The sequence below is a fragment of the Eretmochelys imbricata genome, chromosome 10 (genome assembly GCF_965152235.1).
Source record: "Eretmochelys imbricata isolate rEreImb1 chromosome 10, rEreImb1.hap1, whole genome shotgun sequence".
Taxonomy (NCBI): domain Eukaryota; kingdom Metazoa; phylum Chordata; order Testudines; family Cheloniidae; genus Eretmochelys; species Eretmochelys imbricata.
The window spans coordinates 13,506,390-13,578,478 of NC_135581.1; the positions used below are offsets into that span (position 1 = coordinate 13,506,390).

The 72,089-nt window shown below is 40.0% G+C and overlaps 2 protein-coding genes across 20 annotated transcripts in view; both read right to left on the bottom strand.

The window, feature by feature from the left end:
- Positions 1-6,460: 6,460 nt before the first annotated feature.
- Positions 6,461-28,513, bottom strand: GET4 (guided entry of tail-anchored proteins factor 4). Its single transcript, XM_077828531.1, has 9 exons — positions 28,229-28,513; positions 17,152-17,230; positions 16,463-16,544; positions 15,297-15,446; positions 13,656-13,794; positions 11,384-11,524; positions 11,227-11,302; positions 10,763-10,835; positions 6,461-7,836 (listed from the first exon to the last, which is right to left on the bottom strand). Exons 1-9 carry the CDS (start codon positions 28,390-28,392, stop codon positions 7,748-7,750), a joined length of 993 nt encoding a protein of 330 aa, XP_077684657.1. The 5' UTR covers positions 28,393-28,513; the 3' UTR covers positions 6,461-7,747.
- Positions 28,514-34,710: 6,197 nt separating this feature from the next.
- The window catches only part of SUN1 (Sad1 and UNC84 domain containing 1), a 61,961-nt gene continuing 24,582 nt past the window's right edge, over positions 34,711-72,089 (bottom strand). For 5 of the 19 annotated variants that reach the window (XM_077828668.1, XM_077828678.1, XM_077828670.1 and 2 more), the window contains 21 exons: positions 70,380-70,570; positions 67,519-67,548; positions 67,235-67,429; positions 65,065-65,187; positions 63,895-63,954; positions 62,509-62,592; positions 62,024-62,134; positions 60,347-60,445; positions 59,523-59,616; positions 58,196-58,254; positions 56,766-56,935; positions 56,388-56,624; positions 54,579-54,665; positions 52,503-52,564; positions 49,468-49,606; positions 47,036-47,290; positions 41,910-41,994; positions 41,101-41,216; positions 38,180-38,347; positions 37,368-37,460; positions 34,711-36,572 (listed from right to left, as the gene is read on the bottom strand). In XM_077828668.1, the coding sequence (XP_077684794.1) occupies positions 36,459-36,572; positions 37,368-37,460; positions 38,180-38,347; positions 41,101-41,216; positions 41,910-41,994; positions 47,036-47,290; positions 49,468-49,606; positions 52,503-52,564; positions 54,579-54,665; positions 56,388-56,624; positions 56,766-56,935; positions 58,196-58,254; positions 59,523-59,616; positions 60,347-60,445; positions 62,024-62,134; positions 62,509-62,592; positions 63,895-63,954; positions 65,065-65,187; positions 67,235-67,429; positions 67,519-67,548; positions 70,380-70,570 (2,572 nt within the window). In that variant the 3' untranslated portion in view covers positions 34,711-36,458. The remainder of the gene's footprint in view (positions 36,573-37,367; positions 37,461-38,179; positions 38,348-41,100; positions 41,217-41,909; positions 41,995-47,035; positions 47,291-49,467; positions 49,607-52,502; positions 52,565-54,578; positions 54,666-56,387; positions 56,625-56,765; positions 56,936-58,195; positions 58,255-59,522; positions 59,617-60,346; positions 60,446-62,023; positions 62,135-62,508; positions 62,593-63,894; positions 63,955-65,064; positions 65,188-67,234; positions 67,430-67,518; positions 67,549-70,379; positions 70,571-72,089) is intronic. The other 14 variants (XM_077828671.1, XM_077828672.1, XM_077828677.1 and 11 more) reach the window with 14 other exon arrangements.

A 72,089-nucleotide genomic window follows, 5' to 3' on the forward strand; every position in this document is an offset into this window, starting at 1 on the left:
GGGAATAGCATGACAGCTTTGCAGAGCAGACTGTACAGTGTACAGTTCACACTTTGCTACAGAAGAGCTCAAACATGTAGATTGTGAACCCCACCACCACTCCAGGGACACAAAGACAGCGTAGCCAGCTTCCTGAAGATTCCCTAGCGTAGGGTGGAGAACACTCGGTAGGGCGTAGAACCAGTGCAATACTTGGCACCCTCCTCCCCCACCGAGCACCTGGTATAGGGGGTGGGGCTAGCTAGCCCCAGCTGTGAGAACAAGACATAGGGGACAGGGCCAATTTTGGAGCATTCTTAAGGCTGCTCTGGAATACACTCCCCAAGACTGTTCCAGGATCCGGATTATGCAAAGGTGACATAAAGCTACCTTTACCCACCTACATCCTATGCTGAGAACAGCTCGGCCCAATGACTTTGTTCTGAGCACTGGAGCCAAACACAGCAAATCTATACTAATGAAACGTTAGGGTTTCATAGCTAAAAATGAAAAGGAGTCAGGAAATGCACCAGTTAAAGCCCCAGGAACAAAACCGATTCTGTCACATTTCACAGCTGCCTGTTAGGTCTTTACAACATGGACAGTAAAATATATTAAGCTCACATTGCAATAAAAAAGCCCACCTGAATAGATCATTTGTAGACCGAAGTAATGATGCCGAGGGAACTTCACTACAGGAACTTTTGTATTTCCTGACTTGTGCAATTTTAACAGCTTCAACCATAAAGCCACACTAACACGGTGTTTTGTCCCAATTACCTAGATTTTTTTAAACAGTACGTATATAAAGAAATAGAGCCTTTGCTGACACATTAGCATCTCCGGCATTACCAGTAGGTTTCAGAAGATGGCATGTGGTTTTGAGGTGAACTTCTCATTTATGCTACTGCTGTTGTTTGGCTGGAGATTGTTTTCTCTGTTATTGTCTGTGCTATGGGGGAGGGGGAGTGTGTTTTTACCAGACGTTAAACACCACGTTAAAACCTTGGTGTAGACAAGGCAAGTTGTGTTTTTAACCACCTAGATTTACCTCAATCTACTAACATGCTAAAATTACAACTTGCCTTCACTAGGATTTTAACTTGTTAAGAATACACATTTTTTCCTGAGTGTAGACATGGCCGAAGAGTTTACCCATTCTGATAGCTGAATCACTGCGAGAGTGAATGATATCTTTTAATGAAAGCATACAATTTGCGAAATATTGCAGAATGCATCAAAAAGCCTTTACACCAATTACACATCTATGATTTTTTTGGGCATGGGAGGGGGAAGGAGATAAAGGCTTCTTAATTGAAAATGAAGACTCTATTTCCCAAACAGATAAACCCTGTTTAAAAACACTTCAGTTCTTTTCTTGCCACAGAAAGTCAGCTTTGTAGACGATGCTTGTGGGGAGATTTTAATCAAGTAATGGACCTGCAGCTTCACAGCATTAGAGAGCCAATGTCATTCAAACCTCCACTAGGAGACCCCATCACTGCTATTTTTGGTGACTTGGCACCATTCAGAAATGTTGTAGCCGGAGTACCCTGTAAGAAAAGGTTATTTCTCCCCTATGCCTAGCATAACATGAATTACACTGATTGTCATTTGAATCAGTCTCCTCATAATGTTAATCAGATTTAGACAACAGGAAATGCTATTATGATTTCAGTTGACGGTCCAAGTACCGTGGAATTATGCAAGTCCACTAAATGGTGTCTAACCCATTAGTCTGAAAATGAATTTATCTGTTTAAAGAAAAGCAAACTGTAGGTCTCCATCCCCCAATCCACACTCTGCATTATGCTTAATGTGTCATTTCATTTCAGTGCTTTAGATGCAGAGCATTTAGGGTTTTTTTTTTAAAATAGACACTGTTAGCCGTTGCTGTAAATATGGATACAGACAAAATGCACAATGAATAGCAAACAGCACAATGATGACTTTCCACGCTCCCACCTCAAACTGAAATATTAGGAAACATGAGCAAAGAGCACTGGTTTGCAAATTAAAATAAATTGAGGCCAAAAATTTACACTGATTAAAACCTGTGATGATAAAATATTCCCAGACATGAGAAGGCTAAGGATACAAGGGTGCTTTAATAGATTGCAGCTAACAACCCCACCCAAAATATTACACTTGCTTTACAAAAACTCTCCATCTTTACAAAGAAAAAGTAAAATCTGGAGAGACAGTTAAGGGACCCAGTCAGATCCCCTCTACCATAAAATCCTTCATTACCCACTCTAGCGCCTGACTCGCACTGAACTCACTCCAGCGATTTTTTCATCCTTAATCACATTCTTTTGTTTGTTAATTTCCCATATTTTTAAAATTTCAATCCTTTAAGCTGGGTTGGCACGTCAGCAGATAGGGAGCCTCCACTGACATGTTATCAAAGCGGGCCTCCCCTCCCACCGACTAACAAGCCCACCCACAGGATGTACGTGTGGCCCATGCTTAGATTGGACCTTACAGGGAGGGAGGGCATAGATGATGGTGGGGCTTGGGATTTATTCTGGCAATTATAGTGGTATGATTATGGTAAATTTCTCAGCATAGGCAAGCCCTAAAACTCTGCTATTCTTTAGGCTTCTCCCACTGCACCTCTTTTTCTACATTTCCCAGTAGACTGAACTCCATAATTGTGCTCCATGTCCCAGCAACCTCTGGCCCCCTCCAGACAAGCAATTTTCCCACTCTCCCCCCATTCAGAGATTCAGAAGGACGACTCCCTGCCACTGTAAGGCCCCCTGCATCCCACCCCCAATCTAAGTCTCTCACTGTCCCCTACTCTTACTCAGAACTGCTGCCCTTGGGAATACCACCATCCATAGGCCTCCACCCCACCTTCCTGGCTTGGTCCAGCAGCTCAGCCTGGAATCAGAAGGAGCCTACGTATGTCTGTAAAGGGATTAAAGTAATTTTTAGTGTTGCTCTACATACATGTGAAAGCAACTCTGGCTTAGATCCTCAGGGAATGGAAAAAACAAGCAAGACCATAAAAGTGACTGTCACTTATAAGGTACACACCCTTCTTTGGACAACATCTCCCTGCCCAGGGCACATGCAATAGGAGTCAGAATCCCAGCTTTCTTCAGTCTGATCCAAAGAGAAAACCACCAGACAAAGGGTAGCTGGCGGCAACTAGGCAAAATGAAACACTACATCTCTTGCAATCATGTTATGTGGGCAACCTGTGTAAGGCAGATGGGCAATATTCCAGCTCCTCAGGTGCTCCTGACCCTCTTTCCTCCTTGGGCTAGATGAGATGCCTCTTCCTCCTTTATATAATCCCTGCACTAATGAGGCTCTAGTTAACTCATTTCCTGCCTTTCTTAGCATGTCCTAATCAACTCTTTATGGGTATGTCTGCACTTCAAGCTGGAAGTATACCTTTCAACTCGAGGAGAGATATACCCATGCTAGAGCTGATCCAGCTACATGCTAGAGTACAGACGCACCTGCACATGTGATGGTTGTGTCCGGGAATTAACCAGAATGGGAAGGAAATTATTAGAGAGAGATTTATCTTCTGACAACGTGACAACTTCCTAGAGATCCCCTGACCTTCTTACTTAATGCTCCAGTAATGGGTCTACATTTTAAACAAGCCAAATTGATTTTTTTTTTTTTTTTATGGTTAGCCACAAAAGACTTTACACTGCACATTTTGGAAAAATGTGATTTCTCTGGAAGTGTGGTATGGTAAAATATGGACTGTCCTTGTAATGGAAAAGCTTTCACACCAAGTATGTTCACAAGAGAAGCACCAAAAAGAGAAGTCTTTAGAAATTTGGTCACCCTTTTTAGCAGAGGAGGCTGGCTCCCTACTCAGCAAGCCCAGAATGTTTATCCAGGTTCTTGGAATATTAACCTGATCCTGAATGAGTACTATACAATATAGTATGTTAATATTTTATTGTAACTGTGCCTTAATAAAAAGTTTTTAAAATATAGTGCCCACATGAGGGGGTAGATGTTCGGAGTATGCACCTAGTGGCTTGGATGGGATTGTTCTCAGGGTGGCTAGCCCCTCCCACTGCCACAACTACACTATTTTTAGCACACTAGCTCAATCAGAGCTCCCATGGATATGTCTCCTTGAGCTGGACTTTACATTTTCAGCTTGAAGTGTAGATGCACCCTGTGCTCTGTAACTTCCCATTGCAAACCCGCCCTCCCCACACTCACACCGAACAACTCCCATATTCCATCCCCCAATACTATGTATATTTCTCCACAGTAAGCCCAGAAAATACAGCTCAAGCTATTCGGAGACATGGCGAGACAAATCATTAGGAACATTTTCAAGACATCAACGACAGAGACATTAGTAAATCATAACTCCACCCCCCACAACCAAAAACACCCACAAAACCTTAGAAGTCTGCTTTGGGAAGAAATGAGCCATGTGAATTACGGGGGGGGGGAGGCACTTTCTTTTGGGGAAAAGCTAGGTATGGGTGGGTGGGGTTCTTTGGAAGTAGGTTTACACTGTAAAGCTAGATTTAATTTTTATATGGAGTGGGTGCTGCTGGTTTATAATACCCTTGCCATTTAGACAAAAACTAAAGTTTTGAGAGCATCTCGTGTACAATTGTGCACTGCTCCTAAATGGTGATTGTAGCTGATGTACACTAGTTTATTTCAAATTCTGTCATTACCTAAATTGTTCATTCCAACAGACCCAAGTAGCTGGATGCATCTATTCCACCCAGTGAAACACCACAGGGAATGAGAACACATCTAGACAGGGGTAAAGCACTGCAAAGCAAAAGCCAGAGAAAGATCTCTGGGTTTCTTGTACCTGTCCTGCACTGGTAGCCTGGAATGGGCAAAGCAGGAGGCAGAAAAATGAGCTTTGCAATTCAGAAGAGCAAACGGGAAAAGACCCTGCTCTATGACATCATCTCAGAGGCAGTGGCCAGAAAGGGCCAAAGCACTGTCTTGGCTGCAGAGCAATGGGAGATGGTGGGTGCCCAGCTGAGCACCTAAACCCCATAGAAATGGAACCTTGAATGGAATACCAAGTGGTAGTTTATTTCTCTCAGAAGTGTTAGATTTTTTTTTTGCTCCTCATGTTGCTCCATGTGCCTCCTTTCCCTGCAAATCACTCTTCCTCCAACCCCCTCTTCTCAGAGGGCTACAGAGTCCAAAAAGATGCCCCTCCTAAGGAGTGGTATTCCTGTCACAATTCAAAATGATTTCATAACCACTTAACATTAGTGCAGCTCTGCTGCACAAGGAGTGTTGCTATATAATTTAGTCATTTATAGTACACGGGGGCCATAAAAATTATTCATTAAAGCACCAATCAATCCTACAAAAATAATGCATAGAGGCCCATTAACTTCAGTTGGGCGCTGCAGAAGCCCACCTCCACGAATCTCTTTGCAGGCTCAGAGCCTTTCAAATTTGTTTCTCAGGAAGCTGGGGATCCTGGTTATACCGTATTTGAAAGAGCTCCAACAGTTATTCCCTCTGCACTTGGCAATGAATTCACTTAAACTAGGCACTTGCTTTAAATATAATTGATCTGCATGTAACATCCCAGCATTAAGAATCCCACAATCATTTGTGTGTGATTTTCACAAGTGCCAAAGTGACTTAAGAAGACATCCGATTGTCCCGCATTCCATACAATGGGAAGTTATTCTGCATTAATACTACTGGGGTCACTGCTAAGCTTGTGTGTCAGAGTACAGATCCACACCCTCTATTTTTGGTAAAGTTACCCAAGCTATATTATCCAGAACTCTGGATTGTTCAGGATATGTTGAGTAGCTCCACCGCCAAGACGTGGTGCACTGTCTGAAAAAGAGGGGTATAGGGTGGGTTTCAGAGATAGTCTGCAAAGGGAGGCTACACAACACGTGTCCCTAGAGCCGTCCACAGAGCCAATTATCTCGGACGGTCATGGGCTGCATCTCTGAGCCAGCAAAAACTGGCACCTGAGAATATGGTTTGAAGCATTTTTCCCAGGTCACCCAGAATGCTTCTGTAAGGGAGACCTGTGTTATCATATAGGGTTTACTGTGGATCATCTCCTGATCCATGTTATTCAGAGAAATACATTTAAATTTCCAGCAAACAGAAGGGAAATTGCCGTCTAAGACCACCTAACAGACAGGGTTGCTTCCCATTGCACCAACTCTAATCAAGGTAGGAGGCGGAAAACGGTTCAAGAAGCAGAGCTTGATTGCTGGAAAGCATGAATATACAAACTTCCTGTTGATTGCCTGACACAGTTTGAGGAACTCTGTCAGTCTGTACTTGTAGCAACCATATCCCAGAACTAGTTTTAATGAACAGCTATTAACTTCTGGAAGTATGAAGCAAGTCAGAACTGCAGAAGTTATCCATAGCCTAAGATGAGAACTGCATAATCAATGGTTATGTCAGGGGAAAATGCCTTAAAAATATGAGACCTCCAATTGTGAAACTGGCAAAAAAGCAACAGTGCAGCAGATCCCAGTATAAAGTATTTATTTAATACTCAACAATTAACACAAAGTCCTCCTTTAAATTCTTTTTTTTTTTTTTTTTACAGTAAATAAAAATGTATTATTCCCCCCATGCATGATCACTGTGTATTAATCTAAGCCTTTTATTTTAGATGTGAAAAAATAAAGTGTTTCCCCGATTTCATCTTTTAATCATACAGCTATCACGTGGTGCACTGCATTGAAAGGAGACGAGAATTATTATGCCTAATGCAGTTTGTGGTTATTTTTTTTTTTTACATAAAGTGTTAAATGAATCAACCACCCAATAAAAATAAATATTGTATCTTAAAGAACTGATAGTTTTGCAGTATCCCTTTTCTGTAAATAGAATTGTGTTGCAAAGATTTTTTCCATGTGCTGCTTATAGCAAACAAATGTAGTGGTTTTGTTTGGTTACTAAAACAAAACCTCAAACTGTCACCTTTACGCACTATTACAGACCTAAACCTAAAAGACTCCATTCTAAAAGAAAAAAAAGTGTGTGTTGGAGGTTTTTTAGCTGCTGAATATCTATGTATAAAACAACAAGGCTAAGAAAGTCTGGTCTAATTAGCAGCCAATCATCTACATTCAAATGATCCATTCTTATCAGAGGAGAGGTGAGCAACTACTTTAAAGGAACATCTGTATAAGAATGGTGTAATTTGGAGACTGATTTTAGATACACAGAATTGTTCTGGATGGTGCAAATTATACTAATTGCTGTGACAGGAATGAATTTCAGGGATGCGTGTGTGGTTTTGAAGTTTCCTGAATGTGCACCTTTAATTAGACCCTCTCTGGGTTGTCTTGAAATACTTTTGGCACTGGGTTTATAGATAAGCTATACAACTATTTATCCTGCCTTTCAAGACATTCCTTTGTGACAGCAAAGGTCAAGCATTTTTCATAATACACTAAAACAAAACTGGTTTAAAAATGTAAAGCACCAAACAAATGTTTATGCTTTATTTTGTGTTATTGTGAAAAAGGGAATACTGCATTTGAAACTGCAGAAGACTATATATCTTAATCAAAGCCATCGGCCAGCATACTGGAAGTCTGATAATGATCATTCCAATCAGTTCTATTGGCTATTTCTTTTTACATAAATAATATAGACCAAACATCATAAAACATTTCAGCAACCTTCTTTAACAGAACAGAGGAGCCCTTTTAGTTGTTGAGAAACAATTGCAGGATCCAAATTCTGAAATTGTCTTTTGAGTTATCAAATTGCCAAATTCATGCAGCTCCTAATGAAAAAAAATTCAATCAAGTTCAATAGGACTGCTATCTTCTTGACCATCTTCTGCATCATCATCTTCCCCAGCTCCCATCAGACTGTTTAAAAGATTTCCTATAATTAAATACAGGATAGTTAAATTTTAATTTTGGAAAACTGGTGGAGTAAATTTATTTTGAAGTTTGTTACTGTAATGGAGTGGATAATTAAAAATCTAAATAGAGAAGTTAAAAGGTATTCCTCAAACCACAGCAGTTTCACAGTAGGGTTCACTGCAGGCCCAATCAGTGTTTCTTATGTCCCTTTAAGTCAGGGGTGGCCAACCTGAGCCTGAGAAGGAGCCAGAATTTACCAATGTACATTGCCAAAGAACCACAGTAATAGGTCAGCAGCCCCCGACCCCGCTCCCAGCGCCTCCCGCCCACTGGCAGCCCCGCTGATCAGTGCCTCCCCCTCCCTCCCCGCATGTCCCAATCAGCTGTTTTGTAGTATGCAGTAGGCTCAGGCGGGGGTGTGGGGGAGTGGGAGCAAGGACGTGGCAGGCTTAGGAGAGGGGGTGGAAAGGGGTGGAGTGGGGGCAGGGCCTGTGGCAGAGCCAGGGGTTGAGCAGTGAGCACCCCCGGCACGCTGGAAAGTTGGCGGCTGTAGCTCCAGCCCCGGAGTCAGTGCCTGGACAAGGAGCCGCAAATGAACTTCTGAAGAGCCACAGGCTGGCCACCCCTGCTTTAAGTTATTCAGATACTTACAGATATATGGAAAATTTTACTTCAGAATTAATAATTCTTTAAAAACAAGGCCAATTTCTAAAAACACTATGTGAAAAACATTTTATCATCAATAAAAAGGACCTAGCTGGGTACTTTGGAAAGGGGCTTGGTTCTGATTGTCCTGACATTTTATTGACTGCTTGGTAAAAGTTTTATTTGCCCTCAAAAGTCTTCTTTTTCTTTTTTTAAATGGGTACGTAAAAATCTAACCCCACTGTGACACTTTGGCACAGGAAAAAAGTGAGAAAACGCATAGATCTTCCTAGCTGATTCCCTTACTGTCTTTACATCACTCTGGCAATGTAGGGGCCTTATAATTTTTACAGGTTTTTATGTTCCTGGAGGAACTGACTGAGAATGGGAACAGATAATTAACAGTAGAATAATTAATAATGTTACTATGCAGACAGGTTGCTACATTTCTGCCTCAGAGAAGATCAATTAACCATCAACAGAAACATTAACAAAATGTGGGGTTTTTTACAAAAGCTATTTTCTTTAACATAAAAACAAACCATTTTCAGTAACATGATACTAATATTTAATTATTTTTTCAGTTCTGAAGAAGTTACATTTTACTAGGCAGGCAGGCAGGCTGCTACACTTCTGCCTCAGGGACGGAGCCTTCCTCTTGCATAACAAAAAGACCTACCCTCCTCCATCCCCCTCGAGCGAGCGGTAGTATCAAGAGAGAGGGACAGAGTCTCTCTCACTTGGTGGCCAGCCCCGTCCCCTGACAGCGATCAACATCTCCCCTGGTCCCCTGACAGTGATCAACATCTCCCCTGTCGGCAAGCATGTCAAGTCCCCTCCTCCCCACAGTGATTTGCATCTCTGAAGCTGCTCCAGGCACGCTGGAACAGAAGCACCGCCTGGGAAGAGATGTGTTCCCCCACAGATTTATTTTCTGTGCAGGGGTGCACAGAAATATGCAGGCCACATGAATTCTGCACCCCCTCATGGGTGCAGAATTCTGTCAGGAGTAAAATATGGACAATTCTAACTTCAGTGGGATTTGAGGACAATCAGCACTTTAGTGACCAGGCCCTAAAAAGACACATCTGAGAAATTAAAAGTTTTTACAATATCAGATTGATTGATTATTGACATGCTTTTTAGGTTCCAGCTTTTACTGAAGTTGCCTCCGTTAACCCTGGAAAAGTTGCTGGAAGCACTGAAAGGCAGAACAGATGTACACTGTAACATCTGCCTTAAATACAGGAATGAATCTTGGGAAACAAAATTGTAGTTTATAACATAGCATTCGCATGTCCTCCGTCTCACTCTCACAGATTCAAACTTCTGAAAGCCTGTTTACATAAAAAGAAAAGGAGTACTTGTGGCACCTTGGAGACTAACCAATTTATTTGAGCATAAGCTTTTCATGTAGCTCACGAAAGCTTATGCTCAAATAAATTGGTTAGTCTCTAAGGTGCCAAAAGTACTCCTTTTCTTTTTGCTACTACAGACTAACACGGCTGTTACTTTGAAACCTGTTTACATACTGGATCAACTACAATAGTGATATTTTCTACTAAACTTTGGGTACCAGATAAAGGAATTAAACAGGTATTTATTATAAGCCAAAGAAGTTTCTGAGGAAGAGCTTATTTCTTTATGGGAAAATATTGTAGTCAATGATTTTTTTTAATATATTGTGGTTCAATTTGTTCCGTTCGGATTTAAAAAACACAAACAAAAAAGTGAACAGTACTTAGTAACTGATGTTTTGATTTCTTCTTCCAATAAAACTTTTGTAGAAAAAAACTGTATCAATATTGATTCCTCATGCATAAACAAAACATTTTCTACACAAACGCTACTTACTTTGAAAAATATTAGACTTCTCTCTAAGGTCCCAGTTCCGCAAATACTTCCAGATGTACTCAACTTTAAGAAATGAATATTCCCATTGAAATTAATGGGAATACTCACATGCTTCAAGTTAAGCCAATGCATAAATTTTAGCAAGAGGGTTTACTTTTCAATTTACTATTTAATCTCAAATTTAATATTTATAGGGATATTATACCATTTCTTCCCTTTTTTAACCCGAAGTGAGGATTTTACAAACTTTATATCCATTACAAGTATAATTGATTCATTTTATATTGGTGACTAATTTTATCTATGTTTACTTGTGTCAAAGACACTGTACATAAATTAAAATTTAATAAATTAGGCCAAATACAATGCGTAATAGTCCGTAGACTGGTACTATTTCCAAAAAGATTTGACGTTGTATCCACAGACATTTCATTGTTATAAATTACCTAGTAATCCTCCATAGGATGATGTCTGCTTGGGCGGAACTCCAAAGAAGAGCTGTCCTATTCTATCTAGGTACTGAAATGACACACAAAACAGATGTTAATTGTTTATACATGTCAAAGTATCTAAGATAAGAGAAGTCAAACCCTATAATTTTCTAGCAACACAACTTCTCTTTCCAATCTGCAGAGTAAACAAATGTTTTTGAAAAAAATAATCAAGACAATGTGCTTTACATTAATAAATTACCGTAACTGCATTCTCAAAAGGCAATTTTCTAAACCTCATATTGTTCCACTGACAAACACTTTGCAGAGTATCAATCCCATTTGATAAAACCCTGATAAAAAGTCATCTGTTGCATTTCATTAGGCTTCACAATATAGCACGTGTGTATGTTATGTTGAAAAGGCATTATTTAATCAATTCTACTGGACTGTGTTACAACTAACTACTGACAACTCACCTCATTATACATAGGATCTCTTTTCAGTGAAGGCTGATACTGTTCACACAATACTGTAAATACTGTTAGTTTTCCTCTAGAAAGGAAACAAAAGCACAAAATGTAATCTTAGCACAAAATGAAAAAAGTTAATTAAAAACAAAGTAATAAGTCATACCCGTCAACAGCCAGTAACAGAAACCAGATGAAATTTAGCAACGGTTGTACAAATGGAGGCCCCTTTTCTATTGAAGGATGTTTCTGTGTATATGTTGTAAAAACCACTGATGCACTCGTCTTATTTTTTAAGCAGAGAAATCTGAAAGAAGAAGCAGTAAAATAGATGTTAAAAATGGTATTTGGGAGCTCCCAAGAATTTCTTTTAAACTAAGAAAAAAAAAGTCTAATGTTCAGACTGATCTACAATAACTAACTTAAATAAGCTACATCAGGCTCAATAGAGGAGTTAATAACAGAAGCTCTATTAACTGAAAATGAAGAGCTCTAGCAACTGCTTAAAATCAGCCACGGAGAAAATTGTTAAACAACTTTAAAGAACACCAGAAGCATTTGCAAATTAATAAGAGTTATACTATTATTTTAGATAGTAATAGTTAATGAGAAAGTTAATCTAAAGGAAGACATGATTCTGTCCAACTTTATTCAACTTCTATCAGAAGCACAATTAAAAACTATAATGGATGCTACTTTTTATGCATAATTCAAGTTAACTGGAGCGGTCCTTACTGTGGCCAAAAGTTTATCCTGTGGAAATACATTTTAATTTCAGCGCATACCTCCTTCTTCCTGATATCCAAAATAATCACCCCCCTCTTTTGGTGTATATCTGTTAATCTTGAATGACAAATAAAACTTCTCTTCTACTCTTGGTAGTGATTCAGTACTAGTACCTCAAACAAATTCTGACAATATTGAGTCTAAATGTCTGCAAGTCCTATCTTAAGTAAATACAGTCAGATTCGCAAACAGAATTTGTCGCGAGTTAATGAACTGATTGATGACCAAGATCATCTGATTCTTGAGTAATGCCAAGTTATTTCTAGTCAGTCTTCAAAAGACCCACACACATACTGGCAACTTTCTGCTCAGGTGGCAAATATTAGCAAGTATTGAGAAGGCTGTAATGAGCGTTTTCATTTTCAGTTCTGTATTAGCCTCTGTACCTGAACCATTAGACATGGTGAGGTTTTATTATTATTATTTCATTATTATTGTTCACTACTGACCAAGAAGTTACAACATCTATTTTGCATAGGATTATAGCTTGTGATAACTCCACATATGTTGTAAGATTTATTCTAGCTATACATCTAGGTCAGTAAAAGATTTAGTTGCATAAATACTGCTTGGCATAATATACCTTTATAAATGCTTTTCAATATATGTAATTGCCCTGCCTGTACTGGAAACCCATAAGGAACTGCTCCAGTTTACAGGTTGGAGAATGTTTCAGTAAAAGCAGAAAGACTACGTTTGAGAAATGTTTCAGCATGACAAAAGCAACCTGTCCAACCTGCCATATTAGAGGCTTATTATAATAAAAAAATTAGAGGTGACAGATGAAAGAGAAGCCATTTTTGCTGGCAGTTAGGCAGGCAGCCTGGGAACTGCTCATCTTCAGAGCGTGTTAGTTAAAACAGAGTTAAAATTGACACAGTCCAGGCTAGTAAATCAAAGTATTTGACATATCAGTTTGTAAAGCTGCATAATTATATGTATTCCTTCCCCCTATAAAACAAATACTTTAATGAGCTTAGGAAACTGGCAATAACTCAACTCATTGAAGTACCCTACACTGTCATTGTACGTGCTTGACGGAACAAAAGGAGTAATGCTTAGATTCTTAGCTCCCAGGCAGGGACCACATCAGCCTCCTGTGTTTGCAATACAATGATCTGGGCCTCTGGGCACTACCATCACATGAATAATAATGACAAGGACATATTTCAACATCGGGGGTATTATGAAGAGAAGAAAGGTATCTTACAAATGATTACAAATTCATTTTTAACATAAGGGCACTAATATATCCTCTTAAAAGGAGACCTTTTACTTTAATGATGAGGCTGCTATTCTTCGATTCAGATGGATTAGTTTAGTTCTCCCAATAGTTAGTGTGATTTCACATCTTCACTGTCAATTTTTGTTGGGGTGTTGATTTTTTTTGTTTGTTATTACAAACACAAATATATACATTATGGGAATGGGTCACATATCATCTTTGAATCAAAATACAAAAGTTTTTCCATCTCATTAACTATACAAAAGACTAAGAAACTTTATTCACGTTTACAATTTCTTTTGAAAAAAGATAGATTTAACTCACAGTTACCCTACTTCACTTGAGGCCAGACTCCAGAATGCAAGCAGTTTAAGCCAACACTTTGCACAGCAAACACTTTTATTACAAATAAATGTTGAACACCTACTGTAAGACTGCCTGAGCTACAAACATGTCCACCTCACTGCGATATCCCCTGGATGATGAATATTCTACTAGCATATTAGCACATCCTTCGCCATCCATGGAGTGCAAGAAGTGATACCGAGATTCACAATAGTTTTGCTCTACGGAAGAAAGACAAAAAGAAAACAGTTGTTAAGAACTCAGTTTATTATGCTTAATTCAAAAACATTTGGTAGGTTTGTTCCTTTTCCAAACAGATGTGTCATGTGGGCTGTTATGTAAACATGGGTATATAGGAAACAAATACAAGGAAATGGCCATTTGTCTTTGCAAATACATTTTAAATATATTTTGAATCAGTAATATTTAAAAACCGTTTGTATTCAGACATTGCTTCTCCTGTCTAAATTGGTCTTACTCCTCAAATACACCAAATTACAATCTCGACCATCAGCATATTAAATGTATTATTACCAGTAGTGAGATGAGGGGCAAGACGTTTCACCTTAAACTCAAATGCCCTTACCTTGAATTGTGTGGAGAAGAGGTTTTGCCTAATTTTAGTCTGACCCACTCCCACTATCAAACTTAAGTTACTTCTAAACCTTAGCAAAAGTTAATAGAAAATAAAAAGATTTACCAGAACTTCATTTCAGGAAAACCTGTATTCTAGCCAATGGCCATGATACATCATAGTCATGATATTAATTATAATTTGAACCCAAAAGTCCCGTTTTAATAATCCAGCCTTTTTCAAATTAAAGTCTCAAAAGATATGACCTAAGAGAACATACAAACTTTCATCTGTGGACGGATAGCAAGTCATCTGCTCTAGTCTGAGGACACTCAAATTTAAGTACATGCTGTTTCCTTTGCCCATCATATCCACACTCCTGCTGAAGCCTCATTGAGAAACCAACACTAATGCTTCAGAAATATTCTCACTCGGCAGCTGACAACAGCAATACCCATCAAATGCCAACAAATAACTCACACAATTACGCCACTGAGAAATAGTACGGCACATCAAACAAATGCAGTCTGAACTTTTGACCAAGGGGTAAAGTTTACTATTTTTGACTAACAACCGGACTTCAGAGCTGCAGAAAAGCAGGTCTGATTTTGTTTTGTTAGAAAGTTCACTTAGTATACTGGTGTTGGTAGAGACCTATGGGACACCAGAGAAAGTGACTTTTTGTTCAATTATTCTCAAACTAACGTTCGTATGTACGGTATATATAACACACCTTAATTCATTCATCATCTATGATTGAAATAAGAGTTTTATGCACCTCTCTGTTTTATCATATTTTACATTTGATTTCATGCATAATGAAACCACAATAAATTCTGAAATTGTTTTTTTTTTTCCCTTTTAAATAGCAGACACTGAAATAACTTCTAAATGGTGGTGTCTTAAACTCTATTGCGACTAGCCTGGGTTTACTAGAGCACCAGGTGGAAGCCTCACTCTGTGCTCTGCTCTGCAATAGGTTTGTCAAGCAAAATTTTAACTTATACAATAAGAAAAGAACAAACCCAATCTTTACAAAGTGATGTTTTAATTTTCTTAAGGGTGAAAAAATGAGTTATTTATATAATTATCTTAAAATATTTTAGAAATATTAGTGTTACAAAAATGATCAAAATCAATTGTTCCTACCTTTCCACAACGTGATGGCTAATAACTGATGTAGTTTTGGATGACCGAGTTTCCCTGATCCACCACTGGACCATTTCAGTGCTCTGGACACAAAAGCTACTCGTTCAGGAGAATTTGGATCCATCAAACTAAACACTTTAGCCAAGTTTTCTAGAAGCAATACAAATATGCAATTAACATTACCAGAAACGTAGCAAAGTTTCTCCTGTTATCAGTAAACCTTTGTAAAAACATCTTGAAAGATTACTTGTTCTTCTTAAATGAGTGACTGAACAATGTACTTCCATGTGTAACAGTCAATCTTAGCTCTGTAAATCAGTAACATCCAATTGACCTCTCCGCTGCAGTGCCAGAAACCATACCCTGCCTAGTAACTGGCACTAGGTAGGAACAGCTTCCCATGTCCCATGGCTTAGGATAGATGTTCCTTTGCTGTCAGGGAGTTCCAGTGAGGAGACAAGGCTTCAGTTAGGAAGGTGCACACCAGTCATAAGAAGTATCAGGGATGGAAGCCTGTAATTAGGAGCAGGGCTGTCGGAGGACTGTGGAGTGAAATGCCAGACTGAATCTATGGAAACCAAGTGCATTCCCTATCCCATTCTCCAGTTGGTCCGCAGGCCCCTAGAACAGGAGTTGATGTGGAAGGGACTCTTCATATGATTTCCAGCTGGGCAGCTCACAAGAAGGGCTTTATGAACTGCACGCTTACCGAATCAGACAGTCCGACAAGCAAAGTTTCTCTGACAAAATGGCCGACCCACGGGCAATGCACACATCACCACACTGACTGGATAGGAAGCCGCTGTCCATCAAAGCGGCGGAGAGGTCAATTACTGTGCAGACAATACTTGTCGCTCCTGTGCTGGGGAGAGGACAATGCCAAAAATCATGCTCCACCTACAAAACATAGTGATGTTTGCTCAAAGTATGTCCGTATGCTGAGAGCCACATCAATTACTGAGAATCCATTATTTTTCCAGCAGTTTTGTGTGTGTGTCACTTCTGGAACTAAATTAACCCCTTAGCAAAACAGGAGCCCACAACTCATGGCACAATGAAAGGAATTGAAGGTTTAGGACAACGTTACATTTCTGATAACACAAATTTCTCTGAAGTGCAAATACACTTGAAATTCTGTCAAACTAAACACAATGAGATAATCTCACCTAGTAGTTCATCTGTTACTTTTGCATCCGATTTCTCTAAGGACTCCAGAACCAGCATGGACAGATCAGCAGCACTGTTTTGCTACAGAATGTGCACAAAACCAAGAAATGTATGGTTAGTGCTAAAGCTATCATTAGTTGCTAGAAAAAGATCAAGAAAATGTTCAAAGCATTTTATGAAAAGCAGACAAATGTTCAGATGGAAAAGGGACAATTAACCCTGTTCCACCCTCACAAAAAGTAGTAGTAATTTAATAAAGTAAACCAAAAACCTGCATCAAAATGCAGCACAACTGGCTTAGGTTGCAAATGCAGTGTGGACACATATGAATGTCAAAGTCTCTACAAGTAATGCAATTCATCTCTACACAGAAAAGACACAGGACTCGTGCACTGGGAAAAGAATACATAGCAACTTCCCACAATAAAAGACTTGTCTGCATGGGGACATTCAGGAAAGTTAAGACGAATTAACCAAATCCTTGAAGAAGGATTAAGGAACTAAGTAACACCACAGAAGGGCTTAATGTGCTTTAACCTGTGTATTGCTTCACGATCTTAGTTGATTTGTCTTTTCTGATTGTCCAAGTGTAGACAAGCCCCAGACTGCTTATTAGCCCAAAACTTTTAGCACTAATGAGTCACCATTTAACCCTCAAACAATTTGGAAAAAAAAAAGGATTTCTTACTTGGCTGTGACTGAAGAACAACAGTGCCCCTGAATACATCAGTTCTCTTGCTTCTACGTGTTTGCCTTGGGACATATACCTGCAAATAGAAACAATGCAAAGCAAAAAATTCTTGAGACAAAGTATCATTAAGCGACAGGTTTGCATATACTCAAAATCACTTGAATTTGGAACTAATTTAATATTACTTGAAGCACAAGGTGACAAAGATTTATTTTCAAAGATGCATATCTGTATTGGAAAAATCAATGTATAGACAAGTGAAAACTACAATAAAGCTGGTTGTATACAAAGCATATAGTATATGAATGGACCTGATTATAAATATTAAAAAAATAATAATTTCCCTTTCCTGGTCCTCGCCCAAAAGTTAGTCCCAAAGAGAGAACTGATCAACAGTTAGAAGCATATGAAAACAAGGAATTATAATGGACCTTTGGAACATCACATTATCACTTTTGCCCTAACAAAATTTTTAAATATAAAACTTAATATTCTTACTCTCTTGGAACAGTGGGACAGCACCCAAAAGTCTGGTATGATGCACAAGACATTTATTCTTATTACATGAATAATAAATGAATGTCTCCACCATGTCCTATTACATCAATTAATATATGGAAGTTTAAAGTGCTTTCAGTATAAATGCTATCCAGCACTGTAACATACAGTTGAGCCATTACAAGACAAGCTTGCATATCACAGACCTACAAATGGCCCTACTGGGTCAGACCAAAGGTTCATCTAGCCCAGTATCTGGTCTTCGAACAGTGGCCAGTGCCAGATGCCCCAGAGGGAATGAATAGAACAGGTAATCATCAAGTGATCCATCCCCTGTCACTCATTCCCAGCTTCTGAGATATCTCCACTCAACTCTTTCCCAGTCTCTCCTCACTCTCTTCTAGTCTCCCTCATTACTACTTTTGGCTACTATACAAGAGGACACAGGGAAGTGCAATCATCCTTAGTAGAGCCAAATTAGCGAAGCTTTGATAGTATCTACAAAGGTGACAGCAATCAGAAAGAGTTACCACGCAATATTTCAAAGAATCTGAGCAGTCACTTTCACCTATTTACAAAGACAGCAAATACAGTCTTAGATCTTGTCTATACTTGCAAGTTGGAGTGCATTAAATCAGACCTGGGAACCCTAACTCCTGAGGTGTCCACACTGGCAAGGCACTTAGAGCGCCTAGACCCCGCAGCTGGAGTGCTCCTGGTAATCCACCTCCATGAGAAGAATAGAGCTTTCTGCGCCTTGGCTGAAACGCCGTGGCATCAGTGTGGACGATGTGTTGCATTACTGCACTGTGACTGGCCTCCAGAAACGTCCCATAATCCCTTGAAGTCAAGTGGCCACTCTGGTCATTGTTTTGAACTTGGCTGCATGCCTGCAGCCATCCCCTTTCAAAGCTCAGTTTCTGACAACACCCACGCTTATCTGCTCTGGGACACAAAGCAAACCATTACGGTGGAATGCTCCTGCTGCAGAGGCATGTGCTTGAAAGAGAGGGGCTGATGTCGGGTTTCCCCCTTCCCCGACTGTTATCTGAACTTACAAAATAGCATACTGACACACACTGCCCCCCAAAACACACCGTCTCTCCCCCCATGTACACACAACACACTCCCTGTCACACTCCCCACCCCCTCATTTGAAAAGCAGCTAGCAATCTAGTAGGATGCTCATGGAACAATGGGATTGGGAATGCTGCATCATGTGATGCTGTGCCTGCCCCATGAGGCATTGAAACCCTTTCCAAACCACACTGCAGCCACTTGCACACTGGGATAGCTACCACAATGCACTGCTCTCTGCGGCACAGCAAGAGCTGCTGAAGTGGACATGCTCCAGTCACAAGGAGCACAGTGTGAACACACAGCAGCACCTTCCCTGCTGCTGTCTCCAAGGGCTGGTTTAACTCCCAGTGCTCTACATCTGCAAGTGTAGACGTAGCCTTAGAAACTTCATATTTCAAAACCCAACTGCTCAACAATTCAGCTTCTAGCTTCATTTAAAAATGAATATTAAAAACTCGAAGTGAGACAAAAACAACTACCACCCTTCATTCCAAAATTGCCATCATAAGACGATGCGATTATTACCATACTGCTGTCATTACAATCTCCTGGACAACATCCACCACTCTCTAAAGCTAAAGGTTTTGGATAGTCTTACTGCATTTTTAATTTAGAATTATCTCCTACACGTGATAAAAGGATCTTAGAGAAATGAGGAATTATTTTTGTGGTCTTGTAATTCACAAACCTGTTTTGCCTCATTCTAGATTAGAATACTTGTCAACTGTGAAATCACCCCTGAAGGATATTAGCCATTGGTTTAAGTAGTCTTGGGTGCTCAAAAGAACATTTGAGACAAGATTACCTTTTCTAAGGGTATGTCTACAGCGGCAGAGTTATATCGCCGGCAGTTACAGTGCTGCTCAGAGAGCGCTGAAGGCAAACTGCTGTTGTGTGTTCACACTGTCAGCCGCCTGCACAATAGCATGTTCACACCTGTGGCACTTGCAGCGGCATTCGGAGCAGTGCACTCTGGACAGCTATCCCACACAGCAGCTCTTCCTCTTCGGCTGCTAAGAGTTGTGGGAAGGCAGAGGGGGTTGCAGGGCATCCTGGGTCCTGTCCCAATGCCCTGTGATGCACTGCTTCGCATCCCAGCAATCCCTGTGCTTCTGTCTGCATTTGGTGCCAGCTTTCAGTGGTTTGCATACTGCACGCTCTGCCTCTTCGGCTGCAGGAATGGATCCCACACTATTGACCAGTATGCTGCTCGCTCTCACTAACACGTCACAAGTGGCAGTGGAGTTCTTCCTTAAACTACAAAGGCAAGAGGAGTGTGACATTGATCTCGCCACGCATAGTAGCTACGACACGAGACTGCTTGTGGCATTCACGGAGGTGCTGACCACAGTGGAACGCCACTTTTGGGCTCAGGAAACAAGCACTGAGTGGTGGGATCACACTGTCATGCACGTCTGGGATGACGAGCAGCGGCTGCAGAACTTTGGATGAGGAAAGCCACATTCATGGGACTGTGTGATGAGCTCGCCCCAGCCCTGCGGTGTAAGGACACAAGCACGAGAGCTGCCCTGTCATTGGAGAAGCCCGTGGCAATTGCACTCGGGAAGTTAGCTACTCAAGACTGCTAGCGATCAGTCATTAACCAGTTCAGAGTGGGAAAGTCACCGTTGGACGCGTGTTGACAGCAGTGTTCAGGACCATTAATCGCATCCTGCTCCTAAAGATCATGACTCTGGGTAACGTGCGTGACATTGTGGATGGCTTTGCACAAATGGGCTTCGCTGACTGAGGAGGGGCGACAGATGGCATGCATATTCCAATTCTGGCAACACACCACCTAGCCACTATGTACATTAATCACAAGGGGTATTTCTCTATGGTTCTCCAGGTGCTTGTGGAGCACTGTGGGCATTTCATGAACATTAATGCAGGCTGGTCCGGAAAGGTGCATGACGCATGCATCTTTCAGAACACTGGCCTGTTCAGGAAGCTGCAAGCAGGGACTTTCTTCCCAAACCAGAAGATCACAGAAGGGGAAGCTGAAATGCATCTTGTGATCCTGGGAGACCCTGCCTACCCCTTAATGCTGTGGCTTATGAAGCCATACACAGGGAACCTTGACAGCAGGAAGGAGCGGTTCAACAACAGGCTGAGCAAGTGCTGAATGACTGTTGACTGCGCTTTTGGCCGTTTAAAGGCCTGCTGGCACTGCCTAGATGGGAGGCTGGACCTGGACAATGACAATATTCCTATGCTTATAGCTGTGTGCTGTACGCTCCATAATATTGGTGAAGGGAAGGATGAAAGCTGGACCACTGAGGCTCAGCACCAGGAGGCTGAATTTGAACAGTCAGAGACCAGGGCTGTTAGAGGAGCGCAGCACAGGGCCATAAGGATCAGCAATGTCTTGAGGCAGCAATTTGAAGCTGAAATCCACTAATCGTTGTTGCTATGCTCAGGAGCAGAGTGCTTGTAATGCTAGGATGTGATTGGTGCAGACGATGCACTATAAAGGTTTAAGAAAATTGCCTGTTGCTTTGCAGGGCTCTGTTTTGCTTTCAATGAAGGGAATAAAGATGGCTTTCAATCCAAAACAATTATTTTATTAAAAAACAACAACCAGAGGAGAGAGACAAACAAGGAAAACATCAACACTGTGGGGGATGAGGGAAGGGAGGGTCCCAAGAGGAGGTGGGGGTCCCAGGACGGTTAAAGATTTGTGTATGTCCAGGTATCATATGCAACATTCTCCTTTGGAGTACAATGCAGCGGGTATCGTACGTCAGCAGGGCTAAACTGCAGAGGGACAGGTGTTGAGTGCAGCAGGTACTGGAAGTCCTCAGGGCTGGACTATTACGGGGCTGGAGTGGAATACAGTGGGTACAGACTGGAGCCAGGAGGTTGATAAGAGTGTGTTGGTGGTGTCTGGGGGGCACATGGGAAAGTTTTGTGACAGTGGCTGCAGGGGAGGGCGGGCGCAGAGCTGCTTGGTTTGTAGTGCTAGTAGCTCCTGGAGCGTGTCCGCTTGGTGTTCCATAACGTTTAAGAGCCGCTCTGTGGCTTTGTTCTGGCGCACCACATTCTCCTTTCATTCCCTCTTCTCGCTATCCTGCCACTCCTTCAATTCTTGTTTTTCAGCCGTGGAGTGCATCATGACATCACGCAGAAAGTCCTCTTTAGTTATTGTGGCCTCTTCCTAATTCTGTGCAGCCTTTCAGATGGGAGGCTGGGCTCCCAAGGTCATATCTTTGAAGCCAAAATACAACATTTTACAGAAGCAGTATTGTTTGCAACATACAGACCACCGATTCAGTGATTTAAAACACAGCCACTATTCACATACCTGTCACTAACAGGCTGACTCCAGGCAAGCACACATGAGCCACAAGACCCCAAAAATGGTGAGTAATGGCAGGGGAAATCAATGTTCCAGGACTGGACATTGGACATGTGGCTTTTGGGGGAGAAGCAGCACTGGGGGGGGGGGGGGGGGGAGGGGGGGAGGAGCAGGCCTTATGATCATTACTGTCCCCACATTTTCCCCAGGCTGCGTTTATTATGGAAGATATCTTGCTGCTGACAGTGAGCAGGGAATCAAGGGAGGGTCTTCTCCATGACTGCGGCTTCCACCCTGACCCTAATGTGGCTCACCTGTGTGCAGCAATGCTACTGCAGTGACAGCAGAGGGGTGCAGGAAAGTTACCCTTAATGGGGCAAGAAACAAAGCAACTCTGCCAAAGAACCTGTAGCCACAGATTGCCCAGTATCTCCATGAGAGTTTTGTGGAGATCTCTGAGGCAAATTCCTGCGAAGTGAGGGAGTTAATTAACACCATGTTCCGCCGCTCAGAATAGGCATGTGGTGGTATGCACATCCTACAGACACAAGCCCACTTTCTGCAACCCTCCTAACCCCACCAACTCGCTTCAGCGGTTCCCAAAATCAAAGCCACTTACCAGAGACCTCCTCTCCTATTTGATCTTCGCCAAGCTCTGACAGCTGTGACTGGCTAGCCTCCTCCAGGGTAGAGAAGAGCTCCTAGCTGCATGCATCTCTGACCTCTGAGTTGTCCTCTGCCTCTGGGTCCCCCTCCACATCCTTGTCCAAGATTTCCTCCTCCTGGCTCGGTCCACTCTCGACTGACATGCGAGCCACCGAAGTATCCACAGTGGCCTTCGCAGGGGAGGTGGGGTTGCCACCGAGTATTGCATCCAGCTCTTTGTAGAGCCGGGAGCTTGTGGTCACAGCACCGGAGCAGCAGTTTGCCTCCCGCGCCTTGTGGTAGGCGTTTCGCAGCTCTTTCACTTTGACCCTGCACTGCAGTGTGTCCCGGTCATAGTCCCTTTTTGTCATGCATTGTGAAATCTGTCCATAGGTTTCATAATTCCTATGGCTGGAGCACAGCTGGGAGTGGACAGCCTCCTCTCCCCAAATGCTGCTGAGGTCCAGCAGCTCGGCATTGCTCCAAGTGCCTGGTGCGTGGAGCAGGCATGGTCACCCAGAAAGATGTGCTGAGACCACTGCATGCATAACTGAGCAAACAGGAAGGGGACTTTCAAAATTCCAAGGAATTTAAGGGGCGGGGCTCATGGTTGGTCACCTGAGGGCAGGGCAACGGAGTTCAAACCAATGACCAAAGTGGCAAAAACACGCATTGTGGGACACCTCCCGGAGGCCAATCACTGTAATTGACCAGAGTGTCTACACTGGGACCGCGGCGCTGCAGCCTTGGCGCAGAAAGCTGTACGCCTCTTGTTGGGATGGTTTTTATTTCTTTTTAACAGCACTGCAACTGCGCAGTTCCTGCGCACTAAGTAGCTTGGCAGTGTGGACACATCAGGAGTTACATCACAGAAAGCTGCTTTACTGTGCAGAAACTTGTCCAGTGTAGACAAGGCCAAAGTTGACCTTCCTGGATTCCCACTAATCTTTCAGCCAGACAGATAAATAGGAGACCAGAGATCGTATCTTTTTGAGCTAAGATTTTTTTTGCGCTCTCAGCTAAATTTCTGAGGCTGACCCTGCTTAAATGTCAATACTTCCAGAATTTTAATATATTGTATGCTCCAGTGATTTCACTTTTATTTGATCATACTATGCCTTCCAAATTATTTTGGTCCTTGGTTTGTTTGTGTGTTTTTGTTTATTTGTTGTTTTTTAGTAAAAAAAAAAAAAAAAGAGATTACCTTCATCTGACTGCTGCTAAAGAGACTTTTTGTGGACTCTACCGTATAGCAGAGATTGTTTTACTGAATAGATGAATAGGTATGTAAGTGAGGATTTTGTAATCCTGGCTATTCATATTTTGAATAATGGCTGTTTGTTGTTTTTAATATCATAGAATATTAGGGTTGGAAGGGACCTCAGGAGGTCATCTAGTCCAACCCCCTGCTCAAAGCAGGACCAATCTCCCATTTTTGTCCCAGATCCCTAAATGGCCCCTCAAGGATTGAACTCTCAACCCTGGGTTTAGCAGGCCAATGCTCAAACCACTGAGCTATCCCTCCAGATTGCTATTTCTTAAACCTACTGTAAAATGTTCCCTCTGACCAGACAGGACAAAAATACCTGTTTCCAATAGGAGTATCTCTGTTCCTCCTCCTACAAGCAAACTGCACTGTAACACCACCTTCCTGCTAAGTGAACTCTAGAGACCCATTAATACTGACAGTTCAACAATACAAGATTCTTTCTCAGTTCCTTACTTCCTATTCCACTGCCCCCAAAGCATTGCCTTTCAAGGTCACTGCCTGGGGAGTAAAATACCAAAAAAATCAGGAAGACACCTATGATTAGGTGTGGAAAATATAACCACTTAAGCTTGTAGCAATTTTATTTATTTAAAGCAGCATCTTACAAGTCTATTTTAATTATCATTAAAGCATATAACTATAAATGGAAGGTATTAGGGATTCTGTGCCTGCCAAAAGCTCAGTTAAATTCCTTCTTTTGAAGATAGGACAAACAAAATAATACCATTTTAAAATGAAAATTGTTTAAAAAATAGTTGTGTTGACATAACTAATGTACTGCATTACGCTTATCAAAATATAAGTGGTGCGTATTTGCACAGTTACATAGTGGAATTCTACGTGCAGGTTTATTCAGATGTGAAATGAGCACATTACAAAAGCTAAAGACAAATTAAGCCTTCAAATCTTTCAAAAATAGAATTTCTCACTTCATGATACTGTATAGTCACTCTCCAGATCACGACTGTAGTTATTAAGAAAGCAACACAGGAAACTAAGCACTGTATCTGCCATGTCAATTAATGAATTAAATTCATAATGCTTCTTGTTCTTTATCTTTTATAAGATTCCCCATTATTATAGATTACAGTGGAGTGGGAGCAGGGAAATGTAGAAATGGATGGAAACATTTCTGTAAATGAGACCTTGATGGTTTACTCAGATTAAACAAAGTGTCCATGAGAACTAATAAAATGTAAACCAATTTGACTATCACCTTGAAGTTAAACCTGGAAGTCTGATTTGAAATTTCAAGAGTCAGAAACCTAGATGTGTTTGAACCAGTCAGTACCTACATTAATAATGCATCCGATGAAGTGAGCTCTAGGTCACAAAAGCTTATGCTCAAATAAATTGGTTAGTCTCTAAGGTGCCACAAGTACGCCTTTTCTTTTTGCGAATACAGACTAACACAGCTGCTACTCTGAAACCTGTACATTAATAATGAGACCCAAGTATGTACATTCATAGGAACATAAGAATTGCCACACTGGATTAGACCCGAGCTCCATCTATCCTGTCTTCAACAGTGGCAAGTATTGGATGCTTCAGAGGAAGGTGTAAAAACCCTGAAGCAGGGAGAAATGGATAATTTGTCCACCCTAATAAGGTCTCATCCTAATCTCTATTAGGGAATGGTTTAAACCATAAAGTTTAGTATCTCTTCCAAAATTTATTAGCACTAACTATAACAGCTCTAGATATTCTTGTTATTCCTAAGTGGTACCCCTTTCTGAATATTGATAAATTCTTGGCCTCAATGACTTCCTGTGGCAAGGTCCAGTTTAATTATGACTCATTATGAAAAAGTATTTCCTTTTTATTATTTTTGAATTTACCACTTTTTATTTCACTGAATGCCTCCTTGTTCTTGTGTTATGCCTGATCTACCCATGTTAAATTAATTCAATGGGTTTGAGCCAGGATGCAAGTTACTGCACTTTAAATTACTATGAAAGAAAAGAGTGCTTGTTACAAGTTGTGTAAGAAAGAAAAACAATGTCACAATCTAAACTTTTCTGCAACAAAATTAAAGATAGACTTCTGCTGACATAAATGATGTCAACAGAAGTATTTGGAGATGTATTGTTACCCTTAAACATCTGAGTACTATTTAGTCACTCAGACTAATATTAAATGCAAAAGAGTGCTTAATAATAAAGTCTTACACAGTAGATGACAATTCAAGATTACAGCAGCCATGTACTCAAAGCAGTAATACCACAGAACAAATACTGTACCATGAAGCAGACCTGTTACATTACTCATTAATCGACAAGGCACAAAACGTAGAGTTGTGCTGTAATACCTGCCTTTTTAAAAAAATTTCCAAATTGACTAAACATGGTAAGAAATCAATGTTTTTTCTGAAGAGTCTTCAAATCAAGTTCTGTTTGATAATCTGTCAATGACACTAGAATCAGGACATCCAAAAACCAGAATTACATCTGATCTGCGATTAAAAGCCAACCTGCCAAGCCACCCATTTGGAGAGAGACCCTCACTGTGGATTCATTTTAAGGCACATTTTAAATCATTTTACTCTTAAAATGGGGGATTCCATTGTGTATTTTAATTAAAATATTGATCAATGTTTGTTTTGTTTTTTAAATTCAAACTGTAATTTTATGACAGGTTTGAAGAAATTTGCAGTGTACTTTTACATATGAATGACAATTAAAAGGAAAAAAATTCAGAGTAAAAGAAGAGTTTACAGGTGCTAGGAATATCCTAAGTTACCACCAGGTGCTAACTTTTACCCATCATGAAGTTTACTGCAGAACTACTAATTCAATCACACTAATAATATTAACACACTGTACTACTAGTCTATCTTCCATCTGGGGATCTCAAAGTCCTTTAGCAAATGTTAATTAAATCCTTCAGCAGCTTGTTTTAATATATTTAACCTTTAAATAACTGACAAGAAACCGCCCCTCATGAACTCACATTCTTTGATCCATCCTAAAATGAGACCTCATCCTTTTGTTTAAGTTTAAACATCCCTAAAAAGGAACGACAGCAGCTAAGAAGGTGGATGGGGTACAATGTAACTAACCCATTTATGCATCTCAATAGAAAAAGGTGCAACACTACCTTGATCATTATCTCTCTTTCTGTTGGTTAGAGAAGAGACCCCTACCAACAGGACTGGCCTTAGGATGCCAAGATGCTGGAGCAAATTGGCACAACAGGGGTAAGAAGAAATGAGTAAGGAATCTTTTTCTCCAATCCTGCTTGTTCCAAGGCAAGTCTATGAGCAGTGCCAAACAGCCAAAAAAGGAAGAGAGAATGAAAAACCAAGCTGCATCTGCTTTTGGGCCTAATTGTTTTGAAATCATGTGGGACTTTCTAGATGAGTGTGATGACAGCCTAGCAAAGCAGTAGAGTACAAAAAGAAGAGAAGTTAAATAATGGGACTATTTTTACATATGGGAGGCAAGGGGCCCATGATTTACAGGTCTGTGTGGACCTTCCACAAGAGGTCAAGCGCCCATCACGCCACAGCTGAGTGGTGGTGAAGAGCTAGGCCAGGAGCTGCCTTACCTCCCAGGCCAATCACTTCGGGGTGGAGGGTAGCCCATGATCATTAACTACAAGACCCCACCAATCAATGGGTGGCCCCAACCCAGAGTAGGTTAGAGATGGGGGGCCAGTCTCCAGACTTGCTGCCCGGGGAGTCTCGGGGCACTATAACACCCCCCTTCATTGCCCCCTCCCCCGCCAGCCAAGAGTCCCTCTCCCCCGCAAGCCAGACTCCAGCCCCACTTCATAGAATATCAGGGTTGGAAGGGGCCTCAGGAGGTCATCTAGTCCAACCCCCTGCTCAAACCAGGATCAATCCCCAATTTTTGCCCCAGATCCCTAAATGGCCCCTTCAAGGATTGAACTCACCCACCCTGGGTTTACCAGGCCAATGCTGAAACCTACCCCGCCAGCCAAGAGCCCCTCCCCACCCCGCGCCAGCCAGACTCCAGCCCCCCTTCATTACCCCCACCCCCCACCTCCCGAGGGGGAAGGACGAACTAGGGCGGCGGGTCCAGGGAATTCTTCTCACCCCTCCCACAACCCCCTTCCCCTCAATTCCGCCTCCCCTATGCACTTCACGCTACCCCTCACGGTGAGCACCTCCCCGCTCTCGCCCAATCAGCTGGCGAGTAGGAGAGACGGGCAGGCCGCGCGTCCAACAGCCTGGGCGGGGCGCGCGGGCAGCAGGGTAGTGTGCGGTCGGAAGGCTCTGGAACGGGCCGGGGGGAGGGTTGCCGGGCCGGGCCGGGCTGTACCTGAAGAAGAGGGTCCGGTACATCTGGTGCGCCTCGTAGTATTCGCCCTTCTCCACGCTGGCGCGGAGCTTCCCCTCCACCCGCTGCACCCCACCCCGGTTCCGCCCGCCGCCGCCGCCCTTCGAGGCCTCCTGCTCCGCCGCCGCCATCATCGCCGCCGCCATTGATGCGGAGAGGGGCGGGCGGAGAGAGAGACACGGGCCCGGCCCCGCAGCTGCCTTGCTACACGCAGGCCCTAGCTGCTCTCTACCCGGGCCGGCTTCCGTCAGCCCCGCCCACCAAGCACGACGGCAGCCTGGGCGGGCCAGTGCCCGCAGCGCAGCTTCGCGGTGGCGACGCCACACCACGTGACTCGGCGATGGGCGGGGGAGGGAGGAAGGCGGCTATGGGGGAGGGGCGGTAATCGCAAAGAAGGGCGTGGATGGAAAGCGTGGGCTGAAGGGTGGATGGAGCGAGGAGGAGGGGAGGGAAGGTGCATGCGGGGGGGAAGGGGGGTGGAGAGAGGGTAGGAGTGGAAGATGGTTTTGGTGAGGCCAGGGCTCAGCTGGAGGGAGCAGTGGGATCCTCTGACAGGATTGCCAGCCAAGGCTAAGGCTGCTGCAAAGGTGCATAGAATCATAGACTATCAGGGCTGGAAGGGACTTCAGGAAATCATCTAGTCCAACCCCCTGCTCAAAGCAGGACCAATCCCCAATTTTTGCCCCATCCCTAAATGGCCCCTTCAAGGATTGAACTCACAACCCTGAGTTTAGAAGGCCAATGCTCAAACCACTGAGCTATCCCTCCCCCCAAGTGTCCCAGGACACCTGTGCTTGTTTGGGTGCCCTTCTGCTTCGCTATTCATTTAACGGGTGCTTTTTGTAACCTCACAAATAGGAGGAACATCAAGCCTGGTTTTGCTGGGGGGGGGGTCTGTAGAGTGTCTGAGTAGAGGTGTTGCTGGCACAGAGTGCCCAAGGCAAGCAACAGCTGGGTTCGTTGCCCGGTGTGCGTCGCACGAATGACCACAACGGGGTGGAGAAGCAGAGAGATTTATTTGGAGCTCCAAATAGGGCGCAGGGAGACTGAGCTGTCTCAAATCCTGCAGCCCCGCATGCAGATTCCAGTATACATTTTATACCTTTGCCTACGTCACTACACAAGCTTATGCAACCAATTACCTGTTGCCCCATACAATACCGTAGCCAATCAGCTAAAGCAGCCAGTTGTGTTTTTCCTCAGTAGCATTGCCCGAGCCTTGCCTTACTTGGTTCTATTTGTTACTGGTTTTTGCTAAACATTTCTGCCATATCTATCTGTTTCCCAGGCCGAAGCTGGCCTTGGCTGGCGAGCCGTGTGCAAACCTGTCTGTTTGTGTGCTAGCTTCCTCAGTGTTAAGCAGGATCACAGAGGGTTCAAGGAGCAAAGGGGCCTTGGTTTATCCGGGCCTAGAGCAGGAGGGCTTCCTCGACACTCATGGTCTTCCACCCTCCCGAGTTACCTAGTGTAGTGCCAAGTGTATTTGTGAACTCACCTTACCTCAAGTCACGCTGAATCTTTTACAAAACTTTCTCCAATGTGTGTATTAATCATGAGTTCAATGGGGCATCGGTGTGGAGACAGTTTTGTCAGTACAATTAAACATCGTTCATGGCACACTGATGGTAAAAAAAAAATTTCATACTATGGTCACCTTTTGGAAACAGGACTAGAGCAAAGCCAACTCACAATGCACGGCATCAGTGTCCATATATATGGCAAAATTCACAGGTTCTCTGTCATTGGTGACCAAGCAGACATAACTGGATTCTTAGGCTGCAGCAAAAATGAAGTGTCTGTCTAAAACTTCCTGTCCTTAGTTGCTCAGCTTTCATTCTTTTGTGAGGTTAATTTTACTAGCCCTTCAGTCACCTGAGACTTCCAGGGTAAAGGAGATCTGAATTTCTAGTTCTCACTCTCCAGTTCCCTGCTCATGCCCTTCCCTTTTAAAAAATAATAAAATGTTCATTGTTTATACGTCATTAGGAGCAAAAACCAATTTCTTCTTTGCAAGTTAACTTTAAATATTACTGGAAAAAAACAAGTAACACTGGGCACTTACATAGGATTTCCAGGAACGGATTCTGGAGTCTAACGAACACGCATCAATAGAGGAAAAACTAACAGAGAGTAATGCAGTGGGCTAGGAACATCCCTTCTAGATTTCTGAGGACAGCTTTGGAAAACTCACAGAAAAATCTGTCCCCACATCCCAGGTTTTATACTGAGCCCAGTTGTTTTGACAATGTTGTGTGAATACTCAAGTACAGGCTACCACACGATCAATAACGCTCAATTATGTATCTCTCCACTGAGTCTTAAAAAATGTCCCAGACAGGGAAAACATGGGGTGGACGACATTGCAAATATAAGGCTTCTTGATGCCATATTGCACATAGCTTGATGCACATGACCTGTATTTTAATCTTTACAACTACTGATCTGAGTAGCTTAACATGGAATTGTGTGGTTTCTCTCAAAGGGTTCAACAAGTTTTATTCCACTAGAGGGCAACTGTTTTACATACACAAATTTTGTGCAAAGGAAAAAAAAAAAGAAAAGAAAACCTTGAGGACTTTTGTTCAAATGCAGTCCAATGGAGTTGCAACCAAATACCATTTTCTTCATTTTGCTAAATTATATTAAGTCACAGAAAGGACAAGTTTAAATATATATTTTTATCTGACTTAATCTGCAGCTTCCTTACTCAACATTACTGTTTAAGTTTCGTTGTGTCATTTTGGAACAGCATAGTACTTTAATGTCTGATTGAATTTTGGGGGAAGGGGATACATAAGAATGGCCATACTGGGTCAGACCAAAGGTCCATCTAGCCCACTATCCAGTCTTCTGACAGTGGCCAATGCCAAGTGCCCCAGAGGGAATGAACAGAACAGGTAATCATCAAGTGATCCATCCCTGTCTAGCAAACGGACGCTAGGGACACCATCCCTGCCCATCCTGGCTAATAGCCATTGATGGACCTATCCTCCATGAATGTCTCTAGTTCTTTTTTGAACCCTGTTATAGTCTTGGCCTTCACATCCTCTGGCAAGGAGTTCTACAGGCTGACTGCGCATGGTGTGAAAAAATACTATCTTTTGTTTGTTTTAAACCTGCTGCCTATTAATTTCATTTAGTAGCCCCATGTTCTTGTGTTATGAGGAGTAAATAACACTTCCTTATTTACTTTCTCCACACCAGTCATGATTTTATAGATCTCTATTAGATCCCCACTTAGTTGTCTCTTTTCCAAGCTAAAAAGTCCCAGTCTTATTAATCTTTTCTCATATAGCAGCCATTCCATACCCCTAATAATTTTTGTTGCCCTTTTTCAATTCCAATATATCTTTTCTGAGATGGAGGCAACCACATCTGCACGCAGTATTCAAGATGTGGGTGTACTATGAATTTATATAGAGGCAATATGATGTTTTCTGTCATTATCTATCCCTTTCTTAATGATTTTCAACATTCTGTTTGCTTTTTTGGCTGCTGCTGCATATTGTGTGGATGTTTTCAGAGAACTATCCACAATGACTCCCAGATCTTTTTCTTGATGGGGTCTAAATTAGCTGTGACCACTCATTTTATATGTATAGTTGGGATTATGTTATCCAGTGTGCATAACTTTGCATTTATCAACATGAAATTTAATCTGCCATTTTGTTGCCCAGTCACCCAGTTTTGGGAGATCCTTTTGTAGCTCTTCGCAGTCTGCCTGGGACTTAACTATCTTCAATAGTTTTGTATCATCTGCAAATTTTACCACCTCACTGTTTACCCCCTTTCCCATTTATGAAGATGTTGAATAGGACTGGGCCTAGTCCAGACCCTGGGATGACACCACTATTTACCTCTCTCCATTCTGAAAACTGACCATTTATTCCTACCCTTTGTTTCCCATCTTTTAACCAGTTACCAATCCATGAAAGAACCTTCCCTCTTATCCTACAACTTCTTACTTTGCTTAAAGGCCTTTGGTAAGGGACCTTGTCAAAGGCTTTCTGAAAATCTAAATACACTATAATCACTGGATCCCCCTTGTCCACATGCTTGTTGACCCCCTCAAAGAATTCTAGTATACTGGTGAGGCAGGATTTCCCTTTACAAAAATCATGTTGACTATTCCCAACAAATTATGTTCATCTCTGTGTCTGACAGTTTTGTTCTTTACTATAGTTTCAACCAGTTTGCCTAGAACTGAAATCAGGCTTACTGGCCTATAATTGCTGGAGTCACCTCTGGAGCCCTTTTTAAATATTGGCATCACATTAGCTGTCCTCGTCATTTGGCACAGAAGCTGATTTAAATGATAGGTTACAGACAACAGTAGTCCTGCAATTTCACATTTGAGTTCCTTCAGAAGTCTTGGGTGAATACCAGCTGGTCCTGGTGACTTATTACTGTTTACAGGTTTCAGAGTAACAGCCGTGTTAGTCTGTATTCGCAAAAAGAAAAGGAGTACTTGTGGCACCTTAGAGACTAACCAGTTTATTTGAGCATGAGCTTTCGTGAGCTACAGCTCACTTCATCAGATACGAAAGCTCATGCTCAAATAAACTGGTTAGTCTCTAAGGTGCCACAAGTACTCCTTTTCTTATTACTGTTTAGTTTATCAATTTGTTCCAACACCTTTGTCAACACCTCAATCTGGGACAGTTCCTCAGATTTGTGACCTAAAAAGAATGGCTCAGATATGGGAATCTCCCTCGCATCCTCAACCATGAAGACCGCTGCAAAGAACTCATTTAGTGTCTCCACAATGGCCTTATCGTCCTTGAGTGCTCCTTTAGCAGCTCGATCGTACACTCACTGTTTAGCAGGCTGCCTGCTTCTGATGTATTTAATTTTTTTGCTGTTACTTTTTTGAGTCTTTGGCTAGCTGTTCTTCAAATTATTTTTTGGCCTTCCTAATTATATTTTTACACTTCATTTGCCAGAGTTTGCTCTTTTCTATTTTTCTCATTAGGATTTAACTTCCACTTTTTAAAGGATGCCTTTTTGCCTCTCTCTGCTTCTTTTACTTTGGTGTTTAGCCACGGTGGCACTTTTTTGGTTCTCTGTTTTTTAATTTGCGGTATACATTTAAGTTGAGCCTTGATTATGGTGTCTTTAAAAAGTTTCCATGCAGCTTGCAGGGATTTTACAGAAGCTTGTTTTTATTTGCAATAGTGTGCTGTTACAGACTAGAGTTTACTTGAATACCCATCAGTCCACAACAGAAAGTGAATCTGGATGTTCCACCTCTAGTTGCAGAATATTTAGAGTCCACTTGTCAGTACAATTTGCACTAAATGTCAGACAATGTTTATTCTCAAGGTTCATTACAGCAGGAGTCTTCACTTACATATATGAACAAAACCCACTGAACTCGGTAATTGACTACCCATTACAAGCATGGTGCCTTTCCACATATTTAAGTGCCCATAAGTAGTTATATGAGGTTGGCTGTGGCATATTTTGTGTTCTGCTCTTATGAATGATTGAGGAATTATTTGGTTGTACAACACCTAGAGTGTGTTAAAGTGCAAAGGATTCTGCACACTAAGGCTGGAATTGTGAATACACAAAAGGCCCTATCTACATTGCATTGTTGTTTTAATACTGTAATTTGATAGTGCCCATGCAATGCCTTGCATCTACACACAATAGCCACTGGAGGTGTTTTACAAGCATTGTTTGCAATACCTCAGACAATGTCTTTAGTAGCTAGGCCCATCTGAACCAGGTAAGCCTAGAATTGTTTCTTCTAAGAGTGGGCAGAAAGCCACTAGGGTTGCAGTTGCTGAGCTAGTCCTCAATTCCCACAATGCAGTGTCTCATGCTTGGTAGTTACTCTGAAGCTTTTCCTCTCAGGAACAGTTCTGGGTACTACAACTAGTTTTGAAACAATATTTGGTACATCCAGAGTACACCTTACAGCTCACGGAGGGGGAGTTAAGTCCGTGTAGTAAGGCCCTTATATTATCAGCAGGAAGGCTGTAGTGTAGAATTGACATAATTAGGTCAATATAAGGCACCTTATGTCAACCTGTGTAGCGTAGAATAGCCGCAAGGGACAGGAGTTTATGTATCAACCAAGTCTGCCTCCCTTCTGCATGCATAAATCCCTTTTGACAGAAGACAATGAAAGTAAAAGGCAGAGCTTTCTGGAGAGCAGGGAGAGGGTGAAAAGTAGAAGACTACTCTCTAGCATTACCCCTCCTGCAGTTCCTGAAGGAATTTCCCACATATAAAATGTTTTTATTTATATATAGTACTGCTCTGCCCTGTGTCCATTTACCATCCTCTTTTCTCACCACAGCTATGGGATATATCCTCATAATAAAGTTGGATTGAACTTCACCTCAGTTTTACACTGAAATGTATTTGTTTATTAAAAATGTAGAAAAATGGATTTATTCTAAAAGCGGTTACCCTACGTTATTTTAGCCAGAATATTCAAACCGATTCAGCATAAATACAGAAAAGAAACTTTATTACTTGTTTTAAATATTACATGCAATTTCAAAAATTAAAACTCTTTATTTAAACATCTCAATAGCATCTTGTCCATTTGGAGGCAGCAAAGAATACCAAGACAAATATTTTGAAAAGCATTTACAAAAATACATTGCACAAAGTCCTATCTTGCTTCTTTAAAAATAAGTTAGTGTTATTCAAAATATTCCCACCCCAGATCCTAATTCCAATTTATACAGGATAATTCTGATTTATATATTTAACTTATATGAAACACCTGTACATGTTTTATCTAGCTCTTCTGCATAGGCCATTGGTTCTGTTTCTAGCTGAACTAAAACACTCTTTCTATGGAGATTTTTAAAAAACATTTTGAGGACTATTGTGCAACATACAGAAATCTAATTCAGAAAACCAGTCAGCACCATCATTCATCTTTCTGAAAAATGTAACATAGCACATTTGTAATTAAGTTGACCCAATAAAATGCATTACAACAGTAAGATAATTTCTCCACATAAATGTCTTTCAGGAATCTTGTTTATAAAGGGTTTCCAGTAACATTCAGAAATAAAATTACAAAATGAGCCTCTAAGTAAGGAGAGCTGTGCATCAAGTCTGTTAAAAAAATGCAGTCTGTTAATACAATGCAAGTTCCAATTAAATCAAGTAAGATAATGCTGTTGAGTCATTGCTCTAACATTCTTCAATGGATAATGAATCCTCCACTTTAAGGGTGTAAAAATGGAAACATTGTCTAAATATAGTGGCATTGAGTGTGGACCTCTTTTGCAAGTTACTTCACTGCAGAATTGTTTTAAATTAAAAGTTAAGTCTATGACGTGGAACCTATTTTCACTTAGTGCTTCCACAGTACAGCACTTATAAAGTGAGCCAGCCCAACTAATCCTGTGCTGAAGAGAGATTTCTGCACACCAAGATTTTGCCTCTACAATTTGAGCTCTGAATTGGTCTTATCGGCAGACCACTAGCCAGACTCTCACCTTGGTATATGAGATAAGCCTACTAAAGATTAGTACACTGAGTGATTATTCTAACAAGCTAAGTCAAAAGGAAACTCGATAGGAAGAAAACTTAAAGTAACTGTAGTGATTTAAAATCAACCCTGGCTTTTACATTAATGCATGGTTCCATGTTAGAGGAAAGATTTTTGTGCCTCTGATGTTTAAACTATTTTTGGTTCCATTCACTTTCCTTGACAGTAACATGTATCTCATTCTGCATCTACTCAGGAAGTCCTTTTGGGCCTAGCAACAAGTTCAAAAGTCATGGTCAACTAAAGGATACATTAGCCACAGTGTTTAAAAGTGTTTATAGGTTTTGACATAGGGAGCCAGGGTAACAGAAGTGTGCAGATGGGGCCTGTATTAAAAACAGATTTCTAGCTGCAGAAAGCATACTTATTTAAAAACTGTACATTCAAATGTAATAAAATAAATATCACCTATTTGCCAACTTGGCTTTTGAACCAGAGTAATTTGCATGCAATATTTTTCTCAGAATGGACACATTAAAATATAAAGCTGACCGGCAATTACAAGCTGAGCATCAGAGCAGGTACGAGTTTGTATACAATTCTGCTGGCAGTCGTCTGCATTTTACTGAAAAGGAGTATTGATCCTGCAGTACATGTCACAGATCCTCATCCTTTAAAGATTCCAGTGTTCTAGGTTTTCCAATATATACAAACAGAAAATATACAACAAAAAAGCTGTAGTGTACTAGTTTATTCAGTAGGTTTTCCATGCACTCTGAACCGATACAGACAGGTGTACTCTGTATGGCCCCAATTAGACAAAATTCTTAGCTCCACTATCTGGAATGCATTTTCATTTTTCTCCTGAAAAAACATGAAAAAAAAATCAGACATCACTCACCACTTTACTTTTCTCTGTAGACAACCGATGTTGATCACCGAAAGTTGTTTAAGAGTAGCAGCCAAATCACTACACTGCATACATCATTAATTACTTAAGTAGTTAAATTATATACCCAAAAGGTAATCACAATTTATGGATAGTCTCTTGCAATCTACACAAGCTGTCAAATTTTCATGGTCTTTGCTTGACTTCCCATGCTCTGCTGGAGATCTAGATGAAGTAGAATAATTCTTAATGCTTTTATTTAAAGGGTTGAAAGCAGGAATAAGATTTTTATAGCAGAATAACCTTTAAAATAAGCCACAGTAACTTTCCAGTCACAGAGAATTTCAGATGAACAGTGCTACTGTATAGTTTTACTGAGTGAAAGTTACTGATCTAATCCACTGTGTGGTGGGACCAGTTTAACTGTAGTCCAACTGATTTAATATGGATATTGCAAACTTCTGATACTGAAAAATATTCGTCATTATGCATGTTTTATGGAAGGCAAAAATAAAAATGCCAAAATGACCCTTCAATTTCAATGGCGCAAGTCAGGAATAATGCCATTAAGTTATTGCAGTTATCAGTGCAAGAGTTCAATCAGAATCACATTTCAGAACGCTAGCATTTTGCATACTAGCACACGGGTAGTGAAAGGCATCAGCAAATGTATCAAAGCAGCGTTAAAATTAAATTACTGCTACTACTGCAAGAGGCAAAGTCAAGTGGCTTTGGCAACCGCTGTGTATTTTCTGTTAATGTGGGCTTACCGTCACTTGAAACATCTGTAGTGACTCTCCTCCTTGATCATAGACGTACTGTCCAAGAAGGGTACCTTCTTCCTGATATTCATCTTCTAGACCCTACCATCAAGAGTTCAGCCTTGATTATTTTTTTTTTCCTTCAAATTTCAGATAATCAGAATGACAAAACTAAGTTTGGCTGCAGTTATAGGGTGTCACATTCTTAACAGGGGAGGGCAGTACAACCACTAGTTATCATTGTGGAGAAAATAAGGGTTGTCCAGGAATAACAAGAATGAAAGAAAAGGTGGGACCCAGGAAAGGGTGGGATTGAAGAAGACTGGGATGGGTATCAATGCTCACTATTTTACATATTTCATGTCAATTGGAAATAAAAACAGTTTCCAGAAGTCAAAATGGACCATGACTGTGCCACACAGCTGTAGACTACTGTTATGTGACAGTGCCTGAAAGGATTATGATCCATTCCTTTTATGAAAGCGTAAAGTGCTTGGACTTGAAGATCACTTTAGATAACCATCACACAAGTGTAATAAGTTTGATTACTTTGCTTTAATGCACTTCTCTGTAAACTAGATGGGTAAAATAACGGAAGCGTTAGAATTTTTAAAAATATATAGCTTTTATACATTATTTCTCATTCCTAGATCTCAAAACTCTACAAAAGGAGGTACATTTAAGAGCAATAAATGTAAATATTAAAATAGAGGGCTGTTTTACACTAATAAATATTTTAAATTGTGAATAGTAGTTCTACTCAAATTATCCAAACAGAACAAAAACATTTAATACCTTAACTTTACCAGAGAAAGACTTACATATACTGAGAAATCCTTAGGAGCACTCGTGATATTTCCTGTCGGTGAAAGAGTTTTTGGTATATGTTCTAATGTAAAGGCTGTTGGGTAGATCATCATAGAAAGTCTAACTACGAGGTATCCCTGTGATCCTTTGAATGCCCAGCAGTTTCCCGGATATATGTCAGGCTAAAGAGGGGGCAGGGGAGAAAAATATTGAACATATTGGTAAAACATTCTAATGAATTGAGTTATTAAAGTTTAGTTTGATTAGGTTATGCCACTGATTATACTTTGTACCCTGTTACATGAAAAACAATTCTGTCTATTTAAGAGAGTTTGGGTCAAATTACCAGATCAAAAAACATTGTTTGCAAGAAGCAGGATATTTCTCCTCTGCAATATCAGCATTAGGGTCAGAAATTCTCATTTTTCTACAATAGCTGAATGGACATTTTCTTGATTCAAAAATTTGAGAGAACATGCATTACAGGTATGATTTAAATTATTCACTGTACAGAAAGACAGAAAACACAACTACCAGATAAGTATTTTCAGTAATGAAAAAATGTTTTATTCTCAAATATGTTTTGCAATGGCTAGTACTTGGTGTTCCGGTGCAAGAGGCTGACAATACAAGTTACAAGTTATTCCTCACCTTTGTTGGGGGGAAAAACCCCTTAATATTATATATTCAAAGTAGTCTGAAAAAAGTTAGATGTTAGACATAAAGGACAGCATTGAATAGGTGAATAAACCAACTTTGACAGTTAAATTATACCCCCAGATAGCATTATTGTCATACAATATGCCTATAAGTATGCAAGAGTTAAGAAGCCAAGAGCAATTTTTGTTGTTGATAGAATCATAAAAATGCAGGGCTGAAAGGGACCTCAAGAAGTCATCAAGTCCAGTCCGCTGTACTGAGGCAGGAACAATTAAATCTAGAGCATCCCTGACAGGGGGTTATCCAACCTGTTCTTAAAAAAATTAATTACAGGGATTCCACAATCTTCCAGGGAAGCCTCTTCTAGAGCTTAACTACCCTTCTAGTTCCTAATATCGAACCTAAATTTTTCACGCTGCAAATTAAGTCAATTATATCTTGTCCTACCATCACTGGACATGGAGAACAATTGACCATACTCTTTATTTCAGCTCTTAACAGATTTGAAGACTCACTGGGTCCCCTGTCAGTCTTCTTTTCTCAAAACTAAACATGTCCAGGTTTTTTAACCTTTCCTCACAGGCCAGGTTTTCTAAACCTTTGATAATTTTTGTTGCTTTTTTCTGGACTCTTCAATTTGTCCACATCTTTCCTAAAGTGTGGCATCCAGAATAGGACACAATACTCCAGTTGAAGCCTCACCAGTGCTAAGTAGAGCAGGACAATTATCTCCTGTGTCTTAAATATAACACTCGTGTTAACAGAAAAGGAGTACTTGTAGCACCGTAGAGACTTAAATTTATTAAAGCATAAGTTTTCGTGATCAGATACAGACTAACACGGCTGCTACTCTGACTCCTGTTAATACACCCCAGAATGATATTAGCTTCTTTTTTTTTTTGCAACTGCATCACGTTGTAGGTTTATATTCAATTTGTGTTCCACTATAACCCCCAGATCCTTTTCAGCAATACCACCTAGCCAATTATTCCCCATTTTGTAGCTGTGCATGTAATTTTTCCTTCCTAAGTGAAGGTCTTTGCACTTATCTTTACGGAATTTCATCTTAATGAATTCAGATCAATTCTCCAATTTGTCAAGGTTCTTTTGAATTCTATTTCTAGCCTCCAAAACGCGAGCAACTCTGCCCCCCCCCCGAGCTTGGTGTCATCTGCAAAGTTTACAAGCATATTCTCCATCCCATTATCCAGGTCATTAAGATGAAAACACTGGACCCAGGACTGACCCTTGCGGAACTCTTCAAGATACACCCTCCCAATTTGACAATGAACCATTGATGATAACTCTGATTATGGTCTTACAACCAGTTGTGCACCTTGCTTATAGTAAATTAATCTATAACATGTTTCCCCAGTTTGCTTATGAGAATGTCCTGTGGGACAGCATCAAAAGCCTTACTAAAAATCAAAATACATCACTGCTTCCCCCCTATCCACTAGGCCAGAAAACCTGTAGAAGAAAGAAATTAGGTTGGTTTGGCATGATTTGTTCTTGACAAATCCATGCTAACTATTCCTTATAATCCTATCATCCTCTAGGTGCTTACAAATGGATTGTTTATTAATTCATTCCAGTATCTTTCTAGTTTTGAAGTTAGGCTGACTGATCTCTTCTTATTGCCTTATGCCCCTTATTAGGTGTAACTAATTTTGTGCCTTACCCTTTTTGACTTTGTCCCCACTATTCTTTTGTGCTCCTCCCTAGCAGTTGGGGTTCTACATAAAACTTATAGCCAGTACTGTCAAAAGCGATTAGTGATCTCCGTGCCGAAATTGATTCTCCCTAAAGCGGCGTAAATTTCATAGGATGCGTGCCCAGAAATTTCTGAAAACCAGGCCCTCTTTCAAATGTTTCAAGCTAGACAACCAAAAAACAGAGGTGTTCAAAACCAATAATGACAGGCCTTGGCCTGTGCTTATTTCTCTCATTTTTAGAGAAAATTCTCCTTGGGCTGGCCCTCTGGACAAGGCCTATGCACCTCCTTAGTCACATTTAAATCCTCCACATAGGGCTTAAGTGTGATTTAAATGGTGACTAGGCCTTGTGTAGGCTCTCTGCACAGGGTTCTATTCTCAGCAGAAATGAAGTTCCAGATGCATCTTCCATTTCAAGAAAAATTCTGGTATCCAAAGTTTCTTGACCGTGTAGCTTTAAAACACAACTTTCATAGCACAATGGGGTCCTGGTCCATGACTTGGTGCTACAGAAATACAAATAAACAACAGGATTTTAGGTATATTCTGCTTTTCATTACCTGGATTACCACTCTGGGAGACTGAGAGAAATACCACAAAGGAATTCCAAAGAGACTAATTAAAGCTGTTTTGGTCTCGTAGGTCTCAGAACAGCGAGTACTCAGAATGCTGCCACCTCAAAAAGAAGAGTCAGGTTAAAACACAAATAATGAAGTGTTTCCATTTTTCATCAGGTAACTAGTCTTGCTTTCAGTAAAATATTGTTCCAAATTGAATATGCCAGTGATTCTTTTCAAACAAATATTCAAATCCTGTCAAATTCTAGTAACTTTCTTGTAAACACTTATTTTAATGCAAGCATCCTGTCCCCAGATTAAATAGAGTTTTACATTAAGGAAGCTGTACCCCACTTTTCAAACAGTAGCATATTTCTCAGAAAATAAGTACTATTTTCAGCTTGAAATGAAAATGTATTTTTGAAAAAAAGAGGTTTAAAAAACTGAACAGGTATGTGCTTTTTCAGTTAGTTCATGTTCATAATACGTATACCGTACAAAATAGCTATTCTCGCTTAATTATCCCTCAGTATTTTCTTTTAAAGCGTCTTCAGACTTGTGCCATACTTCTTACTTCAAGTATATCAGTGTGTTTCCACAGCGCAACCAGGAGTTCAGAGTTAAGTTTGTATGCACTTTTTATGGCGTATACTATTAACATCCAACTCAACAAAATAATACAAAATATATAGTATTCCTATTGTTTGTCAAGCATTGCACACAATTCTTGATTTACTGCAAAAACTGACAACTCAGATTACATTGCTGCAAATAGCAGACTGATCTATTTATAGCTTTTCTGCTATATTTACCTCCAGATTCTAAAGCAAAGTCCACCATACCAGTCTTGTCTTGAGAATAGAGTTTCAATGCATTATTTACAATAATGCGTGCTTGCTACAGATATAAGGGAAGAGAGAGAGTATGGAAAAAGAAAACATGTTTGGTATTAGACATACATGCATTCAACAGTCTTTATTAACTAAGATAGTATAAACACGTAATAAAATTGTACTATATCACAGAATCTTTGGAACCAATATCTTTAAGATACATTAGCCAATTTTTGATGAGTGCCAGTCAGACTATGATCATCACACTAGATCACTTTGAATGGCATTTCTGTAAGTCTCAGTCTTCTCTCCATTAGGTTATATTTTATTTTTCTTTATACTTTAGGTATTCCTCAGCTCCCAAGACAGCATGGTTTGACAGGCATTACAGATCATAAAGGGTAACGGAATTTACTTTATATTTCTTTATTGCAGCCAATGTGGCTACTTGTTTTAGGATAGGAATAATAGTTTTCTAAGTCACAAGACTAGAAAGTCTACTGTAACTACCTAATTAACAATCCACCAGAGGAGACTGCTGACTGAAGCATAAGGCCACATCTACACTACAAATTCTGGTTGATGCAAATTACATCAGCATACAGCTGCCCCATGTTAGTACACTGCTTGTGTATACTTGGCTGCTTGTGTCTGCACTGCATGTACTCAGGAGTGCTTGTGTCAAAGTAGAGTGCAGTGCACCACAGGAAGGCATCCCAGTGTGCCCCACCCATTGCCACATAGCTAAATCTTTTTGGGAAATTATCGCAACGTGATGTGAAATAGAAATGAATCATGCAGGGACCTCTGGGAGTGAAAGGTCAAGTTCCTGCATACAACTTTCTCCATCCCATAATGCCATCCATATCCCGTAATCTTCATGCTTTTTTTAAGAATCCGACAAACCCCCACAACCCTTTTCTGCATCGGCCATCTCTGACAAAAGCATGGAGCCCACACAGCTCTGCACTGTCCTTATGAATGTTGCAAATACAGGATGCAAGATCTCCTGGTATCTGCAGACACGGAGAAAGAACTGCAATACCTGGGGACATGACGATTTCTTCAAGGACAGACTGTTAAGGGACAGAGTGAAAAACAATTCAAAGCTGCTGGTGGTGTTCACCGAGCAGCTGCAGAAAGTGGACCGGCCCTTCTGGGCCTGAGAAAAGAGCACTGACTGGTGAGATGCATCGCAATGCAGGTATAGGATGAGATGCAGTAGCTGCAGAACTTTCAAATGTCTGCCCCAGCCCTCCAGCGCAGGAACACCAGAATAAGAGCTGTGATGACAGTTAAGAAGCGAATGGCAATCACACTTGGAAGCTTGCAATGCTTGATTAGTACTGGTCAGTGGGAAATCATTTTGGAGTTAGAAAATCCACATTGGGGGCCGTTAATAGTGTCCTGCTATGCAGGACTGACTCTCAGTACCGTACAGGACACAGTGGATGGATTTGCAGCAGTGGGGTTCCCAAACTGCGGTGGGGCGATACTTGGCATGCATATCCCTATTTTGGGACCAGCCCACCTTGCCACAGAGTACATCCACAGAAAAGGCTTACTTTTCTATGGCTATGCATGTGTTGATGGATCACCAAGGATGCTCCACTGATATAAATGGGCGCTGGTCAGGGAAGGTGTATGACACTCACATCTTTAAGAACATAGGACTGTTCAGAAAGCTGAACACAGATATTCTTTCCCAACCAGCAAATCATCATTGGCGATACTGAAATCCCTATAACGATACTGGAAGACCCTGCCTACCCCTTGTTCCCATGGTTCACTAAAAGCCACCTTGGCAGCACACAGGAAAGATTTAACCACCAGCTCAGTATTTAAAGGAGGACAGTTGAAAGTGCTTTTGGTAGACTGAAGGGACACTGGTGTGTTTACTTCCAATACTGAATTTCAGGGGGGAAAAAAAACGTATCCCAAAGGTTATAGCAGCTTGCTGTGCCTCGTATAATATCTCTGAGGCAAAGGGGAAAAGCTGCCAGGGTGGGGGTGGAGTGGCTGTCTGCTGAGTTTGAACAGCAAGACATAAAGGCTTAATGTGGAACTATGCGGTTGTAGAAGACTTTGAAAGAGCACTATAATAGTCAGCCACATTAATGCACCATGTTGGTCTGTGCTGAGCCCCCAAACCTGTAGGGCCAGTTAGGAACTGTGTAGTGCTAGTGGTACATTTATACATATGACACTGTCTTTTAGTGAACCTATGAATTACATGCAGCTTGCTGTACATTTACACACTTGACTAGCGTTTTGTTGAATCTGGTGTTTTGTTGAACCTATGAGTTCTGTGGTGCCATAAACTTAAAAGTCCTGGGTGCTCGAGTACCACTATGCATTCTGCAGTAGGAGAGGTGAACTAAATTTATTTTTTTAAAAATTATATATTTTTTAATAGAAATTTGAGTGACAAAAACAGTGCAAAATAACCAATGTGCATATAATAAAGGACAATACAGTACAAGCTTCTTACATATATTAATGGAACAGAATTTTAAAATCAGAAAGGCAGCAAACATTTCTGTCCATTTCAGTGCACAAGTGCAGTCTATTCTGGCTACACAAAGCAACTGTGGCTCTCATAGGACAGTGTATGTGAAGCTGTAGTTTTCCTTACTATCCACCAGCATGGAGTGGTAGCAGTAGAGATGGGGCCCAGGATGCCAGGTGGAACGTTGGGGTGAATGGGAAGCTGCCACCATGAAGTTCTCCAGGGACTGCAAAGGGTGGCGAGTTGGTGATTACTGGACTTGTAGGTCAACCAGAGTACGCAGCATTTGTGTTTGCTGCCTGAGAAGTTCTCTCCTTTTCCTGCTGGGATTTCTGGGTCTTTCTCCATTTTCTCCTGTCCTCTCTGTCCCTCCCCATGCCATCTGCCACGCTGGCCATACAGGCCTTTTGTTTGCAGTCTGATGCATCACTGGCTTGCAGGATCTCACTAGCCCTCTTCTTTCTTCTCCTCAGGGTTCCAGTGGTGTGGAGGGGGCCACAATGGAGCAGCTACAGATGAAACAGAGATATGTATCATTGGATTTATGACAGAAAGGGAAAGATACAAGTTTCAAAATCCCCTGCCCTTATTCCCATAATTTTTTTAATGACATGCTTATTGACACTTCAGCTTTGGAGTATCTCTGCACAGCACTGCTCTCCAGTCTCAGCCATGGTGTGTATGGCTCAGCAGGGGCAAAGGAGGAGTGTGGGGAGGCAGGCACTAAGATTTTTGGTTGCATGAAACAAAATTTCAATCCCTTTCTCCATGGATACGCGTATAGGACAACGGTGCTAAATATTGGCACTATTTTCAACAGGAGGTGGTGATTTTATATTATCGCACTTCTGAGAGTAACAAAGGCAGAGAGAACATCCCAAAGCCACCCAGGTCCATATGCTGCTAGTCTGTTTACTGCAATTGTGCCAGCAGAACTCCTTACGGAGGTGTGTGTGTAAGTGTCCTACAGTGGAGGAATAACGAAGTCAGCCATCCCTAGAAACCTTTGGGGGATAACTGCAGAGTACATTCATGAAAGTGTCAGAAATTTCTCAGGAGGATGCAAGGGACACCTCTATGTACATAAACTGCTCCCTCTCTCCTCCCACCCCCACCTAACCGAACAGGGGAGTGAAATGCAGATACCAACTCTACCTCTGTTTGTTGTACTGCTCTCTCTTCTCAGAAGAGTCAAACAATGAAAATAATAGATGCGTATGCCTTGTTTACTTGGGGATGGGCTGGTCTCCACCTTTTTGTTTAAACACTGTAAAGGAAAATGCACACACTTACCCAAGGTTTCTTTCCCTTCACCAGGTTCATCGGTGCTTTGCTGATGGGACTGGCCAGACTGACGTGGAGTCTTGAACAGGTCCTGGCTCATGACATAGCTGGACCCCCAGCTCTGCCATGTCTCCCAACTCCTCCTCATTGTTCACAGACTGGGTCTCTGTCTCAGGCTCCTCTGAGGTATTTACAGTGGTCTGCAGGATGCTGGTGGGAACTCTGCCAACCCTGACATACAGCTTATTGTAAAAGCAGGAGATCTGTGGCTCAGCACCAGATCAAATGTTGGCCTTTCTGGCCTTGTGGTATGCCTGTTACAGTTCTTTCACTTTCACGTGGCACTGCTGCTGATCCCTGTCATATGCCGTCGCCTGCATCCCCCATGCAATTATTTCACCGATGTCCATGTTTCTGTAGCTGGTTCATAGCTGTGTTTGAAAAACCTCTTCTTCCCACAGGCCCAGGAGATCTAATACCTTGTCTACTCCAGACAGAAGCAAGTCTAATGCACGGAGCTGACACAGTTGGTAGGGCAGTTACACACAATAAGGGAGAACTGCTAGATGTGCTTGCCAAGCAGGGCAATCAGGAAAAGGCATTTAAAAAATAAAGTGGGGTTTTGTAAGTGGGAAGGTAGATTCCAGTCTCTGTAACCCCTGGACAGTGGAGTTCACTGTGGGTCCAGGGCAGTCACCATCAGGCATTGTGAGAAAGCTATTGGAGTACTGTTAGGATTGACATATGTTACGCAGTGTCTACACTCGCACTGCATCAACTCAGTAAGTCAACTGTGGCTCAATGCCATTCATGGAGGTGGATTTATGGCGTCATTTTAACAGAGCATTTACATCAGCTGGAGAAAAATTTGGGCATAGATGCAAATTGACTGATGCAAAGTGACTTACATCGACCTAACTTTGTAGTGTAGACCAGGCCGAAATTGTATCACCACAAAAAAATATATAAGGACATTATTTTTGGGCAACACGTGCACCCAAACAGTGCTGTCCACAATCAAAAGCTATAAGATTTTATTTAAACTGCTACTGAAACAGTGGAAAACCGAAGTGAAATCTTTGACAGCTCTTTAGATATTATATGAAGCACAATTATTTTTCTTAACTGCCATTAAACTTCTAAACTATCTCCCTCAAATTTCCTATCTGAAACCAATTTCATTAACTTGTTATATTTAGACATGACAAACTATGTACTGTAATAAAATCCTTTAAAAACAATTTTTACCCTAAGTAACAATAGCTATCAACTTATGAACCAAACTTTTCAACGTTTATTTTAGAATGCTTACCGCTTCTGTGATGCCAGAAATCACTGCATTATTTACTGTACTTGTTACTACTTCAGAGGTTGGCTTTTGGTTTGTAATAGACATGTGGAGAGTAATATTCTTGAGGATTTGCAGCTCTAGATCTTGTAACAAAACCTGCAGATCGCTCTTGCTCACAAATTTGGATGTTAGCCATTGGAGTAGTGATTCAGAAAAGTCTTCTTGTCGGTCACCAAAAAACAGAAGTTTGACAGATTCTTTGACCTGGGCATCTACCTAGTAAAATCCATCAATAAGTAACAGTTACTATTTGGATACTCTTTCAAAATAATTTAATCCTCAAATCATTTGAAGTCATAAAATGAACAGTTGTGTAACCGGTATGCTTAAAATCCTTAAGTTTTTCAGAGCTGCAAATAAATGTAGCTTTCATATATCTCCATGTTTGTAAAGCACTTCAGTAAAAACTCCTCCATTGGCATAGCATGCCTTCGCGTAGCGGGTGAGAGAGGAATCTTGTAACACAGGAGATGAACTCTTGGAACAACTGGTGGGATGGGGAGAGAAGAACCTAAAAGAGTCTAACACACACCCTAACTTTGGCAGTAGTTTGGCAAGGCATTAGTTATGTTAAACTTTTCTCGTTATATCAATGTCAGTTTCTTGTGTGTGCGCCTCACCATTATTCAGTACTGCAAGCACATCTGACATGGTGGTCTCAGTTAAGATTAAGTTGACAAAAGAATATTTCACGACATCACTACATTTGTCATCTTATTTTAATCCCAATAAGTAGATGGAGTTACTGAGGACCTCAAGAAGCTATTCAGAGGCTGGGTAAATACGTAGCCAGAGAATATGTGAAAGACATTCCTTTTCACAAAAGAAGTTGGCAGACAAATTAAGATACACACAGAATGACCTATCAAAATAAATCATCAAAATTACCTGAAATGACAAACAAAAAGAATATACTAGACCCTTTTTCTACATGCAGAACCATAAATTGGATCAAACAGATATGAGAAAATACTGCCATCTAATCAGCCCTCTCTGCTCCACAAATATTACCATCTTCCTGTACTCCGACTGAAACCACCACCACCACCACCCCCCGCACCCCTCTGGAATTAACAGTGTAAGATACAAATGTGAAAAGGTCCTTAAATCTGAAGAAACAGATTAATAGTTTAGTAAATGGTCTGAGGTAAAAATATCGAGAACAAAAAAACATAACACTGAATTACACAAACGAAATATGGAAGTCTGTGAATAAAGAATTCCCACCTTCCCTTTTAACATCATAAGTAGAGAGAGTCAGGCTAAGTTACCGCAAGAAACCATTTCAGGAACTGTGCATTAAACCCGGAGACAAGTTATGTATTGTAGGTTGTATTTTGTTGCTAAAGCTGTTTGATCATCTTGAGAGAAAAAACTCTACACATCTATATGAAATCCAGATTGCTTAACAACTCAAAAAGCTAAGGAGATCCAAACTGGTCACTTGATCTGGCAGTGAAATAAAGGTCTTACAAATTGCTAGCAAACTATGTGCAATTTACATCTTCAGGGCTCAGATACACTTTATAATCTTTTATGCTGGCCGCTAGGATTCCTTAAAGGAGGTACCATAAAGGCCAACAAAAAGGAAGTGCTACGTGCATGCAGCCAGGCTGAAATGTTTTTTCTGAAATACAGGGCTTGACTTCAACAAGAACACATATGAAGATTGATGAATATTTCACAAGTGTGGGTTCACAGGTGCATTAACCACATGTTCTTCAATTTTATATCTCATAAGTAGCCAGATAAGTTTTTAACCCTTCCAATGTTATATCAATTATTTTGAGATGAACTCCACTGTCAATGGAATAGGAGCCTAGATTCTGATGAAGGAGGTCATGTGCTTGAGAGCGACCAAATGAGTAAGTATTTAATGGCCTTTTAATAACTATGGAATAGACAACACAAATCCACATTACCCCCTGATGTCAGTTCTCTCATGTTGTTCCAATTTACAATTAGAGATTTAATGCTGCAACTGAAGAAAGAGGTGCTATATTTGTACATTACTTAAACCAGTTCAGTTGAACTATTGCTTTACAACCCATATTTTATTGCATTTCTGTATTTGTACAAATTAGGTGGACACAGAAAACCATATACCAATTACTGCATTAGAGTATATACACTATACACAAAACCAGTGTAATATATTTACTCTCTGTGCTTTTAGTTCCATTTAAGATTTAGGTTTATCCCTTGTTATGTATAAGGGTCTAGTAAGATTAGTACTTGCTACCTCAAAAATCAGTATTACTGTTAAAATTAGCATACCGTTGTCTTTTTAAAGTGTTTTATTCAGTGCAATCAAACAAATATGGAGTATATTTCCTGTGGAGACTCCACTGAAAATTGCAAGAGTTTTATAGTGATAAAACTGTAGAACTTACCTTTTCATGAATTGTATCTACTTTCTCACAGCTGGTCTTCAAGTCTTGTGGAGTTAACAGTTCTGATTTCATGTGAGCCAACTCTAGTTCTAGTTGTTTAACCTTGGATAAAAGGTGCTGGTTTTGCTCATCACTTCCACTGGTAAACCCGAAAAAAGTCATAATTTAAGAGCAAGAGGTCAGAACAAATCACACAACTCAAAATTCAATCAAATATTTGACAGAATAAGTCTTTTATCTAATACATAGAGTGAACAACTTCACGGTAAAACCAAAAATAGACTTTGTGACCCTAGTAATGCATGACCTTTCAAATTAATATTTATTTGTTTAAAGATAGTCATACTAAATATCTGTTTTAAATCAATATATTCTGAAGTGTTGATCCAAACTTGAATTATATCTCTATGGGATTTTACTTAGTTGGTAATGCAATATTAGGACATAGGTAGGTTTGTGGGATTCTGTAAGGTTTCTATAGAACCAGAGTTGATGTCTTTTTACATGAATTTGCCATATCATTTTAATGGAGTATACAGTATTTGATCTCCATTAACTAGTTTAAAACTCAGGGTCTAAATTATAGTATGGCTAAGTCAGGCCTCCAAGAAGTATTTCAAAACAATACAAAATCAATGGGAATTATATGATAAGGGAAAATCGATCAACTATATCATTTTAAAGCTATTTTATTAGTTGAATTATTATTTAAAATGATGTACAGTCAGTTCTAACACACCATTTCTGTAGCCTATAGGACTAACCTGCTTGCTTACTTGCATCTCTCTCTCTCTCTCTCTCTCTCTCCTTATAGTTTCAGTATTTGGTTTATTGCAATAGGTTTATGGATTTATATTAAAGTAAGTTTGGCTGTAATGCAAGAGACCTACAGGCCACATCCTGAATGTTAAGCTTAGGCAAAGTTAGCATATCTATATTAAAACCTTTTACCCAGAAGGCAAAGTTGACCTATATCTTGTTACCTAAATAGATAAGTATCCACACATGTGTCTTGGACCTTTTATCTAGGCCAACAGACAACGGAAGAATGGCATAGGGGGTTTTTCAGTGTTGTACCCACAGACTTAATAGGTACACCACAAGAAAACTTATATGCAAATATACGGGTCATCAATACGCACAAACATACTAGCCTATGGAGTAAGCTTAACCTAACATTTTGTGGGTGAGGAATGAAATTTGGGCATAGGAGGAAGGATTTCCGGCACTTGTGACCTATAAAAGAGGTGACCCACCTCGCTAGAGTATTCTCACTTACTCTGTCTTACTTACACTCACTCTATTCTATCTACTATGACTACTACTATTAGTAGGCTATACTTGTTCTTCTTAAACTTTAAGTTTCAAGGGAACTAGGCTAAGCTTGGTCTCCCTAAGTTTTATTCTTAATTTGTTTATTAGGTTTTGAGTTTAAGTTAGTCAAGGAAACCCTAAGTTAGTTTTGATAGCTCTTAGTATTAGTTTCTTCTAAGCACTGCATCTCACACTAAAGAACTGAAAAAACTGAACCACAAGGCAGGTCCTGTGTCTCTTACCACCAGGTTATTGAGGAAGGGTGTGAGTATATTAACCAAAGCTTTGTTGCATATAATACTATATCATATGTACCTTTTGAATAGCAGTAATGCAATTGTAACTTTGTAACTCTGATTATTTTACCACTGAATTACTATTTCACTGATTTTAATAAAAAGTCTTTACAAATATATCTGTCTCAGTGTGAGCTTCCTATCATACCCCTGAGGGTCCTTTGTAAATTCTGTGGAGCCTGATTTGGGACAATAACTTTTATCTTCTGATCAAACAGACTGGTGAGTCTAAAACCCATAGTATTAATATTAATCATTATTATTAATATTATTTGAATTCAATTAAATAAAATAAAAATTTAATTGATAAATTAATATTATTAGGACACCCTAAATCAGGCTACACTTCTTCTCAAACTAGTTGTGTCTTTGAGAAAAATGCTGCTCTGTCCTAGTAGCATGTGATTCAAAAATAGAAATTAAGATGATTGACAAACTGAATGTAGATGAAATTAAGATGGTACAGAGATTGAATTTACGTGAGTCCCTTGGAATCAGAACTGGTCTCAGCACATTTTCTGTAATCATACTGCTTAACACTTAGTAAGTGGCCTCTGAGGAAATTCCAAAAATCTTCACTCTTGGGAGCTGTCAGGAATTTTTTGTTAAGATGTTTGTCGGAAAATGCCAATTACTCAAAACCGAAGCTTTTTGTGGAAATGTGTTAATTTTCACAAAATTTTTGTCAGGAAAAACTTCTCAGATCTAGGATGGAAATTCTAGCCAAAAAACAAGAGACACCCACCCCACATTAGTCAGTACCCTAGTGGTTTAGACACTCATCTAGGATGTTGGCTCCTCAGCTTCAAGTTCCTATTCTTCCTGATTCAGAACAGGGACTCGTATACGGGTTTCCCACATCATAGGTTAGTGTCCAAACCACTGCTTTACAGTCAGTCTCTCTTTGCCTCAATATTATTCATACAGAGTGGAAAAGCTCCAACAGAAGAGAATTTGGAGAGGTTGGTCAGGGTCTTATTTTTTTTTCCAAAGGCCGTGGCTTCGTCCCAATGCAGAATGAAACCAAATGCCAAAACCTCAGATTTTTTTCTGCCAAATACAATTATTTTTTTCTGGCCAGCCCCACTCACCCTCTTAGAGTGGTAGTGAATTTATGCCTCATACCGTTCTAGAGAAATAAGGTGCTTAAATAATAGTCAGATATTGGGGGTAGGATATGGGACTGTTCAGAGTTCAGAGCTGGTCTTCTTGCACGGATGTCTAGAATCTCCACCAAAACCTATTATAAAAAGGTAACACTCATGCTGACAAACACTTCAACAAAACTTTAAAAACCACTCAACTGATACACAACAGGCATTAGAAAAGGATAGTTACCATTGTAGTTCAGTGAACGATTCCTACCACCATCAATTAGTATCAGGATTCAAAATGCAACATATTAGACATAGACAGTAGTCATACCTCACTGTTCTTGTTTGGGTTAGTTCAAGTTCCTTCTGGATGTCCTGATAGATATGAAAAATCTGTTTTGAGAAGTGCATTCTTTAACTTCAAGATTGCAAATAAGGATAATTGCCACATGAAGAGGACATGCTTGGTCAGCACCCATAAAAGATTACATTCCTAAATAATTTAGTTTAATGTTTCTGTACATGCATTTGTATAAATCATTCTATTCCAAATTACCTGCTTTATTGATCAGAATCTGATGAAGAGTGATCTGTAGCTTAAAAAAAACCAAAAAAAAAACCAAAACAAAAAAAAAAAAAAAAAAACCCACCCCTCACCAAAAAGACAGCTAGTACAGATCAATAGGACTATTAAAAACGCAGTGGCCCAGTTCATTGGCACAAGCTGCCATGAAAGAGATCAGAGAGAGATTCCTAGGTTTGGATCTCTAGTTGGCAGGGACCTAAATGTTTTCTTCCCTATATGAGGGAATGGGAGTACAAATCATCAGGTACTACTCTGCAAAGATCCCACATAGCTAATCTAAGATGTTGGGCTCTCCTTTGTTACAGGACAGTTACCTGTAAGTGTGCTTTGGAAGGGGAAGGATGTAAATGAGGTGAAAGATCTCCAGAGATATCTGCTCCCATCCCTGTATTGGGTGAAGCAGCATTCACATAGAGATCTACATTTGGGGACACCAGTACTGATCCTAGGTATGAAACTTTCAGGAACATGCAAGAGAGATCTCAGAACTCTTGCTCATACAGCACAGAAAACAAAGCAACAGACACTGGGACCTCAAACAGGTTTTGGCACTAGTCCAGCCTGTGCCAATACAAAGAGACCTGTACTCATAAGTAAGGCTAAGATTAGGTCACAGAAGTCACGGAATCTGAGACATTTTCTGCTTCAGCCTTGTGGAAGTTAAATAAATGTATTATGCTAATGAAAGAATTAGGCTGTGTCTTCACATCACAGTTCGCTCAAGTTATAACTCAAGTGTTACCCTTAACTCAACTCCTGTCCACATACAAAAAATCTTTAATTTGAGTTAAATAGTGCTTTAAGCAAGCTGGCTGGCCTGTTGGGGGGTGGGCTGAAGCTTGAGTGATGCTGACGCTCAAGCTAGTATCACAGTGGGAATGCAACATTTTAAATAACTCCTCAGAAGCTAATCCAGTCATTCTGTGCTGATAATCAAATCACCCTGTGTAACTCCCGAGGGTTGTTCTGAAGAGAGGTTGCCCTCACTGGAGTGTACTCAAGCTAACTGTTGCAGTGAAGACAAGCTCCTTAGGGCATGGCTACACTTGGAGATGTAGAGCGCTCTGAGTTAAATCAGCCTTCGTAGAGCGCAGTAGGGAAAGCACTGCAATCTGTCCACATTGACAGCTACAAGCACACTGGCGTGGCCACATTAGCAGCTCTTGCAACGGCCACAGAGAGCAGTCCATTGTGGTAGCTATCTGAGCATGCAAGTGGCTGCAACGTGCTTTTCAAATAGGGGAAGGAGGAGTGATGTGGGGGGGGGGGGGCTGAGAGCATGTCAGCGCTCTACGTGCCTTGCCAGTGTGGACGGGTAGTGAGCTACGGCGCCAAGGGGCTGCTTTAATGCGCTATAACGCACAAGTGTAGTCAACCCCTTAGAGTGGGGCTGACCATTCAAGTTTCATTTTCCAGAGCAAGTGAAAGGCAGTAGGACCAAACAATTTTACTTGTGAACCTGCTGCATTAAAATGAATACCAGTTTTAAAAATCTGAATTCAGTTATTTGAGAGGTTTTTTAAAATGTTTTTACTTTGACAGCCACTTTAGATGTGCAAACATGAAACAATTTCAGCTTCCTGCACCTGCAGACAGAAACCTGTGTCTTCAGCCTCTCCAGAAACAAGAGGCGGCAATTTTAAAGAAAGTTTGGGCACTGCAGACTTAAACTTGATAACTGGAGTGGTACAAGATAGATATTGGGAAAAGTTTACTAAGCAACATTTCTATAGTTGACTGAAGTTTACTCCATTTAATTTGTAAAGTGGCTATGCTTTGGACTCACTATATGTAGGTAGGAAGGCAAGAGCCTTTCAGTACCTCAGATTTTGCAGAAAGTTTTCCAATAAAGTCTTCCAGTGTCAAAATGCGCAATTCATGTTCTTGGTGTAAAGCCAGAAGATCAGTCTTAAAAACAGGAAAAAAATGTTCGACTTATTGAGAACAAAAATAGTCAAACTGCTGTTAATATCTTTAGTAAAATCATTACTTTCATGTTGTGATCATGCCAGATACTTTGTGCATACAAACCAAGGATTAAATATGTTTGAAAAATGCTTAAGTCATTTAAGTCCAATTGATTTTTGATGCCAAGCTGTGCTACGTTAGACTAGCCATTTGGAGATAGCCCTGTGAGATCAAGAACACGAGAAGGGGGCAGGCAGTACTGCTGACAAAACTACATGATGCTTACTGCTTGCCAGTTGGTGGGGCAATATCAGCAGAAATCTTGAGTTACAGATGCTAGCATCAAAGCTAGAGCCTAATACCAAATTGGGCAGCCAATTAATTAAAGGGCATATGGGCTAGTAAAAGCACTTTTTGTGGAAAAACACAGTTTGTCAGATTAAGATTTGAACTCTTATGTAGGCTATTACTTAGTAGCCTACCCAACTTGTTTCCTGTAGTGTTTCTGGTTTTGTACTGAAAGTTAACTGTAACATGAAACGTTAGATGAGACTTTTCCTAAAGATTTAGGACAGTGATTCTCAACCCACGGGCCACTTGCAGCCCAATCAGCACACAGCTGCAGCCCACGTGACAGCCTCACAGCCATACAGGTAATATATATTGTATAGATGTGGCCCACATAACAGAGAGTTGCCTATGCAGCCCACAATGGTAAATGGGTTGAGAACCACTGATTTAGGAGCTCAAATCCCACTGAAAGTCAATTAAATTAATGATCCTAAATAACTTAGGCATTATAGGAAATTCAATCCATCACCTTCTGATATTAACAGAGGGTCAGAGTGGAAGAAAGAGTTGAAGGAAAGAAGTTTATTAGTAGTATGCTATAATAAACACTGTCCCTAGCATCAAAAGGTTTATACACATTTATATTCAGAATGAAAAGTATAAAACGTGTTTACAAATACAGCCTACTCTAAGCATTTGACTTTTCATAAGTGACAAACCCTATCATCCAATTATGGCCTTCTTTCTTATTTCCGGTGCCATAATTTTACACTTATGTTATAATTACTATTTTTGTTACAAAAGTTAGGTAGTGCAAGTTAAACAGAGCTCTCTCTCTTCCCCCTTCCTCACATCCTAAAGACATCCAGCATCTGTTTTAGTGCCTCTTGCCTAAAGAGCAAGATTCAGGAGTTGCTGAAAGCCCTAGATCTGGTACATGGCAGGTCATGATATTGGGCTACCATCCACAGCCTTTTTTGTTGGTTAAAAAAGAAAAACTGGAAGTTAGTTTCAAACGCTTCAAGGATTGGTACGCGAGTACTCCCTGTTTTAGGAATGATTTATTAAAGCATCAACACAAATAAGTGCATTGACTGCAAGGGGGTATACATTAGACTGGAGAAGGGGATGGCTGAAAATGCAAATATTCTGATTTATAACCCAACACAAGAAGTATAGCAACTTATAATTAAAAGTTGCTAGACTATTGCACTGATGTAGGCCTTAAAAAACAAAGGAAATAAGCAGTTAAGTAATTTCACACTCCAGCTACACTCAAATTCTCATTCTCAGCTTCAGCTACCTCTATTAATTTTAACATAGGCTCTTAAATACAACGTAAAAAATCTTACATATAATTTGGATGGTAAATATGCACTAGGGTTAGTACGCTAATTAAGAAACCATCAGAAACACTTATTTTATCTTTACCGTTGAACGTGCCATTTCCTCAGATTGCATTTCCTTAAGATGTTGGCCCATTACATTTTTTATTAGTATCAACATCTCACTTTTGTCATTCATCTGGGCAACCTGATCCTGAAGCTTCTCAAGCTGTAGCATCACTTTGCCATATTCTTCATCATTGTGATGACATCTGTCAGACATGAAGGCCATTTGCTTTTCCAGTTCACTCATACGACTAGAATCAAATAACTGTATGGGACCCTAAAATGTGAAGATTTATATATAAAAGAATTAAGTAAGCCCATTTACTCCATTATTCTTGAATTACAGTTTAGTTATTGGAAAAATCCAGTATCCAAGAGTTAAGAAGATGCCTTTTAAGAAATATACTAAGTATTTTACCTCTGGAGGCTGAACATAGTGAGAAGAATCAGGATGTGGTTTAAGAATCTGCAGAGGCTCATCTATTCTTTGTGTTTGACGCTCATCTATTCTTTGTGTTTGACGTATGTTTGTCCAATTGAATGCAGGCAGTAATGAAAGGAAGCCTTCAAAGCCCCAGTACCATATACCTTAGGCAAGAAGATCAAAGAAAAACAAAAGCAAAAATTGTTTTTAAGAAGAGGTGCAATCTCAGATTTTATGATCATTTGGGTTAATACTTTAAAGCAGTTACTTCAGGACAGAAGCTATGTTATGTGTTTGGAAAGTGCACTTCACATTGTGGGCACTACCAAAGTCTAAACAAAACTAGATTTAAAAACAAACAAACTATGTTTAAGGGTGTTAAGGTTGCAAACTAAGCACTCAAAGGTTAGGAAATGCCAGAGTTAAGGTTGCTTGTGCAACCTTAATTCAGACTTCTTACGTGTATGCATTATGATACAATCCTCACATGATCACATAACTTCCCATGGCTCAGTTAGTGCACAAGATACATTTAACTCACTGAATGGCACATGCCAATATTTCTTCTTTATCCTCATTGTTCTATGTGTGGCCCATTATCTTATTTGTTGCACACCATCCAGATTCTGCACTGAATACAGAATTACTAATTTCCTTAGGAGTTTTTCTATGGGGTTTCCATGGTAGTCTCTTAATGCTTTACAAACATTAAAGCACTTATCTTCACAATACCCACGAGATTAGGCAGTATTATCCCACCACTAAAGCAATCCCTCTGGCAGCATATAAGTCCCTGCTCCAAAGAATTGAGACACTAGAGACAACAAAAGATTTTTTTGGTGAGGAGCAATTTTCCTTAGCCTCGTTCTCAGATATGACTGAATCATTTTAGGTGAAACTTAATAAAAAAATTTCATCTGTGGGCAGACATCTGGCATGGAATATTCTGCCCAAAATGTTTAAGTTAGAGAGAGTTACAACAACCAGAAAGACTGGAAAATAGAAAAATTTTGGGCCACTGTAACTGTTGATTATAAGCACTGCCAATAATAATGCAATTAGATTTATTTAACAAAACATCAACAGGTAATCTATGTGAAATGTCTTAATGGGCTCATTCCAGTTCCTGGTCATGAACGGGTTGTCCTGTAGTCCCCCTCAGAGATGGTCTACATATTGAAGGGGCACAGAAACTGAACTGCCTTCTCACAACCAGGGATATTCTTTCCATGTCAGATGGGAAGCACACTGGCAGGGCAGTGTTGGAGAATACTTGAATTGCTGCTGTCAGCAAACAGAACTTCAGTCTCCTGTGCTGTTAGCTGGACATCTTTCATAAACATCAAGTTCACCTAAAAATGCTAGTTTGATACATTTGTAATAACTATTGACCAGTTTGCACTAACAACAAACACTTCACATACCTAGCAAAAACAGCAGTGGGATGAGAAACAGTAACAACCTGTAAATCTTTGGAAGGCATCTAGAAACAGAGAAATAAATTTAACTTTTAATTAGACAAAGAATGGGTCTATCATTTTTAACTGTGCTCTATAATTGGTTGAGGCATTAGCATGAAATAAACCTAAACATGAGGTTCAATTTTAAACACTTAGAGCTCAATTCTGTGGATTGTATCACAAAAAATGCTGATATTTTATGACGTCAGCAATGGTATCTTGCCCAAATAGTTACTTCCCCCCCGCCTCCCAAGAACATGCTGGAGAAAAGAAAAATACAAAACTTATTTTACACAGTGGTACTACATTTAGTAATTTTGTTTTGTACCTAAATATTGAACCTGACATGACCAAATCTATATAGCATCTTAGAACGAGAGAGTCAGGCTTACAAAGCTGTACACACACACACTTTGGTATGTGGGTTTCTATTTTCTTCATTGTAAATACATATTTATGTCCATAGGTGTTCGTGGAATGGAAGTTACTCATGTACAGGAAAAAGCAGACTCCAACTCATATAGTATAATAGACTGCATAAGAGTATAAATAATGGCACCTCATGACAGAGGTTAGTTCAGTTTACATTACAGTGAAGTGTCTTCACGTTGTTTATAATTCAACAGCATATGGAAATACACTGCCCTATTCACATCTTAGATTGATCTAGCTTAAGTTTTGGCTACATAGAAATATCACGCTTTTTCCTCTAGTGCATATTACACACAGATTATGCATCTGAAAAGTACTGAAGTATACTTCTTTGACAAATTCATTATGGTTATTTCTTAATCTGTTAAGGTGGAAAACAGACCTGTGTAACTAGTCTGACAATTTTTACTATTTGCTATGTAGCTGTTTAATCGCTTCACCCAGCACCTCATATTTAAAATGAAAATATACAGTATGCTCTGTACAGAAAGATGTGCAGCAACTTTGATTTAGAAAGGCATATTACAGATACTGACCTACATGTGTCCCCCCATTCTTAGAATATTAATGAATATTGTCAGATCACCTTTTTCCTTTTTTGCTGAAGTGTGTATGATTCTAAAGCTACAAACAGATTCATTCCTCAGAAAGACAGAATTGCTAAATAGCAAAGATTTTCCTCTCCCTCCCGTGTTTACGCACACACACACAGTTTGCTTTCTCCTTTTGTCACAGACATTACACTTGTATTCTTCAACTAGGATAATTTCATGCATTTTAATCACAACTCTTACAGCACAAATCTAACAAGTCTGTAACTCAGGGAAGAAAATTCTGTTTAAAAAATAAATTCACAAACCTTGTAAGAAGAAACACATTGAACAAAGAAATCAGAGTAACAAGTTGATACCATCCAGTTCCAAGCCACCAGAATACCCCAGAAGCTGCCTTCCCTATAAGAGAAAGGATGTATTCAATGAACTAAAAATGTAATTGTTACAGAATATATACTAAGGGAGACCAAGCAGAAGCACATGCAAATATGGCAGAAAATGTTTTGTGCAACAAACAGATTGTTGGGGTGGATGGTGAAAAGAAACACATGCAACTTGTTTTCATCTAAATTTATATCACAGCTATGTATTGCAACGCATTATCAACTACTCAGCACAAAAAACCGCCATGCAAGAAGATGAAATTTGTTTAGTAAAGCAATAACTAACTTTCATAAGGTTAAAACACAACACCTGTTCAGCTACGTTTAATCATGCTTTGCACTTGGGTAACCCTTTTCAACTAAAAGCCTCTATGAGCTTCAAAAAGGCATTATATTAATTTTGATTATAGGGATACCGTGGCACTGAAAGATTAAGAAAGTTTCCTAAAGCCATGGGGAGTTAATGGGAGAATCAAACAGAGCCCAGTTTTCCTCATCCCCACCTTGTCTGCTCTAACCATTAGACATGTTGCCTTTCATATGAAGCAGCCTTGTTAATCTCCCATTGAATTTGTGAACACAGATATATCTTGTCACTGTATAGTTTAGCCTTTACAAACAGTAAAGTACCATCCAAAGCACAGTTGAGTCAGCATCAGCGAGGCAATCACATAGTGTAGACTCCTAGTTTGCCAGCAGAGGCAGAACACATGCAAAAGCACAAAACCAGAGATCAAGATAGTAACCTGGAGAAACAATGGCCAGCCAAAGTAGTGATAACATCTTCTGAGACATAAACCATCCTGTTGCTCCCACTGTTTGCAACACTTGTAGCACAAAGTAACCTGGTGTATAACAAATGAACTATATATATATGTAATGTATATACAGACAACCTGACCCATCGTTTACAATAAAAGCAGTAGAGTAGAGAGATTCTTTAACTTCTGAAGTTATGAGAATTACATATAGTATAATTTTAGTGTATATCCTCCAGTAGTTTGTAAACTTTTAAAAACATTATACACAAAATGAGTATTACTGCTAATAAGACAAAATATGGACATAAGTGGCGCTAACACCATTAAAAGGAAAAAGACAATATGCTAGTACATAGACAGTTCAACATCCAGATTTTATCATCTGGGTAATTAAAATACCATCTTTTCAGAATATAAAGAGCCTATGTTTTGTGGTACAATAGTCTGTCAGAAAAATGTCCTAATTAATACTCTTCAACCATCCGCTCTTTATTATAACACAAGTGCATATTTAGTCAGGCAACCCTTTCAAAGTTTCTTGGTTTTGTCTTCGAGTGTACGCTGCAAGTTTCTGGAACATTTAAAACTTCAAGAATTAATTCTTCAAGATCGTTATTTAAAAAATATTGACCATAATATCCTCATTAACAAGAGGAGATACTGAGAAGCATAAGAATAAGAAAAGAATATGCCTTACTGAAAGTAAAATTACAAGTAATTAGGTAAATTATTGTTCATTTTTATAATTAAATTCAGCTGCATGTTTTATGGTATGACTGTGTCAGTTGGTTTTTCAAAGGCCTAACCCAAAGCCCACTGAAGTCAATGGAAAGATTAATGGCCTTTGACTCTGACACTAAGTGTAGATTTGTTGTTGTTCTATAGAACTAGACCACCACAAATAAATTTAGAGGAATTCTAAACTTTAGATTAGCAGAGGATGTGCTGCTCAGTCTCTGAGGGGCACCAAACGTTACAGCTCAGTATTTTATAAAACCAGTTAGGTGACTGAAGAAATGTCTCACACTATTCTTCTCTGCTGCATGAAAATAGATTGACAACAAATAGCTCTAAAGCATCTTGATGCCTGTGCCTAATTCAAGCATTAGTAGATCCATTTCATAGGATAGATAGTATACTAACTAATGAGAGAGTCTTGTAATAAATAAATAAAAATCAGGGTATAAAAATAAAATCAGGGTACAAAATAATAAAATACCCTATATAGGAGTTATCTTAATGTCCCTTTTCTCTTTAAATCCTGTTTTCCATCCTTCCAGAAATACACACTTACGTAAAGTATAGCTTAAAAACAAAAACAAACAAAAACTTTTGCTTTGTATTTAATACTTTAAAATACACATCATATGGTAATAAATTACTATAACTTCCTTTCATAGCAATTGTGCCATATGTAAAAAGACTATTATATCTGCCAAGCTCCTCCTTAATCTAATCAGTGAGTCTAATATTGTAGCAAGTAACACATGGAGTAGAAGAGATTCCATGTAACTATTCTTCCAGAACATTTTTACAGTTAATTCAGCCTAATCTATTTTGAAAATTACAGTTAAACTAAAAACACAAAGCAGTAGGAGTGATTAACATTTGTGAGGTTGTGATGTAAAATAAAAGCAAATGAAAAAAAAAGTGCAAGTCAACCTGCATAAGAAAAGGTGTGCCAAATGGTCCTTGCTACCCTTTTAGAGCTTGAGGATTGCATGTGGACTGTTGTGTATGTTTCAAGATGTTTCTTCCCCTTACAGTCATCACCTGTTGGTTATGGTAACAATCAATTAATAGTGACAAGTTAACCAATAAAACTACTAACAAGACAGACATGTTCCAGTTACGTCACAGTATCATTTTCCAAAACCAAGAACTAAGGTAGGTAAGAAAGATTAACAAGACAAAATCCCACAGATATTTGCTCCTATAGAAAATGTTGCAGCAATACACTTGTGTGTTAATACTTAGCATCTAAATTAAAAAACACAAAACTACTGTTCAGGTATACAACTTCTATAGAGTTGTTTCATATCATCTAGATGTCACTGTGACATCCAGGACTCCAACCCAAAGCTAAAAGACAGAAAAGAGAAAACAAACAAACAAAAAAAACAAACAAACAACCCAACCATACTTACACAAGGATTCCCCATTTATACCAAGATGGCCATCCTCTTTGAGAAAGTCTTTTACATTCATACTTCCACAGTAATTCGAGTGAGCTGCAATACATGCAGAAAGAGGGTATAGAATTTAACTCTCTGGAGTCCAAAACTTCAGATAGCTAGCTTAACAAGTAAACTGACCTGATTTATTTAGTTATAAAGCCAAGCCACCTACAGGAGACCTTAAAAAGGTATTTGGTGTGTAAGGTGACTTGCAGAGGGCATTCATGTGTACATTTTTTGCAACTTTATGATGTCTAAAGGAAGCCCCTCTACCCTGTGGGTCAAACCTTTTTCCTTCTTGTTTTTTGCCTTACAAATATTAACTAAGTCTAGTCTACTCTTTCCTGGTTTTGCTGTGGTCTTTTTGGAAGTCAATTGGGTACTTGCCCCCTAACTGAAGGCTGCATCTGAAACAGTGCAACTGTTAAATAAGTGTTTAACTCATATACCACTGTGAAAGTAGAATGAATTATATTGAAATTATAATTCATTAAAGAAATGCATCTGGTGGGTTTGTTGAAATACAGTTGTCAGGAAGAGAAACATTAAGGAGTGTGAGACAATGGGTCCTCAAACTAATTAACTTAGAGCTCCTACTGAGCTAGGAGATTGGTAAATGTTAGTATGCAAATAAGATATGTATGTATATTTGTCAGTTTCTGCTTCCTTTTGTCTCTTATGTTAAAATTGGCTTTGGCTTATCTGTATAAATAAGTTAGCTTGAGCTTTTGCAGAGGGCTCACATATCTGGGTGCACTGGAAAAGCGCTTTGCTAAGAAACAGAGTGGTCTGACAAATTCTGTGAGCCTTGAATCTGACTTTGACAATTTGGAGGTTCCACCGAGATGACAACCTTCTTCACTGGGGCTGTGTGACTCCTGACCGTTCTTAGCATGGCCGTGGCAAGCTGGCACCTGGGCATTTGGCCTGAGGGTCCTCCGCCAGAACGGAAGGGTGCATGACCACAGTGAAGTCTACGCCATTGAACCTGTTGGTTCCCACTCTGTTCTGGTAGGGATCCTGGGATCTGACATCAGGAATCTGGTCAGGTAATTATTTCTGTGTTTTGTCCGGACTGAGGACTGTCTTGTCTCTGTGTCTATCCGTCCTCCTGTGGTGTGTTTGAGTCTGGGCGCTGTCTCCATCCGGGGATCGGCTGACCAAAGGGCTCCTGTCCCCACGGTCTGAGTGAGTGAAATCTGCACAATCCCAGCCGCACCGCGCCTTGGGGGAGATTCAAGGCTCACAGAATTTGTCACCACACACTCCCCCCAATTAATTATTTGGGGAAGCAGTTTTTAACTGAATGCTTAATTTTGAGTTCTACTTGCTTGGTACCTGGGAAGTCAAACTTACCAGTTCTCCGTTTGTCTGTAGCACCTTCCAGGAAAGCTTGATTAGATAAGATCTGAATTTCTAATGAAAAAATCTCAAATTCAGATCTAGCAGTCTACAATTTTTCGTGGAACACACTATTGGCAATGGAGAATTAGTTCAAGCCTCACCAGGTAGCAACTGAAACATGGATTACTTGAGGATGCGACAGGAGGAGCAGTTATTTTTAAATCTGTGTTCAGAACTGCTTTACACCTATTTAGTTCCAATACTCTACTCAAAAAACCAACACTGTTGAACACCCCCATCCTTTCAGTTGCGGACCAAGTGCTACACCACTTCCCTGGTTTTAGTGGAGAATCCAGGAGAGACCAGACATTCCCGATATCAGAAAGGCAGAAAAAGCATTACTGAAGGAGTGGGAGGAAGATGAGGAATCCCTTTCAGCTGAGCATGAAGGATACAGTTATTTTCTGTCAACTTTAACATAATAGTTAGAAGATTTACTCTGAGGGTATAACTACACAGCAACTCGACACCTACGTCTGGCCCGTGCCAGCCAACTTGGGTTTGCGGGACTATTTCATTGCCGTGTAGACTTCTGGGCTTGGGCTGGAGCCTGGACCATCCCACCTCACAGGGAGCCCGGACCCTCCCACCTCACAGGGAGCCCGAGTTGGCTAGCATGGGCCTGATACCAGTGTCTAGTTACTATGTAGACATACCCCGAGGGACAGGCAATAAGCACCACATTACAAACAGCAGAACAGCCTGCAGAGAAAGTGTTAATGAGGAGACTTAACCTTGCAGAACTAAAACAAACTGAGATTTAGGAACATGAAGCTCAAGTCTAGAGGAAGCAAGAAAACTGCATTTTGAAAACACTGAAAAAATTACAGTGTGGCAGTGTCAACCCCCCCGACCTCCCCCTGCCCATGCAATTTCCTGGGAAGAAAAGACGACCAAACAGAAAAAAACCACATAGTTACCATATACCTGTATATGGACACTTCCCAAGGAAAAAAAAGGTGCAAGTGAGCATAAGAGAAACCAGCCAAATTACTATGGAAGACACCATGGTGCAGCAGGTGAAATGGATGAAAAGCCACATAAGAAAAAAAGCACAGGGCTTTTTATTGAGGTAGTGGCTTTGGAGGAGACAGAGGAAGGGAAGACCACTAAAAAAGGTACCTTTAAATTCATAACCCAGGTTCAGCAAAACCATTTGAAATAGTTGCACTAACAGTGATGCAAAAGATGTTGCAGTATATTTGATCAATCGTAGAATCTTATTCATGTAGAAAGGGGTGTTTCCTATTAAAAAAGTGTGAATACAAAATTATTTCCCTACACAATTTCATTCTCCATTTATTAACTACTTGCATTTCCACCTGTTGATACCAAACTAGAAATAGCTAAAATTTTAGTTACTTATCCAGGGATACAAAATTTGTGGAAGTGTAGCAATTGTGAGTGGTGCTGGTTTGACAGGCCTTACTTCTGAACTTCACCATTTATCTATGGCTAAGTATACCTGAAGCAACAACAGTGAAAGTTTCTGGAATGCTGGCGTGCCTAAACCATGGTCTGGAGTGATTGTTTTCCCAGGGCAAAAGGCTCAAGTTACAAGCCTTTCCTGGTTAAATGGGATTGAAAACTTGAAGACAGCTAATCACTTTTGCCAACATTTAAATTGTAATTAACTCCCTATCTTCAGAACTCAGGATTTCTCCATGCTGAACCCATGAACAGTTAGAATCTTAAAATCCCAACCTAGAACAAAAAAGGGCTTAAGTTGAATTCTTGTTGAAAGAGGGGGCAGGGAGGAAGAGAGTGTTTTCTCCTCCTCCCCCTTCATACTTCCAAGTTCATGGAAGCCAAATACAAAGCTTTTCTAGTACTCAAGGCAGTTACTACTAGACTTTTTCCTCTGTTATCGTCTCCTCCACTTTAGTGCACATGCAAAAGAATAATAATTAGCACAATCATCCCTGTACTCCTGCTTTCTTAAAAGCTTTGGTATTTTGTAGCCAACCAGCATTTGGCTATCTTGCTTTCAACTGCTGAAGTATCCTCACAGATGAGAATCTTGTGAGAGTCCCCCTGTGAGAGTTTTGTGTAGAAGAGAGATGGTATTAAAAAAGAAAGATTTCTAGACTCCAATGTCCCATTTAAATATTGAAAGTTTATTAAACCTATGTAAGATTGGGGTCCTATTGTACAAACATATAGCAAGAGGCAGTCCTTATCCCACAGAGCTTACAATCTAAATAATTTCCCTTGCATCCTCCTGAGTTTCCCTAAGAGTGTCAAGAAACTGACTTCTTACTATTCAGGACACGCTAAAATGAGGGTCACACCTTGGCCCAGAAGGGATAGCAACTGAAACAACCCTCAATTCTGAAAATGAGGGCAACAAAAGAGCATGCCTTCCTCCTAAACTGATCTTCAAGAAGACTACCAACAACCAAAGAATACAGATGAGGCGTTGGGATGGTGAAGGATATCAAACTTTCTGCTTTCCAAAGGAAGGCACTTAAGAAGAGCAATATCCAAAGATTAGCCTGGAAAACCAGAACTCCATATAGGCAGCCAACAGCCATACTTAAGAAAAAGATCCAGAAATTGTACACTGAGAAGGAAAACTGCTGAAGCCACAGCCTTTCCATTCTGGGTCCTCCCTCAGAAACAATTAGAGCCCTGTTAGATCTAAGGTCTGAGAAGAGGGCCTAACTTATAGAACACAATAAAAATTAGAGTCTATAGAAGGAAACAGAAGGGATTTTTTTTTTTAAAAAAAATCTTTCTATAGAGCGGATGATATTTACGAACAACAACAATTTGCTGATTATGTTTGGTTGTTTTTGTTTAACTCTTTTGAGCTCCTATTACTGGTGAGTTATAATGGAAAAGAGTTTTAAAGCGGAATTTGAGTAACAAAATGATAACCTGACCCTCACTGTTATAATGAGTTGTAAAAGAAAATCATCTACCGCTAAGAACCAATACTGTCTACAACACCACATTATGAGCTTGATCAATTTGAAAGTATGAACTATTTTCTGCCAGATTCTGTATCATTTTATTTTGATGTCGCACATTTATATTCCCTGTAACTGTGTGGAAAATTCATATTGTCAGCTTTTGATGCACAGCAGATGTCAACTCCATGAAGCGTAGCTTGATACAAACAAAAATTCATCATAGGATGTATGCTAATTGGTATTTAGAATTCAATTAGTCTTGATAAATTCAGCGGGGGGAGGGGGAATCATCTTTATACCCTCCAAATACATGTAGCTTTATACATCAAGAAACAAGACATTTACAATACCACAAAAAAAGGAAGAAAATCACTTACTAGACTTGTATTTTTGGCTTCTATCCCTCGAGTAAATTCTTGAAGATGGCATGTGAGAAGCAGAGTACGCTGTGAGGACCTCTTTCCGTTCAGAAAGCATACTGCAGTCACTGCAAGTATAGCCATTGATCATGGTAGTCTGTGTTTCAGCTGTTGCTATATCACCATTTCCCTGAATCACTGTTGTCTCCCCACCTGATGTATCAAAAAAGAACAATTAACCCATTCATTGCAACCTACTAATGGGGGGAGGGGGGAGAGAAGAGTTGGAGGACTGCAGTTACCTTTAAGATCGCATTCATCATCATCAAGCCCTAAAAAACAGAAAATTTTCCTACTGAGTACAATTACATAGAAGTCTCCAGATTGCAAAACTACTATAGCTAAATTGTACTCAAAACAAAAATTTCTGTTATTTCTAGAACCCACAAAGGAGATGCATTTTAAGATTAGAATATTACATTTATTCATTAACTGTTGTGGGGGACTTCAGTATATACAGGTATTTTTGAGGTGACAATTTACAGTTACATTATCCATGAAGAAGGTTGTGACAAGAAGAAAACTGAAGCGCCAATATACGTAATTTCTCAGCTCCCAGGTGACTATTGAGAAGGCTAGATAATTAGAAACATATGCTGTTTCTGTTGCTTAGTAACCATTTTTACTACAACCACAGTTCAATACATAAACTGGAAGATCCAGCTAAACCAGCCATTGTCAAATTTAGCACAGAATATTAGACTAAAGTTATAGTATAATTTCTTCCAATTCAAGGTTGTGGGAGTGCAAAAATCTACTAATCAGAAACAAGCAGCCTGTAACGGGACAGCATCATAAAGTCCCACTATGGCCAGCCCTGTTTTCCCTGTTTCTTCTCAGGAAGATGAAGAGTGGAAGGAAAGAGTACTTTTTTTAAATAATCCTGGCTGGAAAGCTAGTCTCTTGCTTTTTTCTTTTTGGGGAAATTTAAGGCGTCAGTAACTTGAAACTAGAGTCTAGAGTAACTGAAGTCTAGTTTATTTACACACACATTTGTACAGTAAACTACATTTCCACAGATTAAACTGAAATAAGATGTTAGCGTTGTGAAATTGGTTAATGTCAATTATTGGATATTTGGGATATAGACTCTTGTATTTAAGAGATTCCTAAAAAATATATATATATATTTTTAAAAACGGTCTTTACAAGGATATCTGCATTTCAGCTACCCTCACCCTCCAAGAGAGGAGGAAGCAAAAACTGAATTTCCTTTGGAGCATCAAAGCCATTCCTAGATCGGAGGAATTGCTGCAGCAGATAGGAGTTCCATTCTCTCATCCCTACCCAGAGCTACTGCATACAGCTTCTATGGTACATCCCCATCCATGTAACAAACGCACACACACACGCACATGAAGTAGAGATCCAGGTTAGATTACTGGGTCTGAGGCACAAAGTATCACCTGGAGCACCAGCCTAGCAATAGGCAGATCAACCAGGTTCTTGTCCACAGTAAGTCATTTTGGGGAAAAAGCTTTCCCTAGAAGAACCCAAAGAGGTATTACACCATTACTACTAATAGAGCCCCTTTCTTATAGGCAGAGCAGGACCAACATCTTCAACAACAATGCTGTCTTCTGCTACCCAGTCTGGCACTCCTTATTCCAGAGTGAATGGGATTTTTGCATGAGCAAGGAGTAGAGGATCAGACCTTTGTTCAGAAAGGATTACCATCTCCAAGTAGTCTGAGCCGTCAGAGACTGAAGCCGTATCTATACTTAAACATTTTGCCAGCACAGCTATGCCAGAAGTGCGGCAGAATGGCAAGAGTTCTTTTGCTGGTATAAGTTGCATTTCCACTACAAAGGGTTGCTGGAATAGCTATGCAAGCAAATCCTTTCTAGTGTAGTCAAGGCCTTAGTAATATGGATTTTTCTCTCTCTGTTCAAGAGTTACTAAATTGCTCCAAACTAATCTTTCATGACCAATAAATGCACTTTCCAGATAACGAGTCTAAACTTTCTGGTCGAAGCAACATAAGTGAATGCTTTATCTATACTACCTTTCCGCTTATTACCTGTCCTCTCATCACTCCAATCTACTCTTGATGTTAAAGTGACAAAGCTGCATCTTAGAAATTAGAGATCATTCTACAGTTCTTGCAATCTGGCAGGCATGTCTCCCTTTTTAGGCAGCTCGATGTATACGGATTTACACCAGGCTTTTCTCTTCTCTCTCTACCTCCAATTTCTCATACAACGGATAACTTTTAAGAAGTCATTAATTGCAGATTCACCAGCCTCAGAGTACTATAAATAAATAGCCACGTTACTTCATGATGCACACACAACTATTCTGTAGTTTGATCACAATTTATATAAAACCTCTTTTTTAAAATCTGCATTCTGTGTACAGTTGCCAGAAAAACATGTTAGCATCCCAAATGCAATTGTGCTTAGGCTTGAAACAAAAACCTATTAATTACAAAAGCATAAAAGAAGAAGTGTCTGTTGAAAGGTGGTGTCATGTGAATCACGTAATCCAAATATTGGACTAGCCGCACAGGTGCCTAATCTCCATAATCTTTACTTTTGCTATCCACTGGAAATTTCATTATATTTAAAAATCTACAACTTCACTAACCTATGAACACACATACAATAGCTTCCTGCTTCTCTGTTGTGACTGAACACATTTCACACATCCTTATTTGTTCATGATAAAAGTCACATGTTGTAACTTACTTATCTTTTTAACTAAACTTGTTATCTAGGATTTTTCTTTATGATACCTTCAGTAGGAGACTCCTGCTGAGCTTCAGAAATGACAATAGCAGAAGAACACTAAATCCATAGAGAGCATCTTGCTAGTGAGCATCTTTGCTATGTTGAGGCAGTACATTTTGGTTGGCATATCAGTCTTACTGTGCAGCAACAATATGTTAAACATTTTATTCAAAGGTAATGTGTCCTCTGCCAAAACTATAGTAAGAATTTAGACAGTAAGTGGTGACCTTTAGACAAACATGGTAATAGGTATGTTGCTATCAACGTTCTTTAGGTAAGGAAGCTTCTACAAAAAACAAAAAGAACCTCAAAATAGCTTTCACATCACAGGCTGGCATAAATATTCAAATGTGTAGTAGCACTGTATTACTTACCCCAAAAATGGTCAACTTCTGTTTGCTCCTGAATCAAAGATTCATCCAATACAGTAGATGCCACAGATGTATCACTGGCATGGCTATTGAAACTACTTTGGCTAAAAATAGAAGAGCTGGATACATTTTTTCTTGGAGTATGTTTCACAGTGACAGACTGCTTGCTCATACTTTTGCGCTGCTTTGATGTTCTAAAGAAAAAAAGGCAGAACATGAAGAGATGCCATAACGTTAAACAAAAAAGAACATACTGAAAGGTAAAAAGAAAAGGAGTACTTGTGGCACCTTAGAGACTAACGAATTTATTTGAGCATGAGCTTTCGTGAGCTACAGCTGCAGTTTCCACGGTATGCATCTGATGAAGTGAGCTGTAGCTCACGAAAGCTCATGCTCAAATAAATTCGTTAGTCTCTAAGGTGCCACAAGTACTCCTTTTCTTTTTGCGAATACAGACTAACACGGCTGTTACTCTGAATACTGAAAGGTAGTTATCAATGGTTTGTGTCAAATTGGGAGGGTGTATCAGTGGGATTCAGCAAGGCTCAGTCCTGGGACTGGTACTACTCAATGTTTTCATTAAGGACTTGGATAATGGAATGAAAAGTGTGCTTATAAAATTTCAGACGACACTGAGTTGGGAGGGATTGCAAGCACTTTGAAGGACAGAATTAGAATTCAAAATGACCTTGACAACTTGGGAGGATTGGTCTGAATTCAACAAGATGACATTCAGTAAATACAAGTACAAAGTACTACACTTGGGAACGAAAAATCACACGCACAATTACAAAACGGGGAACAACTTGGCTAGGCAATAGTATTGTTGAAGAGGATATGGGAGTTACAGTGCACCACACAATTCAATGAGTCAACAGTGTGATACAGCTATGAAAAAGACTAATATGCTGGGGTGTATTAAACAGGGGTGTCATACGTAAGACAAGGGAAGCAACTGTCCTACTTTACTCTGTATTGGCGAGGCCTTAGCTGGAGTACTGTGTCCAGCTGCAGGCACCACACTTTAGTAAAGATATGGAAAAATTGGAGAGAGTCCAGAGAAGAGCAATCAAAATGATAAAAAGTTTTTTAAAAAACCTGATCAATGGGGAAAGGTTAAAAAAACCAGGACATGTTTAGTCTTCTTGAGAGAAGACGACTGAGGAGGGACTTGATAACAGTCTTCAAATACGTTAAGGGCTAATGGAAAGAGCACAGTGATCAATTTTTGTCCACATCCAGTGGAGGTAGGACAGGAAGTAATGGGCTTAATCTGCAGCTAGGGAGATTCAGGTTAGATATTAGGAAAAACTTTCTAACTAGAATGGTAGTTAAGCTCTGCAATAGGTTTCTAAGGGAGGTTGTGGAATCCCCCTTGTGAGATTTTTAAGAATGGTTTGGACAAACACCTGTCAGGGATGGTATAGGTTTAGTTGGTCCTGCCTCAGTGCAGGGAGCTGGCCTTGACCTTTGAAGGTCCCTTCTAGACCTACATTTCTATGATTCTATAAGTAAGCTCTAAGCTCTGCATTTAGTATGTAAGGAGTTTAATTTTTGTATGATTAATTTTAGTCTGATTTAAGTATTTCGTATTGATGGGGATACAAACTGCACTGAAAAGGCAAAGCTATATACAAGATGAACATTTGGTTTGTCTCCCCTTGCTCTCAGCATATATCCAACTGCAAACATTTCAGGCATTTTACTCTAGAT

Excerpts from the sequence above, each read along its gene's own strand:
- GET4 (XM_077828531.1), bottom strand. The coding sequence starts at position 28,392 with ATGGCGGCGGCGATGATGGCGGCGGCGGAGCAGGAGGCCTCGAAGGGC. Across the intron at positions 16,545-17,151 it reads TGTTCTTCAGTCACAGCCAA|CAAAACAGTGCTGCTGATCT; the intron begins GTAAGAAATCCT and ends CACATTCTGTAG. Across the intron at positions 11,525-13,655 it reads GTAGCTCAGGCAGTCTTACA|ATTTCTCTGCTTAAAAAATA; the intron begins GTAGGTGTTCAA and ends TTCTTCTTTCAG.